The sequence below is a fragment of the Dipteris shenzhenensis genome, chromosome 28 (genome assembly GCF_047967505.1).
Source record: "Dipteris shenzhenensis isolate YYH24624 ecotype China chromosome 28, Dip_SZ_1.0, whole genome shotgun sequence".
Taxonomy (NCBI): Eukaryota; Viridiplantae; Streptophyta; class Polypodiopsida; order Gleicheniales; family Dipteridaceae; genus Dipteris; species Dipteris shenzhenensis.
This window is the reverse complement of record NC_141623.1, coordinates 47467050-47539138: the sequence shown is the minus strand read 5'-3', so window position 1 is coordinate 47539138 and position 72089 is coordinate 47467050. Positions and strand designations below refer to the sequence as shown.

Genomic DNA, 72089 nt, shown 5'->3' with positions numbered 1-72089 from the left:
GCACGGGTCGTATTAAAAGTAAAGCTAGGAATCGAGGATTCCCCCACCACAGGAATGCTTGCATTCTCCGCCACGCGCATGCTCACCTTCTCTTCGAATTCATGTGTGTGTAGGTGATGCCACGGTCGAAACCCATCGCGGCACCTCCAAACGTATGTCCGAGCTCCAGCTTGGTGATCAGGTGTGCATCGTCTTCGAATGCCTTTAATAATCTCCGTTGCATGCCTACATGCACCACCACCACTGTGTCCTCATTGCTCAACTACCTATCATAACACTCAGCATTTGCCAGCATACTACTGATCCCACCCATTTCTCTGCATGCAACAGATAGCTGTATGGGGTGAGAACGGGATCATTAGCTACCAAGATGTCTATGCTTTCGGCCACAAGGATGCCAACGTAACTGCCATCTTTATTGCCATCACTGCGGAGCCCATCAGACATTCAGCTTCACATTCCAACACCATTCGACTCACCGGCCTTCATTTCATACCTGCGTCTCATAAGAATGGCAATATAGTTTATAAGCGTGCCCAAGATATTGAGATCGAGGACATTGTGTGGGCCACGAGTCAAGAACATGTTCACATTTCAAAGGAGAAAGTCTTTCCTTATGTGGTCAAAGGTACACTTCTCTCTTAAAACCCTGTAGGCCATTCATTGTAATGAGCACATTTATGCAAGGTGTGATCAGTCTTTGCGTAGCCTAAAATCTAAATGCTCCTCCTGTGCATGCATATGCAGAGGTCTCTACAACAAGGAGGCACGACTTATACAACCCTTTGACCATGGGTGGCACTATCATCGTGGATGGTGTAGTAGCATCAGTTCATAGTGATTGGTTCTTGGATGCTACGTTTGATGCCATGGGCTTCACTCATTGGTTACCCTTTGCATATCAATGGGCGTTGATGCCTGTTCGAATCCTCTACTCCATCATGGGCAAGGACGCCTACATTTCCACGTACCATTCGATCGATGCATATCTCGATGTTGCAACATTCGGAACCAAGCACGGCGGGGTGATCATATTCACTGCATATTCAACACTCACTTCTTTAGTGGCAGCCGTTCTTATACTTAGTGCTCAAAAGCATAAGAAGGGTACCACTATCTAACAAAAAATTATGCTTTAAATACGGCCCTTCACATAGGATGTATTATTTTCATCTTGCACATAGCTATGTAAACTAGAACTATTAGAAATAAATAATCATCACATTGTTCATGACTATTATGAAAAATATATGCCACTCGTTTGAAGCGATGCCACACCCATTCTGATTTGGCCTATTTGCCTCCCAAACATGTATCACAACCCATTGATTTCGCATTATGCTTCGTCTATCTGTATTGAGTATCTCTACATCTCCACTGTATGTCCTTCTAAATAAAATGATAATTGTTCTCCTCTCGACTTCTAGATGCAATACCTATCTCCATTTGATCTCTTCATTGTAATCCTTTCAGAATAGAAGGGAAGTCCAAAGAGAGAGAGAGAGAGAGAGAGAGACCCTTTAGGATCTATGGGGCTGGACACCAATATTGAATAGATAGTCAATCTCACATTAAAAGTATGACGAAAAGAAGAAAACCTTTTCATATCAGTGGATGTTGATGCCTGTTCGAATGCTCTACTCCCTCATGGGTAAGGACACCTACATCTCCGTGTACCATTCGATTGATGCATATCTCGATGTCGCAACATTCAGAACCAAGCACGATGGGGTGATCTTAATCACTGCATATACAACACTCACTTCTTTAGTGGTGGCCATTCTTATACTTGAAAGGGTATGTTGGGGTGCTCCTAACATTCAGAACCAAGCATGATGAGATGCTCTTAATCACTGCATATACAACACTGACTTCTTTAGTGGCGGCCATTCTTATACTTAGATGGGGTGCTCTTAATCACTGCATATACAACACTCACTTCTTTAGTGGCGGCCATTCTTCTTAGTGCTCAGAAGCATAAGAAGGGTACAACTGTCTAACAAAAAACTTTGCTTTAAATACGGCACTTCACACTTGCCAAATCTCTAGAATGTATTATTGTCATCTTGCACATAGCTATGTAAACCAGCACTATTAAAAATGAATAATCATCACACTGTTCATGCCATTGATTTGAAGCGATGCCACACCCATTCTAATTTAGTCTATTTGCCTTGCCAAATATGTATCGAATACCATTGATATATTCATAATGCTTCCCTATCTGTAATCTATATCATTTCTCCACTACATGTCCTTCTAAATAAAATGATGACTGTTCTCTCGACCTCTTGATGCAATGCATATCTCTATTTGATCTCTTAATTGTAATCCTTTCAAAATACAAGGGTAGGAGAGAGAGAGAGAGAGAGAGAGAGAGACGGAGAGAGAGAGGGAGAGAGAGGGAGAGAGAGAGGGAGAGAGAGGGAGAGAGAGAGAGAGAGAGAGAGAGAGAGAGAGAGAGAGAGAGAGAAAGCCCGCCCTTTTGCCTTTGCGGATATAATCGGAATTCTCATGTCGATCAGAGGGACTGTTCGAACTAGGCATCAATCAGCTTGGCATAGCTTTGCCGCCCTTGTGCCTTTGTGGATAAAACCAGAATTCTCATGTCGGTCAGAGGGACTGTTGGAACTGGGCATGAATCAGCTTGGCATAGCTTCACCTCTTTTAGTTTAGACTTCGTGTGCAAGGAATGCAACAATTGCCAGTGGAATTCCAGAACCAGGTTAAGCAATCTTCCCAGTGAAATTTGGATCGGTGCCTCTAGAATGCACTCCAACACTGGCTCCCTTTGGGGAGAATTTTCCCACCTCTTGGCTTGGTTTGCAACCAACGGAGTTTCTTCGACTGCCTTTGGACCATTCCCTGGTAAGTGTAGCTTGAACTTGGCTTGAGTCTCCACCTCTTATTGGAGAATTGGTTCCACAAACTGCACCTTACGTGCTTCACTGGGCGTCGTTGCGGACTCTGCCAATGGCATTAATGGTGGCTCCCTCATCACCAACTCACAAAGAGCTTGGTGTCTGACGTGTTTCTGGGTTGGACAATCTAGAAGCTTGTCACCCTTCTTGGGAGTCGGGGTCCTTGCAACTTGGTATCAGCATGGGTGATTATACTAATCCCTGGGCACATCATCAACAATGTGTGCCATCGAAGTGCTGGGCATTTTCTCGGACATCTTTTGGCACTCCGCACGTTGCCGATTCCATTCCTCAGCCTCCAAGCATTCGTTCCGCCAATGGCCTTCACCCAAGCAAAATAGAGAGGTTTTTTATCAATTTTGACCAACCCCTGCCTCTACGGCCACCGTCGCCTCTGCCTCATTGGAACGTCTGTTGCTGTGGCTGAAACGATTGCTGTTGTGGCTGAAACGCTTACTGTTGCCGCTCTTCTTGAACAAAAGACACAACTGCATCTTGCTGCTGACCAACTGCTCTCTGGCCGTGCCCATTACAATGGCATTCCTCTGTGTTGTGTGTATTAGTCAAGCAAATCGCGCACCAATTCGCATTAAGAGCACACTCGACTGCGGAGTAACCAGGATTGCAGCAATGAGCGCACCAAATACCCTTCAAGCCTTAAGGTATTGATCCTTCTCCAGAAGCCACTGGAGTGCCCTTGCCCCCTTTAGAGGCTCTATGGGTCTTCATTTCTGCTTCTGAGTTAGATTCCTTTGAGCTGGTATCTTCCGAGCTGGTCACCTCCATGTCTGCATCACTATCGTCTGACTTCTTGGATTTTGGCATCTTCTTCTTGGCTTTACTCTTCGTGGATTTGCGGTTCTTGGATGTCCTCCCATGCAACGAATCCCCTGCCCGCACTGCTTGTGCCATGACCGCCTCGAGCGTTGCTTGTGTCTGATCAACTATGGCCAATGTTGTCCACAGATCCCATGATAGCCCCGAAATGAAGAAGTCATTCAGTACCTCCTGAGCAGGCCGTTCATTTGCAGGCACATGTTCAATGAGTAAGTTGAATTTGGACGCATATTCGTCCACATCCTAATCTCCCTGATCCAAGCAGTGCAATCTATCTAGAGTTTGCGGAATCGTTTTTTCCCTAGGAAACCATCTCAAGAATGCATCGCGAGCATCATCATATGTGGCGAACCGGTCCACTGCGTATTCAGCCAACTATCGTGCTAACAAGTTGACTCAAAAACCACCTCTTTTTGGAGCAATGCCACAAGTCCCAGATTGTTGATCCCATACACCTTCTCAAACTGCCAGACATGTGCAACTAGCATGGAGACGGAGATGTACTACATTAGTGCTCTGATATATCAGTACTGGAATAGAAACAAATAGTGCTATGTTAGTACTGTGATAGTACTATGTTAGTAGTATATTAATAGGCATTAGTAGTCTAATATATGAATACTAGAATAATGCTCTATTAGTACTATATCAATACTATAAAGAAATAGATAATATTGTCTTATTGTTATATATCTATACTATATTACTGCTCTAATATATTAGTACTAGACTAGAAACAAACAGTCCACTATATTTGTACTTAATAGAAATAGATGGCACTATATCATTATTAATATAGTACTATATGAGTACTGCATTAGTGCTCTAATATACTAGTACTAGAATATGTTTTTTAGCTTATGCATGGAAGGTCTCTAGTTATTAATTGTACAAATCATGAGATTATACATAATTATTATCAAATTATAAAAGTCATTTATCTTATGCTAGTGAGCATAAATTTGAATTATAACTCCATCACATAAATAATGAGATAACTAAGACTTACAATAAACACTTTAATTTGGATTGCACATTAGGCGCACACTATGCATTCCATGACTTGTGAAATTATTTACCCCTTACATGTGTTCCTCCGAAATGGTGAAATGTGCTTGCACATAAATTGAGCCTTAAAGTTTGGAATATAGATACTAATTATGATATCATGACCATGAAACTTTTTAAATGTGGTGTAACTACATACCTTCCACACAGTTGTAAAGTTTTACTCCCTTATGACATTGGTTCTTAGTTTATTGGGTCCAACTGCAACATCTTATTTTCAAACTTGCATACATATGTGAAATAAAACTAAGCACTTAGAAGAGGATTTCGATTGGGTCAACTTGTACTTAAAGATATGTACCTAGTTGTATTGAAGCTATTTACCATTATTGATGAATACGTAATCTAAACATCTAATCATGTTTAAAAATATGCACTACTTGAGATCTACATTTAAAAACATACGTTTGTGCGTGCATGCGTATGTGAAATAGAGAGAGAGAGAGAGAACCCCCCCCATGCTTACTTCATATGCCTTTGCTCAGTAGCCACCCTCCATCTATTCCCATGATCTCTTTTGGGGTGGTTGGTATGCCTTTGCTTTATAGCATCCTGCTATGATTGTTTTGTTGTGACTCTTGGGGTTTTTTTCAGTTGATTACTAGTTTATATATATATATATATATATATATATATATGTAAAGATAGATAGATAGATAGATAGCAGTATTCCTATATATTTTATTGCTCATATCAGTTTCTTTTTCAAATTGCATCACTTGCATGTTTATTAAGTATCAAAATTTACTAAGAGTATGCTCTTCCCTAGCTAAAAGCACACTCAAACTCTAAATTTTTTTCTCTCTTTTTTCTTTTTTAGTTTTTAACCCTTGTTTGCTAAGACATCTATATGACTAATACTACTTGTGGTTGTCCCTCTTTCCTCAAATCCCTTCCTTGCTTCAGCTATATACATATATAGCTATATATATATATATATATATATATATGGGAAGTAGCAAGCTAAGGGTGTCCACTTTATGTTCACTCCCCAATCCTTAGGAGGTGGAAAAACAAGCTTTTTAGCACACAAAAATGCAAATCTCACCTACTTCCCTATGGATCTAGTCTTTGAAGTCTTCTGACACAACATCACACTTGCTATTGTGCACACAATCGTATAGTCTCATCGAAAATTCGATCCACACACAAAAAATTTATTTGTGTCACACGGCATGGTTCCAGGGTGGTCACACGTTTGTCACGAACAGAGAGTGTCATATTAAATTCTAAATTTCTTACTCATTTTAGATTAAATGTTATTGAAACTTTGTAAGTGGCCTCTTTCCATTATGTAGAGCTTAACTTGATTTATTGGTAATTTTTTAAATGATTTATCTAATTATAAATAATTATTTATAATAAATAAAGTCATAAAGTACGTGCATTTTAGTAGCACACCACATTTTTTTAGTATTTTGAATAATTAAGCAAATCCAATTCGGTGGAAGGTTAGTAGGCACATAAGGGTGTGTGGTTGAATCATCAAATCCCAAATCCAACGGTTAGATTTAGGAAGATTTAAGTTTAATTTTTACTTTTACTCCTTAGAGGATCAACAAAGAATATTAAAAATAAATCTAGTAATTCTCAAACATGACCAAACATTTCAAAATTTTCAATATTTTTAGTCCTCTACATGATGAATAAGAGGAAAAAATTTTGGTTAAATTTGAGTAAGGTAAACGTACGATATGGCCTCCAAGAGTGAAATCTCCCTTTTGTGGGGGAAAAAGGGCCACCCAAGCCTAATACCAAGACAAGGTAGGCTTGGTATTAGGCTTGGTGAGGTAGGCTAGGAGCATCACTGACCCTAGTGGCAAGCCTTTGGAGTGTGCATGCTGCCCATGCGGAAAGCTGAGTCATCTATTTTTGCCTTGCAACCATGCCACGTTGTTAGACCACGTGGTGCCATGTCATTAAGGAGATGTGACATCACTCCTTGCCATGTCACCTTACATTGCCACACGTGCTGCCACATGTGCCACCTCATCATTCCACATCATGAGCCATGTCATCACACCTTGCCACCTTGGCATACCTCGTCAACCTTGCCACGTCACCAATCCCTCCACCTCAATTTGCCATGTCAATCTACCACCTCATGAATGCCAACTCATCATGCCACATCACCTTTCCATGTCATGGAAGAGACTATATTGCCACATCATGACCATGCATGGTGCCACATCAGCCACATGTATACACATCACGATGTGCGAGGCATAGAATACCTCGATCGAGGTATATGACCTGCGTGAGGCATAGAATACCTCGATCGAGGTATATGACCGAGGGGTATGTGCTATGACCGAGGTGTACCTCGATTGAGGTTTATACCTGCATGAGGCATTGAATACCTCGATCGAGGTATATGACCTGGGCATAGCATACCTCGATCGAGGTATTTGAAGGTGGAATAAAATCAAACGATGGTGGCGGATGGGGTAGGTCAAAATTATCCTCTTGGATCCCCCTCCAATGTGTGCAGCGCCTGTGAGAGGCTGTTTCAATCTTAGCACCTTCTCCACCAATAATAATGAAGAGCAATCTAAGAGCAATCTAGTGGATGAGTTGAGGCTCTCTATAAGACACCACGTTTTGGTTCATTTCACCCATTCTTAGCCATTCTTGCCTCCTCATCACTTTGTCACACCTTCCATCCTACTTTCATTGATGAGAATGGGTTCTCAAAGCCGTAGAGCTAGTAGACGTGAAAGATGTAGGAACCCCCCCCAAATCTCATTGACAAGGAGTGTAAGCGAAAGGCTCGTGAGTGCAAGAGAGCCTCTAGAGCTAGAGCTCGCGCTGCCACCACCGATCCACCTCCACCTCTACCTCTACATCCTACCTCCACCTCCACCTCCACCCCCACCCCCACCCCCACCTCCATTGTCCCCCCATCCTCATCCGCTCCCCTACCTCTAGCCTCCGCCCTTCCCCTAGCCACCTACATTTTGGCCTCCACCTCTACCTCTTCCCCCTCCACCCTCCCCCCTCCCCCTCCCCCTCCCCCTCCCCCCGTTCCCCTTGGCGCCTCCCTTCCCCCGTCCACCCTACCATCTCCCATTGATCCCCTTGCCCCACCTTGCAGCAGCAGTGTTGCTTCACGACATGACTTGCCGAAGTCCACTATCCGTCGTCGTACTAGCAAGATTGTGCAGTCTTTTTTTTGTGACCTCACACCAGCTTCGCAGTCTTCTCTTCTCACATCCCTGATTGATCACCCTGACTTGGTAGAGTGTAGGAGGCTTGCTGGTCTTGGTGCACGTAGAGATAGGGTTGTATCTAGCGAGGTCCTTAGCAATGTTCGACGTTCCTATGCTTCTATTAAGCATAGGAACTCCAGTGACGCCTTGGCAGCACGTCGTGCTATTGTGGCTGCCATTAGTAGACCTCATATGATAGGCCATGTGCGTACTGCTTCACGTCTTCTTCAGATTGCACCGCGCACATTTGCGAGCAGGCATGATTAGGAGGCAGAGTCTAGAGGATAGTGAGACTGACGCTCTTTGGGCTTCGAGTGGTCGTGCACCTCGCAGCGATCGATTGTTGGATGATTCCACTAGGTCCTTCATACAACAGTTTTGGGAGGAGCATTGCAGAGCATCCCCGGTGTTCAAGAAGGCATTGTGGAAGAGGGTGTCACGTGGTGTGTACATTGAGCATGGTGCATGTTTTTTGGAGTGTACCCAAACTGAGTTGTACACTCAGTTTGTAGAGGCGCACCCGGAGTTCAAGATTGGGCAGAGGTCATTTGAGCGATGCAGGCCATGGTTTGTGCGATGCTCTCAGGAGCGTGACACATGCTGTTGTCGCTACCATGTGGATTTTGGATTGATGTATGATGTATTACATTCCCTTGATGGTCATAGGGGAGTGGTTCCTACTAGCCCTCGTGACTTCATTCATTCCATATTGTGTACACGAGATGGTGATGCTTTATTCCACTCCCTTGATTGTGTGGAAGGCAGGTGTACTTTGTGTGGTGACTTTGCTAGAGTGCCACAAGTTGCACTAGATACTTGTGATGTGCAGATGGTTCATTGGCAGCAGTATGAGTACAGTACCTTGACATTAGATGGTGGTGCACAGTCGAGGAGGTTGCAGCTTGTGGGGAAGGAGACACCACGTGTTGTATTCATCGACAGTTTTCGAGGGAAGTTGTACTGCTACATACGCCACTCGCACACTGCGAAATGGGAGGATCGTCAGTTCCGTGCATGTTTGAGGACATTTCCTACAGGGGTGGTTGTCTCAGTGGTGGACTTTGCGGAGAATTACACCTTTGCACCATAGCATGAGATCCAATCAGAGTATTATTTCTCCGAACAGGTGACGTGTGATTCAGTATTGATTTTTTCCCCGCCTCATTATATTGAATTATTTCAATAGTCATATTTTTTTTCAATGCTTGCAGGTTGCTATATTTGTGCACATTAGCTATCGTCATGCACAGGCTCATGTAGATGGCATTGATAGCACCATGGACTCACGCATCATTGTGCGAGAGTATCACTTCTACATTAGTGATGATCGATCGCATGATGCCCATTTTGTGCAGCATTGCTTCACTTTGCATGATAGTTTCTTGAGGGATTATGGTGTCACATGGCAGCGGCACTAGATCTGGTCAGATGGTTGTGGTGGTCAGTTCAAATCCGCTAGACAGTTTTATTGGTTCTGCAGATGGCACCGTGAGATAGGCATTTCGATCACATGGAGCTACTTCGAGACAGTTTTATTGGTTCTGCAGATGGCACCTGCACGATGGTGCAGGTGCTTGCGTGAAGTATGCTTTGCGTCGATACCAGTTGCATCACAGTGCCAATCGTTTCAAGGATGCACATGGTGCGGTGGTGCAGCCAGCACTTATCCACTAGTGCTATCTCCTCGTTTCAGTCGTGTGACGATAGGGTGGTGAGCCGGTATTTTTGGTGCGTGGACATTAGGAGTCTTGATCGGTCTAGGCCTTTCGATTGTCGTTCTGTGTCTGGCACTCTTGATTTCCATTCCATCAGGAGCGTAGGTGAGTCTCACCCCGCGATCTTTTCTCGACGGTTTGCATGTTTTTGCTCTGCATGCATTGATGATGATTGGGGAGGGTGCTCCATGATACCATGGGCCGATCCATGGGTACGGCGAGTGCTTTCTCCCTTCCAGCCTTGGGAGGAGGTACATGATGATCAGGATGTGGGATTCAGTTCCTCTAGAGATTATGACAAGCTTATAGATATTTTGCGTATTGGTGATATCTTCGTGGTTATTGCTTCGGATGGGTGTGGATTATTACTTGTTGCGATGCTCTATGCTGAAGAGTGTGCTGAATGAGGATACAGTGGATGGGCATGGGATGCACTTCAATGCTCATAGCATGATCGTAGGTGGCCACTATTTTCAGCAGATACAAAGGCGTGGTCGCTATATTGAGTTCCAGGAGAACATGGCGGATCAGGAGGCATACATGTATTCTCATCTTGTTGTTGGGATCAAGATTACTTTGAGTCATGTTCGCACTCACAAGGCGACGTCCACTCCACGATGGCACCTTGCAGTGGCGGATCACGAGAGCATTCTTGCAACTATTGGCATGAGAGCTGATCCTGAGGAGTAGCACATTACATATCATATTTTTTGGGATCATCAGTTGATCAGATTGATTTTTATTGGGTATCACCACTTGATTACACATTTTTGTATTCGATATGTATAGGCTCGCTCTGTGACCGTACCATTGTAATTTTCATGGACTCATATTTTGTATTTCACTCTGATGGTTGTATGCATGTTCATACACATCATTGTATTAGATTCTATTTTATACATGATGTCCGATGTCTTCTCAATGGGATTTGTTGTGTTTGTAAAACAAAAAATTGTTTATTAGTAGTAATATTGTAATTTGTTTTGTGCTTTAGGACATTTTAAAAATGTGACTAAGAAAATTCGCGCACGTACTAACGAAATACGCATGTGGACTTATCTGTTGGTCCCTACTAGCATGACTACGTATGAAAAATGGTGCACGTACTAACGAAATACGCATGTGGACAGTTCTCTTGGGGATGAAACTTTGCATGACTCTTAGGTCACCCTAGACATACTTCCACGCAAGATTTGGTCTCAAAATGATTTGGTATGCGCCACATGGAAGGTATAATGTGTACATTTTTACAATCCCTACTAGCACGACTGCGGCAAAGCTATGGCGCACGTACTAACGAAATATGCGTATGGACTTATCTGTTGGGGATGAAACTTCGCACGACTCTTAGGCCACCCTAGACATACATCCACGCGAGATTTGGTCTCGAACTGATTTGGTATGCGCCACGTGGAAGGTACAATGCGTACATTTTTACAATCCCTACTAGCACGACTACGTATGAAAAATGGTGCACGTACTAACGAAATATGCATGTGGACTTATCTGTTGGAGATTAAACTTTGCACGGCTCTTAGGCTACCGTAGACGTACATCCGCGCAAGATTTGGTGTCTAACTGATTTGGTATGCGCCACGTGGAAGGTATAATGCGTACATTTTTACAATCCCTACTAGCACGACTACGTATGAAAAATGACGCACGTACTAATGAAATACACACGTGGACCTATCTGTTGGGGATGAAACTTCACACGGCTCTTAGACTACCCTAGACGTACATCCACGCAAGATTAAGTCTCGAACTGATTTGGTATGCGCCATGTGGAAGGTACAATGCATACATTTTTACAATCCCACTAGCATGACTGTGGCAAAGCTATGGCGCACGTACTAATGAAATATGCGTGTGGACTTATCTGTTGGGGATGAAACTTCGCACGACTCTTAGGCCACCCTAGACATACATCCATGCAAGATTTGGTCTCGAACTGATTTGGTATGCGCCACGTGGAAGGTATAATGCGTACATTTTTACAATCCCTACTAGCACGACTACGTATGAAAAATGGCACATGTACTAACGAAATATGCATGTGGACTTATCTGTTGGAGATTAAACTTTGCACGGCTCTTAGGCTACCATAGATGTACATCCACGCAAGATTTGGTATCCAACTGATTTGGTATGCGCCACGTGGAAGGTATAATGCGTACATTTTTACAATCCCTACTAGCACGACTACATATGAAAAATGGTGCACGTACTAATGAAATACGCACGTGGACTTATCTGTTGGGGATGATACTTCACACGACTCTTAGACTACCCTAGACGTACATCCATGCAAGATTTGGTCTCGAACTGATTTGGTATGCACCACGTGGAAGGTATAATGCGTACATTTTTACAATCCCTACTAGCACGACTGCGGCAAAGCTATGGCGCATGTACTAACGAAATACGCGTGTGGACTTATCTGTTGGGGATGAAACTTCGCACGACTCTTAGGCCACCCTAGACATACATCCATGCAAGATTTGGTCTCGAACTGATTTGGTATGCGCCACGTGGAAGGTATAATGCGTACATTTTTACAATCTCATCAACATATACCGAGTATGCCATTAAATATCTTGATGGTGCTCAAGAAAAGCTCTTTCATTGACAAGGACTGGCACAATTATCGATGTGCATTTGTTTTGATAGAAATTATATGGGAAATAGAAGCAGAGAGAATATAAGTCTTCAAATATACATGTGGTGTGCTTGCCCAATGCTACTTCTTATTGCTCACCCAATTAGTTCTAGCCAGTGGGTCCATTTGATATGTGAGAGTCTTATACTCGTCTTATAGTTTTCCATACCAAATGCCTCACAATACCGTGATTGGGACACAAAAACCCTCTCTTAGACTGCCATATCTGTAAACCCGAGAATAAAGGAAGAAGACCCAAATATATTGCCTCAATCTCCTAAGACAAAGATGATAGAGCTATATATAGCTCATCCACACTCAATCCTTGTCCTCAACTAGATTTCCTCAATCTCCTAAAACAAAGATGATAGAGCTATATATAACTCATCCACACTCAGTCCTTGGCCTCCTCAACTATATATATGCATCTAGTACATGAATATGATCATTCCTTGGGAGCATTTGTTGTCTTATCTCTGATGCTTGTGTTTCTCTGATGCCCGAATGCTTGTGTTTCTCGGATGCTCATCGGATGTCGGGAGGCTTGCCTTTCCTAGACAATCCTTATTCCCAATTGTTTTGTACTTCCAAATGCCCAGCTGCTTGTGTTTCCTAGATGTTCGGATGTTCTTTGTTTTCCCAGATGATCACTTGCCTAATAGCAGGTGATGCAATTTCTATTTTTGATTTCTAAGGATTTCCATCATCCTTTTCCTAATAGCAAGGATGTCTACTGATGTTTTATTTCCTATCACAAAGATCTCCACAGTATCTTATAGGAGATGATTCATATTCCTTGTTGCAATTCTTGCCAAGTAAGAAGAAGGAGATACCCGTGTTCTATCTCTGTTTAACGATTATTTCTTAGATACTTTCATATCTTTTATCATCGATCCCTTAATCCGTTGTCTTGTTATCCTCTTTAAGAAAGATTGCGCCAACAGCATTAAATGGCACCAGCAAGAAGACTGCACTATAACTAAAACAGTAAGGAGAGATTTAGATGATTAATTCTTTTCAAATCCTGATGCAATCCTGAGGCTACATTGCACTATAACTAAACTACACGCTCAGTTTCGTGGAAGTTTTTGGAGTTTTGGGAATCTACCCATGATCTCGATTGTGTCAAAGATGTTGCATTGTTTAATTTCTTGAGCGCAAGTGGCATCAAAGCAGTGGAGCCTACTATGGCTAAGAGCCTACTATGTCAGCGTCAACGCAATGGAGTCTTCTATGGCAAAGTTGTCGCTTGTACACATTTCAACTTGCTAGATGTGAGGAAGCATGAGAGACATGTTGAAAGCTGTTATTGCATAACCATGTGGACTAGCAACAGTGACCAAGAGGGGTGTGCAAGGGTAGGTTAGCCACAAGGGTTGGTGGTTCGTATCTCCAAGAGGTTGGGTCTTCAATGGCCACTTCCCTAACCGTCGGATTGTTCTGTGCGCATGCTATTCCTAGCATTGCGATGTTGTTCTGTACACAGTTGTTGTGCGAGCTATTTCTCTGGAATATAGTGATCTTCGATGTTTGTCTCTATTGCATTATATGTATTCCATTCTCATGGATGTTACGCGTATCGTCTATCTTTGTTTCCCATAGCATCTACACGTATTTTATGACGCTACACATTGGCGATCACGATGCGCATTCTTACCATCATGCAAGGAATTTGTGATTTGGTGATTGATTGTTTTTCGGCAAAGTGTTTGGGGCACGCTCATGTCGTCCACTCCTTGCCGTCATTGCAGAGGCACTTCACATGGCAGTTTGTACGTAGTGGCACTCACTTCGGAGGAGATTGGGGAGGAGATTGCTATGGTGAGGAGGCACATCCATGGATTTTAAGATGAACTTCATCAGATCTGATTTGATCCCCAACACACTGCTTACAAGAGAGAGACTGTGGAAATCCCAATGAAGAGCCTCATCCGGTGGTCGTGGCAGCGAATTTTGCGATTGTTATCTTCCCCATAGGCATGCATGTGCACGCGCTCGCAAGGACCTCCTGATCCCTTGACATCAACGACGCGGTTGCAACAGTGTAATAGTGATGTCGAGCATGGAGACGTCATTCCACAAGAAACTCCGAGAGTGGTCAATTGGCGTTAGAGTCCGCCTGCTCAGTCAGTTTCACTACCAAGGCTATGGGTTTGGGTCTCGCTTGATGCACGCCGGGTGTTGAGTGCATCTCCATCTCCAACTATGGCTTCGATGTCTTCTTGCAATCTCTTCAGTCAAGGAAGGCCGTTTGGAGGAGCACCAAACATTGGAGGCGCTGTGACGGCTATGGTGGGCTAAGTCAAGTATGCCAAGTTTGCGGGGCAAAAGTCAGATGACCCCAATGCACATGTTTGGCAGTTTGAGAAGGTGTATGAAATCAACAATCCGGGACCTGTGGCACCGCTCCAACAAGAGGCGGTTTTTGAGTCAACTTTAGCGGGCAAGGCAGCACGATAGTTAGCTGAGTACGTAGTGGACCATTTCGCCGCATATGATGATGCTTACGATGCATTCTTGAGATGGTTTCGTTAGAAAAAAATGATTCCGGAAACTCTAGATAGATTGCACCGCTTTGATCAGCGAGATCAGGATGTGGATGGATATGCATCCAAATTCAACTTACTCATGCAACATGTGCCTACGAATGACGGCCTACTCAGGAGGTACTCAATGACTACTTCATTTCGGGGCTGTCATGGGATCTGCAGACAGCATTGGCCATAGTGGATCGCACACAAACAATGCTTGAGGCGGTCATGGTGCAAGCAGTGCGGCTGGGAGATTCGCTACACGGGAGGACATCCAAGAACCGCAAATCCGCGAAGAGTAAAGCTAAGAAGAAGATGCCCAAATCCAAGAAGTCGGACGATAGTGATGTAGACATGGAGGTGACCGGCTCGGAAGGTACCAGTTCGGAGGAATCTGACTCGAAAGCAGAAACGAAGACCCATAGAGCCTCTAAAGGGGGCAAGGGCACTCCAGTGGCTTTCGAAGAAGGATCAGTACCTAAAGGCTTGAAGGGTATCTAGTGCACTCACTGCTGCAAACCTGGTTACTCCGCAGTCGAGTGTGCTCTTAATGTGAATTGGTGTGCAATTTGCTTGACTAATACACACAACACAGAGGGATGCCACTATAATGGGCACGGCCAGACAGCAGTTGGTCAGCAGCAAGATGCAGTTGCATCTTTTGTTCAAGAAGAGCTGCAACAATAAGCGTTTCAGCCATAATAGCAATCATTTCAGCCACCGCAACAATAGACGTTCCAATGAGGCAGAGGCGGCGGTGGCCGCGGAGGTAGGGATCATGGTCAAAATCGATTGAAAACCTGTCTGTTTTGCTTGGGCAAAGGCCATTGGCGAAACGAATGCCTAGAGGCTCAGGAATGGGATCGGCAACGTGCGGAGCGCCAAAAGATGTTTGAGAAAATGCCCAGCACTTTGATGGTACACATTGTTGATGATGATCCGTTGGTGTGCCCGGAAATTAGTATAATCACCCAGCTGATACCAAGTTGCAAGGACCAACTCCCAAGAACAGTGACAAGCTGCTAGATTGACCAGCCCAAGAACACGTCAGGCACCAAGTTTGCGAGTTGGTGACAAAGGAGCCACCATTGATGCCATTGGCAGAGCCCGCAACGATGCCCAGTGAAGCACGTAAGGTGCAATTTGGGGAACCGATTGTCTAATCAAAGGCGGAGACTCCAGCCAAGTTCAAGCTACAGTTACCAGGGAATGGTCCAAAGGCAGTCGAAGAACTCCATTGGTCACAAACCAAGCCAAGAGGCGGGAAAATTCTCCCCAAAGGGAGCCGGGGTTGGAGTGCATTCTAGAGGCACCGATCCAGATTTCATTCGGAAGATTGCTTAACCTGGTTCTGAGATTCCACCGACAATTGTTGCATTCCTTGCACACGGATTCTGAACTAGAAGAGGTGGAGCTATGCCAAGCTGATTCATGCCCAGTTCCGACAGTCCCTCTGACCAACATGAGAATTCCAGTTATATCTGCAAAGGCACAAGGGCGGACTTTTGCTCAGGTGATGGTAGATGGCGGATCAGGGGTCAATATTGTCACTTTGAAGACCTACCAAGAAATGGGATGGATTTCTTGGGAGCCGGCACCATTCTTAGTCCGCATAGCTGATCAACGCCGAGTTCGACCACTAGGAATCTTATGGGCCTTTGTTCTAGAGGTGGCAGGCATATTATTCATGGTGTCCTTCGTGGTGCTCAACATGGAAGCCGCAACACTAAAGTATAGCGTCCTCTTGGGTAGGCTGCCTTGGTTGTGGCAAGCAAAAGTCAAGAAAAATTGGGAGCAGAACGTCATTTCAGTGTGGAGAGGAAAGATGAAAGTGCGGGTCACAATGGGAGTGGCAGCACCTTTGGCGGATGCAGTACGACATGTGTTGGCCGAGACAATGAACATGGCAGACGGATTGGAGGATGATGAGGAGGAAGCCTTTCTCAAAGCGCGGAGTTAGTTCTTGTCTTCACCATCGATGTGGAAGGCATTACGGAAAGTTACATGCATCAAAGTCTTCTGGCAAGTGTGACCAGCACAGTTCCGGAGGAGGCGACTGAGCCCCAGCAAGTAACAACGGATTTGGATCTACGGGATCTCCTGCAGCAGGAGAGAGAATTTGAAGAACGGATGAGCCGAGTCACGCGAGTTCAGGAAGATGCTCTGGATACGGTTTATCTAGGAGAGGATGGAGCATCTAAACCAATCAAAATCAGCACATTGTTGGCAGCTGAATTTTGCAATGAATTGATTGCCCTCTTGCGGGAATTTTTCGATGTGTTCGCTTGGGATTATGCGGATATGAAGGGTTTGGATTCGAAATTTTATCAGCATCAGGTCAACCTCATGAGGTGTGGCACTGACAAAGATACAGAGGTATCATATGAATCCGCACGTGGCCAAGCAAGTGCATGAGGAACTGGAGCGCCTGCCATAGGTGGGATTCATCGCATCGATTGAGAATCGAAAGTGGATTTCCCTGATTGTCATTGTGCCAAAGAAAAATAAGAAATTACAGATTTGTGTCCGACTATCACAAGTTGAATGCGGCCACTATACCTGATCCATTTCCCTTACCATAAATGAATTCTATGCTAGACGAAGTGGCGGGGCATGAGGTGTACTCTTTCTTGGATGGATACAACGGGTACAACCAAATCCGAATGGCTCCAAAAGACCAGCCCAAAACAACGTTTATCACATCTATGTCTGGACAGTCATGTGGTTTGGATTGCAGAATGCTCCCTCGACTTTTCAATGAGCAATGCAAGAGATTTTCGGCTCTTATTTGATAGATTTCATGTGAATTTTCTTGGATGACCTCAATATGTTCGGCACATTCATCAATGAGCACCTAGAACATTTGTGGAAGTGTTTCCAACGATGCAGGGAAGTCTCCTTCAATTTGAATCCTATGAAATGCACACTCGCAGTACACAGCGGCAGCTGACTTCTGGGGCATATGATCTCGGTGGAAGGAATTGTGGAGGATCCAGACAAAGTGGCAGTAATTATGCTAGCCCCGGTGCCAACACCACCTAAGGAGTGCTTGCGGTTCTTGGGCCAAATTCGATGGCATGGTAGACATTTGCGGTTCCTAGCTCACATGGCAATTCCCTTGAATGCATTGGCTCATGTGGAACTGAAGGCATTTGTGTGGACCATCGAGTGCGACCAAGCATACCAGCAACTCAAGATTCAGCTTTCCAGAGCACCGGTGCTTCTATCTCCGGATTGGGAGAAGAGTTTTCATGTATTTGTAGATGCCTCAGATAGAGCTATTGGGAGTGTCTTGATGCAGGAAGATGTGGATAAATGGTATCACCCAGTCTACTATGCAAGCTGATGGCTCTCAACAGCTGAAAATAATTACTCTATCACGGAGCGAGAAGGACCGGGCATGATCTATTCCATCAAGAAAGTCCGGCATTATTTGTTGGGCCAATCTTTTGTATTCCATGTTGATCATTCCGCATTGTTATATTTGGTAAAATAGCAAAGTCTTACGAACCAATTGGCACGATGGGTGTTGCTACTACAGGAATATGATTATGATGTGATCAGCCGGGCTCGTAGCATGTGGTTACAGATTACATATCCTGACTAGAGTCTGGAGAACTGCCAATGGGAGTAGAGGACGAGTTTCCTGATGCGGAGCTAGTGGCAATTTTTTGAGCAGATCCGATCACGGCAGGATTCCCCCACCACAGGAATGCTTGCATTCTCCGCCACGCGCATGCTCACCTTCTCTTCGAATTCATGTGTGTGTAGGTGATGCCACGGTCGAAACCCATCGCGGCACCTCCAAACGTATGTCCGAGCTCCAGCTTGGTGATCAGGTGTGCATCTTCTTCGAATGCCTTTAATAATCTCCGTTGCATGCCTACAGGCACCACCACCACTGTGTCCTCATTGCTCAACTACCTACCATAACACTCAGCATTTGCCAGCATACTACTGATCCCACCCATTTCTCTGCATGCAACAGATAGCTGTATGGGGTGAGAACGGGATCATTAGCTACCAAGATGTCTATGCTTTCGGCCACAAGGATGCCAATGTCACTGCCATCTTTATTGCCATCACTGCGGAGCCCATCGGACATTCAGCTTCACATTCCAACACCATTCGACTCACCGGCCTTCATTTCATACGTGCGTCTCATAAGAATGGCAATATAGTTTATAAGCGTGCCCAAGATATTGAGATCGGGGACATTGTGTGGGCCACGAGTCAAGAACATGTTCACATTTCAAAGGAGAAAGTCTTTCCTTATGTGGTCAAAGGTACACTTCTCTCTTAAAACCCTGTAGGCCATTCATTGTAATGAGCACATTTATGCAAGGTGTGATCAGTCTTTGCGTAGCCTAAAATCTAAATGCTCCTCCTGTGCATGCATATGCAGAGGTCTCTACAACAAGGAGGCACGGCTTATACAACCCTTTGACCATGGGTGGCACTATCATCGTGGATGGTGTAGTAGCATCAGTTCATAGTGATTGGTTCTTGGATGCTACGTTTGATGCCATGGGCTTCACTCATTGGTTACCCTTTGCATATCAATGGGCGTTGATGCCTGTTCGAATCCTCTACTCCATCATGGGCAAGGACGCCTACATTTCCACGTACCATTCGATCGATGCATATCTCGATGTTGCAACATTCGGAACCAAGCACGGCGGGGTGATCATATTCACTGCATATTCAACACTCACTTCTTTAGTCGCAGCCGTTCTTATACTTAGTGCTCAAAAGCATAAGAAGGGTACCACTATCTAACAAAAAATTATGCTTTAAATACGGCCCTTCACATAGGATGTATTATTTTCATCTTGCACATAGCTATGTAAACTAGAACTATTAGAAATAAATAATCATCACATTGTTCATGACTATTATGAAAAATATATGCCCCTCGTAGTCATGGTCCTGGCAGCAACAAACTTTCCTTGGGATATTGATGAAGCACTTAGGTGAGGGTGTTTTGCTATTTAAAGAATTTGAAATATGTAAGTATAACAGCATAGGCAGTAAGAAGTAATTCATAAGATACCAGGAGAGGAGGTTTTGATACATGATTTTCATTTTTTGTGTCTAGTTTTTCATCGTTCTTGCTGCTTTGTCGTATTGTCATGGTGAGCTTCAATTTTGGTTAAGAGCCACAGTAACAACCTGAAACTGATTGGTGTGCTTTTTCAAAATTTTTGTCTGTGTGTTGTGTGGGCGTTATTTATGGCTTCACAGGCAAAGACTAGAGAAGAGGATTTACATACCTCTTCCAAATGAGGAGAGCCGACGTGAACTGATTCGTATTAATCTCAAAGGTGTTGAGGTATGGTTTGTAACTTTCAATCACAGGGTGCATTTTGATCAAGACATATGTAAATGCAATGCAGTGGTTTAATATTTGACAAGGTTAATAAATGTTGATTGGAAATTTGTAAACAGGCCTCATATGCAGCTAAGTACAACAGGGTAGTTGGCAAGAAAAGATGGAATCTTTTGTATGCCATAGTGAATAATACACCATTGGTTTGGCTACCCATTAATAGAGATGGGAACCATTCCATTGTCTTGGAGATGGAAGTACAATCAATTAGGCCCTGTATCGATTTTTAGGGTGGAGAGGAAGTCGTAGCAGGCAAAAGAGTTTCATGAGGACATCTACGATTCTTGAGTCTTGCCTCATTCTACAGAAGATCCAAATTAAAAAAGGGGTTTTGCACAATGGGCAACCTGTCCCACAGATTTCTTAGAGAAAGACCAAGAGAGCACTTGCCAGCTATTTAAATGGTTAGAGGATGCCTTAATTAATACTCAAGTTTTTGTGCGCCCTCATTTTTCTAGACCATTCATGGGGGGATAGATGCTACTTGCAAGTCACTAGGGGCCATTTCTGAACATGGCACAGAGTAGTAGATTTTGAGATAAAAAATGGAGATACTAAAGATGCCACTATAGGATCGATAAACCAGAGAGCAAGTACAAGAGGTATAAGAGTCGATAGTTATCAGCCATCACGTCAACTAGATTGAAATGAAAAGAAAAGTACATAGTACTTGTAGGTAGACCCTAGGACTAAGTGTCCTAGGTGTCACATAGGACTAAGTGTCCTATGTGGCATAAAAGGCACAAAATACACTAAGTGCCTATAACTATGCCTACAAGGCACATACCAGTGCCCATAGGGCATCACTAGAATAGGGAGAATATGGCCTACAAATTCCCCTCCATGGTATGGGCTGAAGTATTGTGGAAACGTCTCAGAATACCTAGTATTTTCTGGTCATGGTGGCACATGTTCATCCAAAAGGATATAGCCACATATAAATGTACAAGGTATGTCAGATCATGTAACAAATGAATCCAAGTGTAAAGCCTGTCGGAAGACTTCAAACTTGGGACGAGGAAGTGCCTTTGTAAACATATATGCTATGTTGTCCTCTGTGGGAAGATAGGACAACTCTATGTCTCCTACTGACAACTGCTCTTGAACATAATGATAGTGAACTTCAATGTGCTTGGTACGTGCATGAAACACTGGGTTATGCGCAATGGCCAAAGCACTCAGGATATTAGTGTAGACCATAGTGGCATCACCTACACTAAAGTACCGTGGCATCACCTACACACACATGAATTCGAAGAGAAGGTGAGCATGCGCGTGGCGGAGGATGCAATCATTCTTGTGGTGGGGGAATCCTTGATTCCTAGCTTTACTTTTAATAAGATCGGTGCTAATTCACCTGGGAAGCAGTTGCTGATACATCCACTGAAAGCACCGAGGGCGTGCATCAAGCGAGACCCAAACCCACAGCCTTGGCAGTGAAACTGACTGAGCAGGTGGACTGTAATGCCAATCGATCCCTCTCGGAGTTTCTTGTGGAATGACGTCTCCATGCTCGAGATCATTGTTACACCGTCGCAACCGCATCGTTGGTGTCAGGGGATCAGAAGGTCCTTGCGAGTGCGTGCACATGCATGCCTACTGCCAAGATAACAATCATAGAAGTCGCTGCCAACCCGACCACTGGATGAGGTTCTTAACTAGGATTTCCGCAGTCTCTCTCCCGTAAGCAGGGTGCTGGGGATCGGATCGCATCCGATGAAGTTCATCTTAAAATCCACGGATGTGCCTCCTCACCGTAGCAATCTCCTCTCGAATCTCCTCCGAAGTGAGTGCCACTACGTGCAAACTGCCATGTGAAGTGCCTCTGCAATGATGGCAAGGAGCGGATGACATGAGCGTGCCCCAAACACTTTTTGAAAAACAATCAATCGCCAGATCGCAAATTCCTTGCATGATGGTAAGAATGTGCATCGTGGTCACCAATGTGTAGCATCATAAATATGCATAGATGCTACGGGAAACAAAGATAAATGATATGTGTAACATGCATGAGAATGGAATACAGATAATGCAATAGAGACATACATCGAAGATCACTATATTTCGGAGAAATAGCTCGCACAACAACTGTGTACAGAACAACATCGTAATGCTAGTAATAGCATGCGCACAGAACCATCTGATGGCGGTTAGGGAAGTGGCTGTTGAAGACCCAACCGCTTGGAGATCCAAACGGCCAACCCTTGCAGCTAACCTACCCTCGCACACCCCTCTTGGTCACACTGCTGCTAATCCACATGGTTATGCAATAATAGCTTTCAACATGCCTCTCATGCTTCCTCACCTCTACCAAGCTAAAATGTGTACAAGCGACAACTTTGCCATAGAAGACTCCACTGCATTGACGCTGACATAGTAGGATCTTCGCCATAGTAGGCTCCACTGCTTTGATGCCACTTTCGCTCACGAAATCAAACAATGCAACATCTTTGACACAATCGAGATCATGGGCAGATTCCCAAAACTCCAAAAACTTCCACGAAACTGAGCGTGTAGTTTAGTTATAGTGTAGTGTAGCCTCAAGATTGCATCAGGATTCCATGAAAAGAATTAATCATCTAAATCTCTCCTTGCTATTTTAGTTATAGCGCAGTCTTCTTGCTAGTGCCATTTAATGCTGCTGGTGCAATTTTTCTTATAGAGGATAACAACACAACGGATTAAGGGATCGATGATAAAATATATGAAAACATCTAAGAAATAATCGATAAACATAGATAGAACAAGGGCATCTCCTTCTTCTTACTTGGCGAGAATTGCAACAAGGAATATGAATCATCTCCTATAAGATACTGTGGAGATCCTTGTGATAGGAAATAAAACATTACTAGACATCCTTGCTATTAGGAAAAGGATGAGAAAAATCCTTAGAAATCAAAAAAAGAAATTTCATCGGCTGCTATTAGGCAAGTGATCATCTGGGAAAACAAAGAACATCCGAACATCTAGGAAACATAAGCATTTGGGCATCTGGAAGTACAAAACAACTGGGAATAAGGATTGTCTAGGAAATGCAAGCATCTCGGCATCCGATGAGCAAGAAACACAAGCATCCGGGCATCAGAGAAACACAAGCATCAGAGATGAAACAACATATGCTCCCAAGGAATGATCATATTCATGTACTAGACGCATATATATAGTTGAGGCCAAGGACTGAGTGTGGATGAGTTATATATAGCTCTATCATCTTTGTCTTAGGAGATTGAGGCGAACTAGTTGAGGACAAGGATTGAGTGTGGATGAGCTATATATAGCTCTATTATATTTGTGTTAGGAGATTAAGGCAATAGATTTGGGTCTTCTTCCTTTATTCTCGGGTTTGCAGATATGGCAGTCTAAGAGAGGGTTTTTTGTGTCCCAACCATGGTATTTCGAGGCATTTGGTATGGAAATTAAAACTATAAGACGAGTATAAGACTCTCACATATCAAATGGACCCACTGGCTAGAACTAATTGGGTGAGCAATAAGAAGTAGCATTGAGCAACCACACCACATGTATATTTGAAGACTTATATTCTCTCTGCTTATATTTCCCATACAATTTCTATCAAATTAAATGCACATCAATAATTGTGTCAGTCCTTGTCAATGAAAGAGCTTTTCTTGAGCACCATCAAGATATTTTATGGCACACTTGGTATATGTTGATGAGATGTAGGCAAAGTATTTGCTAATGTATAAGGGATTATGGCCTATCTAAAAAGTACTAAGCAAGTCAATATCATCAAGTACTGAAAAGGATGTCGATAAGAAAGCAACAAGAGTCATATCCCTAAAATTGCACAAACGGTAATTCACTTTTTGGTAGGTTCTATGTCCTCGAAAGAAGTTATGGGATGAGTTGAGGGGTTGTACCTCGATTGTATGGAGTGAGGGCCTCAAGCTATTTGATTACTCTAAGAGCCAAGTTGTTTAGCCTACGATCTTCTAAGGAGGAGAATTTAGTGATTTCATCAACGAACTACATAGCATTACCACTCTGCTAGCCGGAGGATAGCCGCCATCAATGTGAAAATGGAAGAGGAAGATGTAAATGTGGTTTTCTTAAATAGCATGCTTGAGCCATATGAGAGACTCATGAAAATCTTGAAGCATCTACTCGAACCCATGACGAAGACCATCCGGTCAGTGCCTTACTTGATAAGGAGAGGAGATATGGCATCCATTGGCATCCCTAAATTGGTAGGTCCTAATGGGATATGGTAGAAAAAAAAAGGTCTCTAGCTTAATGAAGTGTAAGTAGTGTAAGAAGAAGGGTCATGTCATACTACTATATTAATAGTAATGTAGGACTATCTATTTTTATTCAATACTAGTATAGTAGAATACTAATATAATACTATTCTATTTCTATAGTACTATTCTATTTCTATAGTAGAATACTAATATATTACTATCTTTTTCTCTGTTACAACTAGTGTAATTGTTAGAACGAAGGTGGTATTAATGGTTTAGTACTAATCTGTTTCCCAGTAGTACTAGAATGGAATGCAACTGGATTTCATGTTACTCAAGCTACATGGATGATTTTTTCCAATTAGTTTCGATAAGAAGCGAAACTTTTATATTGGTGTCGAAAGTTTTGTATGCCTTGGTAAAAATAAAGTTTTGAAAAATTGGCCAAGATTTGAAACTTTTATGAGAAAAAAATTAAAGTTTTGCCAGGATTTACAACTTTTTCTTTAAAATTCAAAAGAAAATAGATAAATTTGTAATATGTTCTACGGATATTGTGAAACTAAAAAACTAGCTCAATAAAATTTCTTCACGAAATTTCTTGGAACAAGAATTTCAGGCGTGGATACATCTGGTGCAGATGTAGATGGACATCTACTGAGGCGAACAAAGATAGTTTTCTTAATGTGTTGCCTATGCGACACATATCCATGCAACAGGTTTGCTAGAGAAGCACTCCATCAATGAAGAATTACCCAAGAGACCTTTTAAAGGGTTCTTGAGTTGCATGTCTATACCGCATTGATATGCATCTTTGATTGTTGCGAGTATAAATTATATCTAAATGAGTCGGAAACATTCAATCATGATTTTGTTTCCTTGCGGAAGATAACATCAACATTGGAGATGCTAATGAGGGCCAGAATATTATGGAATACATGGGGAGGCCTGTAAACACTCTCCAAAGAACTGCCACTACGGAATAAGTTGAAGAGCTCATTCAATTCTACACATGCCTAAGTGTGGTTGTACCAAGGGCAAAGCAAGACGCACATGAGGTAATGACAAGCTGTTGACACTTTTTTTCCAAAAGAAGAGAGATCGGAGAAAGTTGCTCATGTGAAAGTTCAATCCAATGTGGATAGGCTTGTCTTGCTTAGATCTCTCAAGATTGCCCGTTATTTTAAGTCAATGGACCATGGTGCCTTAAGGAGCAAAACATCCTCGACTTCATTTTGACCGCACACGAGTCACGAGCGACTCAGGCTTGGCGGTCCATGCACGCCACTCTCGCAGAGGCACCCCTCCTCGGCTATATAAACGCACACCTCTCAGCTACCTACACACAAACAGATTGCACACAGCCTCAGCATTTCTGTCCAACTTGCAGTATATCCTCTGATCGCTCCGCTGAGCTTTTCAGTCTAGCTACTCTAGCTGTCTAATGTCTCCCAGCACCGAGATGCAGATCAGCCACAGCCACACTCGTCCTCGGCTCCTCATCTCAGCTATTGCCTTTCTTCAGCTACTAGTTTTCCAGCCGCATGGCGGCGCCCTCGCTCAATTTACCATCTCCGCCACCACCCCTTCAAGTTCCTCTTCCGGCCCCAACACCTTCGTCGGCACCGTTGGCAACCAGATTGCCAGTTCGCTCTTGGCTACAAACACGCCTGCCTTGCTGTGGGGAGCGGTTCCGTCAGATAACATCGTTGCAGCTTGCCAAGAGATTGTCAACAGTGGCACCATCACGTTCATGGCTAGCGTTAGCAACGACTGGGGCGGCTCCGAGGATCTCACATTGCAGGTGAGAGTCGACGTCTATCATTAGAGACATGACTACTTTTGCATAAACACTCCTAGTACCCAGAACTCATTTGTGCTCGATGCTCGACCATCCAGCTCCAAGCGACAGGCGGCTGTCTCGCAGCTAGCGACGGATCCGGCACGGAGTTCGTGTTCATTGATAACTACCGTCGCAAAAGTGCTGTGAGTTCCTGAATCCTCCGCATCCCACTGCAACTCGGGCGCTCGTTTCATTTTTCATCAGTACACCACCCACCTCCACATACTACTTCCATACTTACTCATGGAGTGCGGGTGGATGATTCTCATCAGATCGTCTGCCCTAGCAACGCGGGCTCTACAGGCTGCGCCGTTTACGTTACTGGGGATGACGTAACCAGCATCTACAACTCGTATAATGGTGGTTCTAAGCGCAGGCTGCTAGGAATGAGGAAATTGCTCGACTGTCAGAGCGGCGCAGGCACAGGCAAGGAATCTGTTTAACGTAAAGGGCTGCAATATATGATGTTAACCGCCCTGCTAATCTCCCTTATCTTGGGTCGTTTTCTCATAGAGGAACTCACTTTTGTAACAGGTGCCATAACTGGGGCAGTGGGAGGAGTCTTGGGTAGTGCTGAGTGCCTATCCCTCGGTCCCTTAGCACCATTTTGTGTTGCTGGCGTGCTGGGCGTGTATGCCGCCCTCGGTGCTTTCGGTGGATGTATCAGCAACTGCTTCCCAGGTGAATTAGCACCGGTCGTATTAAAAGTAAAGCTAGGAATCGAGGATTCCCCCACCACAGGAATGCTTGCATTCTCCGCCACGCGCATGCTCACCTTCTCTTCGAATTCATGTGTGTGTAGGTGATGCCACGGTTGAAACCCATCGCGGCACCTCCAAACGTATGTCCGAGCTCCAGCTTGGTGATCAGGTGTGCATCGTCTTCGAATGCCTTTAATAATCTCCGTTGCATGCCTACATGCACCACCACCACTGTGTCCTCATTGCTCAACTACCTATCATAACACTCAGCATTTGCCAGCATACTACTGATCCCACCCATTTCTCTGCATGCAACAGATAGCTGTATGGGGTGAGAACGGGATCATTAGCTACCAAGATGTCTATGCTTTCGGCCACAAGGATGCCAATGTCACTGCCATCTTTATTGCCATCACTGCGGAGCCCATCGGACATTCAGCTTCACATTCCAACACCATTCGACTCACCAGCCTTCATTTCATACCTGCGTCTCATAAGAATGGCAATATAGTTTATAAGCGTGCCCAAGATATTGAGATCGGGGACATTGTGTGGGCCACGAGTCAAGAACATGTTCACATTTCAAAGGAGAAAGTCTTTCCTTATGTGGTCAAAGGTACACTTCTCTCTTAAAACCCTGTAGGCCATTCATTGTAATGAGCACATTTATGCAAGGTGTGATCAGTCTTTGCGTAGCCTAAAATCTAAATGCTCCTCCTGTGCATGCATATGCAGAGGTCTCTACAACAAGGAGGCACGGCTTATACAACCCTTTGACCATGGGTGGCACTATCATCGTGGATGGTGTGGTAGCATCAGTTCATAGTGATTGGTTCTTGGATGCTACGTTTGATGCCATGGGCTTCACTCATTGGTTACCCTTTGCATATCAATGGGCGTTGATGCCTGTTCGAATCCTCTACTCCATCATGGGCAAGGACGCCTACATTTCCACGTACCATTCGATCGATGCATATCTCGATGTTGCAACATTCGGAACCAAGCACGGCGGGGTGATCATATTCACTGCATATTCAACACTCACTTCTTTAGTGGCAGCCGTTCTTATACTTAGTGCTCAAAAGCATAAGAAGGGTACCACTATCTAACAAAAAATTATGCTTTAAATACGGCCCTTCACATAGGATGTATTATTTTCATCTTGCACATAGCTATGTAAACTAGAACTATTAGAAATAAATAATCATCACATTGTTCATGACTATTATGAAAAATATATGCCACTCGTTTGAAGCGATGCCACACCCATTCTGATTTGGCCTATTTGCCTCCCAAACATGTATCACAACCCATTGATTTCTCATTATGCTTCGTCTATCTGTATTGAGTATCTCTACATCTCCACTGTATGTCCTTCTAAATAAAATGATAATCGTTCTCCTCTCGACTTCTAGATGCAATACCTATATCCATTTGATCTCTTCATTGTAATCCTTTCAAAATAGAAGGGAAGTCCAAAGAGAGAGAGAGAGAGAGAGACCCTTTAGGATCTATCGGGCTGGACACCAATATTGAATAGATAGTCAATCTCACATTAAAAGTATGACGAAAAGAAGAAACCCTTTGCATATCAGTGGATGTTGATGCCTGTTCGAATGCTCTACTCCCTCATGGGTAAGGACACCTACATCTCCGTGTACCATTCAATTGATGCATATCTCGATGTCGCAACATTCAGAACCAAGCACGATGGGGTGATCTTAATCACTGCATATACAACACTCACTTCTTTAGTGGCGGCCATTCTTATACTTGAAAGGGTATGTTGGGGTGCTCCTAACATTCGGAACCAAGCACGATGAGATGCTCTTAATTACTGCATATACAACACTGACTTCTTTAGTGGCGGCCATTCTTATACTTAGATGGGGTGCTCTTAATCACTGCATATACAACACTCACTTCTTTAGTGGCGGCCATTCTTCTTAGTGCTCAGAAGCATAAGAAGGGTACAACTGTCTAACAAAAAACTTTGCTTTAAATATGGCACTTCACACTTGCCAAATCTCTAGAATGTATTATTCTCATCTTGCACATAGCTATGTAAACCAGCACTATTAAAAATGAATAATCATCACACTGTTCATGCCATTGATTTGAAGCGATGCCACACCCATTCTAATTTAGTCTATTTGTGTTGCCAAATATGTATTAAATACCATTGATATATTCATTATGCTTCCCTATCTGTAATCTATATCATTTCTCCACTACATGTCCATCTAAATAAAATGATGACTGTTCTCTCGACCTCTTGATGCAATGCATATCTCTATTTAATCTCTTAATTGTAATCCTTTCAAAATACAAGGGTAGGAGAGAGAGAGAGAGAGAGAGAGAGAGAGAGGGAGAGAGAGAGGGAGAGAGAGGGAGAGAGAGAGAGAGAGAGAGAGAGAGAGAGAGAGAGAGAGAGAGAGAGAGAGAGAAGCCCGCCCTTTTGCCTTTGCGGATATAACCGGAATTCTCATGTCGATCAGAGGGACTGTTGGAACTGGGCATGAATCAGCTTGTCATAGCTTCACCGCCCTTGTGCCTTTGCGGATATAACCGGAATTCTCATGTCAGTCAGAGGGACTGTTGGAACTGGGCATGAATCAGCTTGGCATAGCTTCACCTCTTCTAGTTTAGACTTCGTGTGCAAGGAATGCAACAATTGCCAGTGGAATTCTGGAACCAGGTTAAGCAATCTTCCCAGTGAAATTTGGATCGGTGCCTCTAGAATGCACTCCAACCCTGGCTCCCTTTGGGGAGAATTTTCCCACCTCTTGGCTTGGTTTGCAACCAACGGCGACTGCCTTTGGACCATTCCCTGGTAAGTGTAGCTTGAACTTGGCTTGAGTCTCCACCTCTTATTGGAGAATTGGTTCCACAAAGTGCACCTTACGTGCTTCACTGGGCATCGTTGCGGACTCTGCCAATGGCATTAATGGTGGCTCCTTCATCACCAACTCGCAAACAGCTTGGTGTCTCATGTGTTTCTGGGTTGGACAATCTAGAAGCTTGTCACCCTTCTTGGGAGTCGGGGTCCTTGCAACTTGGTATCAGCACGGGTGATTATACTAATCCCTGGGCACATCATCAACAATGTGTGCCATCGAAGTGCTGGGCATTTTCTCAGACATCTTTTGGCGCTCCGCACGTTGCCGATTCCATTCCTCAGCCTCCAAGCATTCGTTCCGCCAATGGCCTTCACCCAAGCAAAATAGAGAGGTTTTTTATCAATTTTGACCGACCCCTGCCTCTACGGCCACGGTCGCCTCTACCTCATTGGAACGTCTGTTGCTGTGGCTGAAACGATTGCTGTTGTGGCTGAAACGCTTACTGTTGCCGCTCTTCTTGAACAAAAGACACAACTGCATCTTGCTGCTGACCAACTGCTCTCTGGCCGTGCCCATTACAATGGCATTCCTCTGTGTTGTGCGTATTAGTCAAGCAAACCGCGCACCAATTCGCATTAAGAGCACACTCGACTGCGGAGTAACCAGGATTGCAGCAATGAGCACACCAGATACCCTTCAAGCCTTAAGGTATTGATCCTTCTCCAGAAGCCACTGAAGTGCCCTTGCCCCCTTTAGAGGCTCTATGGGTCTTCATTTCTGCTTCTGAGTTAGATTCCTTTGAGCTGGTATCTTCCGAGCTGGTCACCTCCATGTCTGCATCACTATCGTCTGACTTCTTGGATGTTGGCATCTTCTTCTTGGCTTTACTCTTCGTGGATTTTCGGTTCTTGGATGTCCTCCCATGCAACGAATCCCCCGCCCGCACTGCTTGTGCCATGACCGCCTCGAGCGTTGCTTGTGTCTGATCAACTATGGCCTCAACTATGGCCAATGTTGTCCACAGATCCCATGATAGCCTCGAAATGAAGAAGTCATTGAGTACCTCCTGAGCAGGCCGTTCATTTGCAGGCACACGTTGCATGAGTAAGTTGAATTTGGACGCATATTCGTCCACATCCTAATCTCCCTGATCCAAGCAGTGCAATCTATCTAGAGTTTGCGGAATCATTTTTTCCCTAGGAAACCATCTCAAGAATGCATCGCGAGCATCATCATATGTGGCGAACTGGTCCACTGCGTATTCAGCCAACTATCGTGCTAACAAGTTGACTCAAAAACCACCTCTTTTTGGAGCAATGCCACAAGTCCCAGATTGTTGATCCCATACACCTTCGCAAACTGCCAGACATGTGCAACTAGCATGGAGACGGAGATGTACTACATTAGTGCTCTGATATATCAGTACTGGAATAGAAACAAATAGTGCTATGTTAGTACTGTGATAGTACTATGTTAGTAGTATATTAATAGGCATTAGTAGTCTACTATATGAATACTAGAATAGTGCTCTATTAGTACTATATCAATACTATAAAGAAATAGATAATATTGTCTTAGTGTTATATATCTATACTATATTACTGCTCTAATATATTAGTACTAGAGTAGAAACAAACAGTCCACTATATTAGTACTTAATAGAAATAGATGGCACTATATCAGTATTAATATAGTACTATATGATTACTCCATTAGTGCTCTAATATACTAGTACTAGAATACGTTTTTTAGCTTATGCATGGAAGGTCTCTAGTTATTAATTGTACAAATCATGAGATTATACATAATTATTATCAAATTATAAAAGTCATTTATCTTATGCTAGTGAGCATAAATTTGAATTATAACTCCATCACATAAATAATGAGATAACTAAGACTTACAATAAACACTTTAATTTGGATTGCACATTAGGCGCACACTATGCATTCCATGACTTGTGAAATTATTTACCCCTTACATGTGTTCCTCCGAAATGGTGAAATGTGCTTGCACATAAATTGAGCCTTAAAGTTTGGAATATAGATACTAATTATGATATCATGACCATGAAACTTTTTAAATGTGGTGTGACTACATACCTTCCACACAGTTGTAAAGTTTTACTCCCTTATGACATTGGTTCTTAGTTTATTGGGTCCAACTGCAACATCTTATTTTCAGGCTTGCATACATATGTGAAATCAAACTAAGCACTTAGAAGAGGATTTCGATTGGGTCAACTTGTACTTAAAGATATGTACCTAGTTGTATTGAAGCTATTTACCATTATTGATGAATGCGTAATCTAAACATCTAATCATGTTTAAAAATATGCACTACTTGAGATCTACATTTAAAAACATACGTTTGTGCGTGCGTGCGTATGTGAAATAGAGAGAGAGAGAGAGAGAGAGAGAGAGAGAGAGAGAGAGAGAGAGAGAGAGAGAGAGAGAGAGAGAGAACCCCCCCCATGCTTACTTCATAGCTGCCTTTGCTCTGTAGCCACCCTCCATCTATTCCCATGATCTCTTTTGGGGTGGTTGGTATGCCTTTGCTTTATAGCATCCTGCTATGATTGTTTTGTTGTGACTCTTGGGGTTTTTTTCAGTTGATTACTAGTTTATATATATATATATATATGTAAAGATAGATAGATAGATAGATAGCAGTATTCCTATATATTTAATTGCTCATATCAGTTTCTTTTTCAAATTGCATCACTTGCATGTTTATTAAGTATCAAAATTTACTAAGAGTATGCTCTTCCCTAGCTAAAAGCACACTCAAACTCTAAATTTTTTTCTCTCTTTTTTCTTTTTTAGTTTTTAACCCTTGTTTGCTAAGACACCTATATGACTAATACTACTTGTGGTTGTCCCTCTTTCCTCAAATCCCTTCCTTGCTTCAGCTATATACATATATAGCTATATATATATATATCTATATATATATATGGGAAGTAGCAAGCTAAGGGTGTCCACTTTTTGTTCACACCCCAATCCTTAGGAGGTGGAAAAACAAGCTTTTTAGCACACAAAAATGCAAATCTCACCTACTTCCCTATGGATCTAGTCTTTGAAGTCTTCTGACACAACATCACACTTGCTATTGTGCACACAATCGTATAGTCTGATCAAAAATTCGATCCACACACGAAAAATTTCTTTGTGTCACACGGCATGGTTCCAGGGTGGTCACACGTTTTTCACGAACAGAGAGTGTCATATTGAATTCTAAATTTCTTACTCATTTTAGATTAAATGTTATTGAAACTTTGTAACTGGTCTCTTTGCTTGGCCTCAAGAGAGCCAAATGGGCATGTTTTTTTACCTCGTGCACCGTGGATGTTATCAAAGCTAGAGATGGTGACGGTGAAGCGCGCTATTACTACAATTTGTACTCCCACTGGATGCATGAGGTGTTTGAAGGGAGCCTTTACAAAGAGCAAGAAAAGAGGTGTAGAGCAATTATATGGCTTGAAATCTCATGATTGGCACAAGATGCTCCAAGTAAGTATTTTATGTGCATAATATATTTTTCCTTTCAAATTTGTGAGTGAATAGCTATAAGCAACTAATCAACCACCTCCTCGCGGGTTCAGTTCATACTACCTACTAGCATTTCATGTAGTGCATCGAAGGACGTGAAAGATTGTATTCACAAGATGGGCGAGCTTGTGAGGTATGTGAGCTCAAAGGAAATAGATCCCACCACGCTTGAGAATGCTCGAGTTATGTCAGTGGAGGCATTTTGTTTAATGGAGGAGACATTTCCACGTTCTATTCTCACAACCCAACTACATCTCATAGTGCATTTGGTGGATGAGATTGCTATATGTGGTACTATACATGCACGATGGTTGTTCTTCCTGGAGCGCTTCATGAAGACCTTGAAGGGCTTCGTGAGACAAAATGCAAGACCCGAAGGTAGCATGGCCGAGGGCTGGTTGGTACAAGAGTCACTTGTATATATTTTTGAGTTTCTTGTTGATGTGGATAGCTCTCTCCCACGACTATGGAGAGGTGATGAAGACCTAAGGATGACCTCTATTGTGCCTCAAGGGAAAGGACGCAACAAAGTAATAGACACGAAGTTGCATAATAGTATCAACCTCTTTTGCGTGCTTAATAGTGATGTGATGAAAAGATGGGCGACAAGATACCAGGATGCAAAGGCAATAAGACAAGAAGAAAGGGACCTCTTTCGTACACACCACGGATCTCGTGTGCCATACCCTCAGTATCTAAGAGCACTTCCAAAGGATATTCATGTGGATTGGCTACTTGATGAAATGGAGAAAGCAGAGAAAGACGAGGGGATGCGTATTACAATGGAAGAATGGGAGTATGCTAGGGGATGCATGAGCAAGGTCGGTATATAGAATGTTATGCATAAGTTAGGAGCTTTCAATAATTTAGATTGCTTATTTAATTGATTTTTTCTTGGTGTAGTGCACTATGTTCAATGCTATATGGTGTGAGGGCAAGCATTTTCAAACACAACGGATTGATGATAAGAGAAACACACAAGATTGCGGCGTCATTGCTAGCTTTGAGGGAGCCAATGGAGCCATGGATGATTATTGTGGCATAATCCAAGATATTATTATGCTTGACTTTCGACGCTTCTTTGTGTATGTTTTGGATGTAAAGTGGTTTAAGGACGTGGTGGAAAGAGGCCCCAATGCAACAATCAAATGCCATGCAAGTGGCTTTGTAACTATTGACTCCACAAAGTTTTGGCAAAGTAGGAAGGACACACTAGTACTATCGCAACAATGTGAACAGGTACTGTGCACACATATAAAAATACTCGCTTTTAAATATTTGATGCAAGAAAAGTAACATGATTGTATTTGTGTTTGAATTAGGTTGTCTATCAATCAATGGTGGATAATAATAGATGGTGGCATGTCATAACTATTATGCCACGTTCCAAAGTGATGTATAGTACATTTACTAATATGGAGCGTATGGAGGATGATCATGGCCATGGACGTGATGATGACCGTGATACAAGAGAGGAGGAGGATCATGAGATAGGAGATACAGATATTGAGGCCATTACCCATGAGGACGAGCCTACCATTCGAGATGCTGATTTCGATGAGCACATGAGTGGCACAAGTAGTAGTGGGTTGAATGTATTTGTAGATCTAAACACTTGTTTGGATTTTGAAGTAGATAGTTTGGCAAGGGTTGATCTCATTGAGGATGAGATTGAACCGTAGCCCCATAATTGATATTGGCAAAACTATTTTACATATTGTCTCATTCTCCTCATCTCACTGAATTCTTGTATATGTGGGCTTGCAAAAAATTATGTGCTTTGGTAATCATGGGCAATGTTTGGAAAGCAATGATGTACACCAAAATCTCACTTTTTGTATTCTCTGGTTTGCATCTATTTACGTGTCTAAATGCGCATCTGATTCTCAGTGTAAACGCGCAAATAAACACGCTGATACACGCGCAAATAGACGTGCTAATAAACGGGATGTTAGACGGGCCCGTATTTTCTCAGGTTAGATGCGCACGTAGATGCGGTAATTTATGCGCAAATAGAAGCGCTTTTAGACATGCATTTAGACGCACCCGTAATTCCTCTACTAAAGCAATGCCTATAGACGCGCCCGCTATTTTGCACGTCTACCAAGCGCGTCTATAGTTGCTTTGTGTTGTTGTGTAGCCTAGCCTAGCGTAGCAGTCATATACATCGTCGTCTAGCCATGATGTGCGATTAGATGGTTGCCATGGAAGAATTTCTCAGTTATCGAAAAATGCTAATCTGGGCGGCCTGTGAGCTAGATTGCCCATCATGCAAAGTCATTGTTATTACAGTCAAGTGAAGAAAGGAAAGATCAAAACAGTACATTAGATTAGCATTGAATCAGCTCATCAAGCTGTAATAACAACATTAGTTCATGGTTATTACATTCTAAACGATTGTTATTATAACCTAATACACCGACTGACTGCTAATCTATGCTTGTGAACTCGATGGTCCCTCAAAGTCATTGTTATTACAGTCTGTGATTTTGGCTCAATGCTAATCTGAGCCTATGAGTTAGATGGCCCCTCTTTCACAATCATTGTTATTATAGTTTGATTTCGACTGAATGCTAATCTGAACCTATGAATTAGTCGGTCCCTCATGCACAGTCATTGTCACTAAAACAAGCTCGGTGGCTCTTTGGGATTAGTATACTGTTTGGGATTTATATTTTCCCTTGTTTGGGATTTATTGAAACAAGCGCGGTGGTTGTTTGGGATTTACTAAAGATTATATTTTGTGGGGGTTGCAATTAATCCTAAACCAACAAAAAGGCATTTCGTTTGCCATTGCCTACCTCCTCTAGCGAGTGCCTACCTCCTCTAGCCTTAACTATCATACAACTAACCTGTCATATTCATCAATGTAATGTGTGGGGAATCTATCAGTACACAGGTCTTCAAAGATGGCAAAGATCTCACTGCATTACATCCTTGAGCATGTCAAGATGGCTTGATTTGACAGGGTCTAGAATATGTGAACAATTACATCTTGGATAGCAAGAGAGCAAACTAGTTTAAAAACCCGACAGGTCTCGAGTGAAGGAACAGCGGAGGAACAAAGATGGAAAGCCATAGTCCTGCCTCTTGTCCTGAGCTTGATGAAGCCATTTCACAAGGGGTCCCTCGACAACCCAAGATTTTCGTAGATGAGATTGATTGCTTGGAGGAGGAACATAGAGTTCCCAAGAGTGTCATTCACAAGATGGTCATATTGCATGAGGAACTGTGGGAAGGCCTTCCATAATATAAGAACCCACAGTTTGCGAAGTATGTTGATGAAGGCTCCTACTGTGTGAAGTATCAAGCCTGCATCCTGGAATCCCTGTGTAAATATAAAGTCCTTCAAAGATCTTAGACTTTATCTCTTGTAACCTTGGATATATATCACCCAGGACTTTTTTAGGGGTTGACCACCCCTCTAATACAATCGGCTATTCAATAGAACTTGAGTTAAGTAGTAAATTGTCTTCTTTGAAAAAAAAAAAGTAAATCGTCTTTGTATTCATCCATACTTAGATACAATGGTGGTTTCTTTTCAAAATGTAGAAGAGTAAAACTTGGTTGTATATTACCCGGGTATATAACTTTAGGGGCTGATCACTATACATTTGGCTTTTCTATATAACTTGAGTTTTAAAGCAATCATTCGCCATTTATACCTCCTTGGATACGATTGCTTCACTCAGCTACACCTTATAATTTGAAAATGTTGCATTTAGTTGGATTCAAAGATTCAATTTTCTTATGACTGCTTCACTTATGACATGCGATTAGATGGTAATTCTAACCATGTGATGTGTTCATATAGTCTATCTTAGCTTAATGCTAGTTCTCATTCTAAACTATTGTTATGACACCCTGATAAACTGACTAAATGCTAATCTAAGCTTGTGAACTAGATGCAAAGTCATTATTATTATAGTCTAATTCCAGCTCAATGCTAATCTCAGCATGTGAATTAGATGGTCCCTCATGCACAATCGTTGTTATTACAGTCTGATTCCGACTGAATTCTAATCTGAATATATGATTTAGATGGTCCCTCATCCATAGTCATTGTCACTAAAACAAGCTTGGTAGTTGTTTGGGATTAGTATACTGTTTGGGATTTATATTTTTCCTTGTTTGGGATTTATTGATTGGCATTTACTGAAACAAGCGCGATGGTTGTTTGGGATTTACTAAAGGTGCTCGCCTCTTTTACACAGTACTTTACCTGTACTCAGTAAAGTTTGCAAAGAGTGGTGTGTATGAGCTTGATTTGCAAGCTTCGATACATGCAGGGCTTCAAGAGAGCATGAGTCTTCAAGGCGTGTAAAGTCAGAGTTGCTTATCCAAGTTGATGGTGTCAATAATAGTACCAGTGGCAATGAAGATGGAGAAAGAAAATAGTCATGGTCCTGGCAGCAACAAACTTTCCTTGGGATATTGATGAAGCACTTAGGTGAGGGTGTTTTGCTATTTAAAGAATTTGAAATATGTAAGTATAACAGCATAGGCAGTAAGAAGTAATTCATAAGATACCAGGAGAGTACGTTTTGATACATGATTTTCATTATTTGTGTCTAGTTTTTCATCATTCTTGCTGCTTTGTCGTATTGTCATGGTGAGCTTCAATTTTGGTTAAGAGCCACAGTAACAACCTGAAACTGATTGGTGTGCTTTTTCAAATTTTTTGTCTGTGTGTTGTGTGGGGGTTATTTATGGCTTCACAGGCAAAGACTAGAGAAGAGGATTTACATACCTCTTCCAAATGAGGAGAGCCGATGTGAACTGATTCGTATTAATCTCAAAGGTGTTGAGGTATGGTTTGTAACTTTCAATCACAGGGTGCATTTTGATCAAGACATATGTAAATGCAATGCAGTGGTTTAATATTTGACAAGGTTAATAAATGTTGATTGGAAATTTGTAAACAGGCCTCATATGCAGCTAAGTACAACAGGGAAGTTGGCAAGAAAAGATGGAATCTTTTGTATGCCATAGTGAATAATACACCATTGGTTTGGCTACCCATTAATAGAGATGGGAACCATTCCATTGTCTTGGAGATGGAAGTACAATCAATTAGGCCCTGTATCGATTTTTAGGGTGGAGAGGAAGTCGTAGCAGGCAAAAGAGTTTCATGAGGACATCTACGATTCTTGAGTCTTGCCTCATTCTACAGAAGATCCAAATTAAAAAAGGGGTTTTGCACAATGGGCAACCTGTCCCACAGATTTCTTAGAGAAAGACCAAGAGAGCACTTGCCAGCTATTTAAATGGTTAGAGGATGCCTTAATTAATACTCAAGTTTTTGCGCGCCCTCATTTTTCTAGACCATTCATGGGGGGATAGATGCTACTTGCAAGTCACTAGGGGCCATTTCTGAACATGGCACAAAGTAGTAGATTTTGAGACAAAAAATAAAGATACTAAAGATGCCACTATAGGATCGATAAACGAGAGAGCAAGTACAAGGTATAAGAGTCGATAGTTATCAGCCATCACGTCAACTAGATTGAAATGAAAAGAAAAGTACATAGTACTTGTAGGTAGACCCTAGGACTAAGTGTCCTAGGTGTCACATAGGACTAAGTGTCCTATGTGGCATAAAAGGCACAAAATACACTAAGTGCCTATAACTATGCCTACAAGGCACATACCAGGGCCCATAGGGCATCACTAGAATAGGGAGAAGATGGCCTACAAACCCCCCTCCATGGTATGGGCTGAAGTATTGTGGAAACGTCTCAGAATACCTAGTATTTTCTGGTCATGGTGGCACATGTTCATCCAAAAGGATATAGCCACATATGAATGTACAAGTTATGTCAGATCATGTAACAAATGAATCCAAGTGTAAAGCCTGTCAGAAGACTTCAAAATTGGGACGAGGAAGTGCCTTTGTAAACATATATGCTATGTTGTCCTCTGTGGGAAGATAGGACAACTCTATGTCTCCTACTGACAACTGCTCTTGAACATAATGATAGTGAACTTCAATGTGCTTGGTACGTGCATGAAACACTGGGTTATGCGCAATGGCCAAAGCACTCAGGCTATTAGTGTAGACCATAGTGGCATCACCTACACTAAAGTACCGTGGCATCACCTACACACACATGAATTCGAAGAGAAGGTGAGCATGCGCATGGCGGAGGATGCAAGCATTCTTGTGGTGGGGGAATCCTTGATTCCTAGCTTTACTTTTAATAAGATCGGTGCTAATTCACCTGGGAAGCAGTTGCTGATACATCCACTGAAAGCACCGAGGGCGTGCATCAAGCGAGACCCAAACCCACAGCCTTGACAGTGAAACTGACTGAGCAGGTGGACTGTAATGCCAATCGATCCCTCTCGGAGTTTCTTGTGGAATGATGTCTCCATGCTCGAGATCATTGTTACACCGTCGCAACCGCGTCGTTGGTGTCAGAGGATCAGAAGGTCCTTGCGAGTGCGTGCGCATGCATGCCTACTGCGAAGATAACAATCATAGAAGTCGCTGCCAACCCGACCACTGGATGAGGTTCTTAACTAGGATTTCCGCAGTCTCTCTCCCGTAAGCAGGGTGCTGGGGATCGGATCGCATCCGATGAAGTTCATCTTAAAATCCACGGATGTGCCTCCTCACCGTAGCAATCTCCTCTCGAATCTCCTCCGAAGTGAGTGCCACTACGTGCAAACTGCCATGTGAAGTGCCTCTGCAATGATGGCAAGGAGCGGATGACATGAGCATGCCCCAAACACTTTTTGAAAAACAATCAATCGCCAGATCGCAAATTCCTTGCATGATGGTAACAATGTCCATCATGGTCACCAATGTGTAGCATCATAAATATGCATAGATGCTACGGGAAACAAAGATAAATGATCTGTGTAACATCCATGAGAATGGAATACAGATAATGCAATAGAGACATACATCGAAGATCACTATATTTCGGAGAAATATCTCGCACAACAACTGTGTACAGAACAACATCATAATGCTAGTAATAGCATGCGCACAGAACCATCTGATGGCGGTTAGGGAAGTGGCTGTTGAAGACCCAACCGCTTGGAGATCCAAACGGCCAACCCTTGCAGCTAACCTACCCTCGCACACCCCTCTTGGTCACACTGCTGCTAATCCACATGGTTATGCAATAATAGCTTTCAACATGCCTCTCATGCTTCCTCACCTCTACCAAGCTAAAATGTGTACAAGCGACAACTTTGCCATAGAAGACTCCATTGCATTGACGCTGACATAGTAGGATCTTCGCCATAGTAGGCTCCACTGCTTTGATGCCACTTTTGCTCACGAAATCAAACAATGCAACATCTTTGACACAATCGAGATCATGGGCAGATTCCCAAAACTCCAAAAACTTCCACGAAACTGAGCGTGTAGTTTAGTTATAGTGTAGTGTAGCCTCAAGATTGCATCAGGATTCCATGAAAAGAATTAATCATCTAAATCTCTCCTTGCTATTTTAGTTATAGCGCAGTCTTCTTGCTAGTGCCATTTAATGCTGCTGGTGCAATTTTTCTTATAGAGGATAACAACACAACGGATTAAGGGATCGATGATAAAATATATGAAAACATCTAAGAAATAATCGATAAACATAGATAGAACAAGGGCATCTCCTTCTTCTTACTTGGCGAGAATTGCAACAAGGAATATGAATCATCTCCTATAAGATATTGTGGAGATCCTTGTGATAGGAAATAAAACATTACTAGACATCCTTGCTATTAGGAAAAGGATGAGAAAAATCCTTAGAAATCAAAAAAAGAAATTTCATCGCCTGCTATTAGGCAAGTGATCATCTGGGAAAACAAAGAACATCCGAACATCTAGGAAACATAAGCATTTGGGCATCTGGAAGTACAAAACAACTGGGAATAAGGATTGTCTAGGAAATGCAAGCATCTCGGCATCCGATGAGCATCCAAGAAACACAAGCATCCGGGCATCAGAGAAACACAAGCATCAGAGATGAAACAACATATGCTCCCAAGGAATGATCATATTCATGTACTAGACGCATATATATAGTTGAGGCCAAGGACTGAGTGTGGATGAGTTATATATAGCTCTATCATCTTTGTCTTAGGAGATTGAGGCGAACTAGTTGAGGACAAGGATTGAGTGTGGATGAGCTATATATAGCTCTATTATCTTTGTGTTAGGAGATTAAGGCAATAGATTTGGGTCTTCTTCCTTTATTCTCGGGTTTGCAGATATGGCAGTCTAAGAGAGGGTTTTTTGTGTCCCAACCATGGTATTTCGAGGCATTTGGTATGGAAATTAAAACTATAAGACGAGTATAAGACTCTCACATATCAAATGGACCCACTGGCTAGAACTAATTGGGTGAGCAATAAGAAGTAGCATTGAGCAACCACACCACATGTATATTTGAAGACTTATATTCTCTCTGCTTCTATTTCCCATACAATTTCTATCAAATTAAATGCACATCAATAATTGTGTCAGTCCTTGTCAATGAAAGAGCTTTTCTTGAGCACCATCAAGATATTTTATGGCATACTTGGTATATGTTGATGAGATGTAGGCAAAGTATTTGCTAATGTATAAGGGATTATGGCCTATCTAAAAAGTACTAAGCAAGTCAATATCATCAAGTACTGAAAAGGATGTGGATAAGAAAGCAACAAGAGTCATATCCCTAAAATTGCACAAACGGTAATTCACTTTTTGGTAGGTTCTATGTCCTCGAAAGAAGTTATGGGATGAGTTGAGGGGTTGTGCCTCGATTGTATGGAGTGAGGGCCTCAAGCTATTTGATTACTCTAAGAGCCAAGTTGTTTAGCCTACGATCTTCTAAGGAGGAGAATTTAGTGATTTCATCAACGAACTACATAGCATTACCACTCTGCTAGCCGGAGGATAGCCGCCATCAATGTGAAAATGGAAGAGGAAGATGTAAATGTGGTTTTCTTAAATAGCATGCTTGAGCCATATGAGAGACTCATGAAAATCTTGATGCATCTACTCGAACCCATGACGAAGACCATCCGGTCAGTGCCTTACTTGATAAGGAGAGGAGATATGGCATCCATTGGCATCCCTAAATTGGTAGGTCCTAATGGGATATGGTAGAAAAAAAAAGGTCTCTAGCTTAATGAAGTGTAAGTAGTGTAAGAAGAAGGGTCATGTCATACTACTATATTAATAGTAATGTAGGACTATCTATTTTTATTCAATACTAGTATAGTAGAATACTAATATAATACTATTCTATTTCTATAGTAGAATACTAATATATTACTATCTTTTTCTCTGTTACAACTAGTGTAATTGTTAGAACGAAGGTGGTATTGATGGTTTAGTACTAATCTGTTTCCCAGTAGTACTAGAATGGAATGCAACTGGATTTCATGTTACTCAAGCTACATGGATGATTTTTTCCAATTAGTTTCGATAAGAAGCGAAACTTTTATATTGGTGTCGAAAGTTTTGTATGCCTTGGTAAAAATAAAGTTTTGAAAAATTGGCCAAGATTTGAAACTTTTATGAGAAAAAAATTAAAGTTTTGCCAGGATTTACAACTTTTTCTTTAAAATTCAAAAGAAAATAGATAAATTTGTAATATGTTCTACGGATGTTGTGAAACTAAAAAACTAGCTCAATAAAATTTTGCCAAGATTTTATATTAATATAGAAGTATAGCTTCGATAAAAACACCCCTATCAAGCTACGAAGAAGTCTAGGAGTGTACGTGTCCAAGATGTAATTTTTGAAACTCCTAGCAATACCTTTTTTAATCCCCATGTGAAGAAAGAGCACTAGCATGGATTTGCACAGGCCTCATGTGGTAATTCCACCAACGATGTCATGGTAGATAGACATCTCATGTTTGGTGAGAACCCCGTGGAGGATGACCCCATGGAGGATGTAAATATTATGGGTTCTACCTTGGTTGTTGTAGAAGGGGATGAGGAGGACAGTGATGATGAGGTGTTGGAAAGGGTAATAAGGCAAATGGAAGAAATTGAGAGAGATCCAGCAAAGGGTGGTTTGGACCTAAAAGATGGAGAGGGAGGGCATGAAGGTAACATGTGTCTTTTGCATTCTTCCTTTTTTTTTGGGTATTTACATTACATAGGGATTATAAGTAATTGACGAATTTGTAATTTGTTATTTGTTTCACAAGGTAAAATCACCTCAAAATATGCGGGTCAGATGCGGCTCCTACTTCGATGAAGAGAGAAGTAGAACAAAAAAAAAGAAAAGCTATAAGATCCTTGTACAGCAGCTATAAAATGGGTATGTGCTTAATTTTGATTGTACCTAATGTATGCTAACTGGACTTTAATTTACACTTTAGAGATAGGAACCAACCTGACTCAGACAGTTTTGAAGAGGCAGTACAGATGTTGGATGCCATTGTAGACCAAGCTGTGAAGCTTCTGGGCAAGGATGTTCTGGTAGAGGACATCCTAGAACGAATGATGGACAGACAAAGGGACAGCTAGAAGGGCATCTCAAAAGGGATGATGGACAACCAGAAGGACGTTCTAGAAGGAATGAAGGACAATGAGAAGGATAAGTGTGAATGTGCACAATAAGCACAAAACGAGAAGGATAGCTGCAAATGTGCATAGCCTATTTTTATCTACATGATAGTCGTGATTTTTTATGACTGAGCGTTCTAATTGTTTTTGTTACTTGTCATGTATCTAAACTTGTTATTTCTCATGTATTTGAACGTGCTAATTTTCATAAATTTATCTAGAATATCGTAATATTAGTTTTTGTTAATTTGCCATGTATTTAGCTTTGTGTTTCTGACCTTCCTTATAGGTGCTACCGAAAATGTCATCCCTCCAAAGAAGTTGATTTATTTTTTGTATGAATGGGATCTTGCTAAAGAGTTGGTGGATGAATGCTCCTCTAGTGGCCGAAGGGGGTGACATTCAGATCCTTTGCAACAAAAATCTTCAATGCACTTATAGATGGGAGGACACGAGTAACATCAAGTGTAGTTCTCCATCCAACTCTCCTTATACCTCATAGAATGGCTATGGATGAAGCTATTTGTTTGAGAAGTCATAGAGATTTTCAAGAAGTCTTCACCAAATTTCTTAGAACAAGAATTTCAGGCGTGGATACATCTGGTGCAGATGTAGATGGACATCTACTGAGGCGAACAAAGATAGTTTTCTTAATGTGTTGCCTATGCGACACATATCCATGCAACAGGTTTGCTAGAGAAGCACTCCATCAATGAAGAATTACCCAAGAGACCTTTTAAAGGGTTCTTGAGTTGCATGTCTATACCGCATTGATATGCATCTTTGATTGTTGCGAGTATAAATTATATCTAAATGAGTCGGAAACATTCAATCATGATTTTGTTTCCTTGCGGAAGATAACATCAACATTGGAGATGCTAATGAGGGCCAGAATATTATGGAATACATGGGGAGGCCTGTAAACACTCTCCAAAGAACTGCCACTACGGAATAGGTTGAAGAGCTCATTCAATTCTACACATGCCTAAGTGTGGTTGTACCAAGGGCAAAGCAAGAAGCACATGAGGTAATGACAAGCTGTTGACACTTTTTTTCCAAAAGAAGAGAGATCGGAGAAAGTTGCTCATGTGAAAGTTCAATCCAATGTGGATAGGCTTGTCTTGCTTAGATCTCTCAAGATTGCCCGTTATTTTAAGTCAATGGACCATGGTGCCTTAAGGAGCAAAACATCCTCGACTTCATTTTGACCGCACACGAGTCACGAGCGACTCAGGCTTGGCGGTCCATGCACGCCACTCTCGCAGAGGCACCCCTCCTCGGCTATATAAACGCACACCTCTCAGCTACCTACACACAAACAGATTGCACACAGCCTCAGCATTTCTGTCCAACTTGCAACATATCCTCTGATCGCTCCGCTGAGCTTTTCAGTCTAGCTACTCTAGCTGTCTAATGTCTCCCAGCACCGAGATGCAGATCAGCCACAGCCACACTCGTCCTCGGCTCCTCATCTCAGCTATTGCCTTTCTTCAGCTACTAGTTTTCCAGCCGCATGGCGGCGCCCTCGCTCAATTTACCATCTCCGCCACCACCCCTTCAAGTTCCTCTTCCGGCCCCAACACCTTCGTCGGCACCGTTGGCAACCAGATTGCCAGTTCGCTCTTGGCTACAAACACGCCTGCCTTGCTGTGGGGAGCGGTTCCGTCAGATAACATCGTTGCAGCTTGCCAAGAGATTGTCAACAGTGGCACCATCACGTTCATGGCTAGCGTTAGCAACGACTGGGGCGGCTCCGAGGATCTCACATTGCAGGTGAGAGTCGACGTCTATCATTAGAGACATGACTACTTTTGCATAAACACTCCTAGTACCCAGAACTCATTTGTGCTCGATGCTCGACCATCCAGCTCCAAGCGACAGGCGGCTGTCTCGCAGCTAGCGACGGATCCGACACGGAGTTCGTGTTCATTGATAACTACCGTCGCAAAAGTGCTGTGAGTTCCTGAATCCTCCGCATCCCACTGCAACTCGGGCGCTCGTTTCATTTTTCATCAGTACACCACCCACCTCCACATACTACTTCCATACTTACTCATGGAGTGCGGGTGGATGATTCTCATCAGATCGTCTGCCCTAGCAACGCGGGCTCTACAGGCTGCGCCGTTTACGTTACTGGGGATGACGTAACCAGCATCTACAACTCGTATAATGGTGGTTCTAAGCGCAGGCTGCTAGGAATGAGGAAATTGCTCGACTGTCAGAGCGGCGCAGGCACAGGCAAGGAATCTGTTTAACGTAAAGGGCTGCAATATATGATGTTAACCGCCCTGCTAATCTCCCTTATCTTGGGTCGTTTTCTCATAGAGGAACTCACTTTTGTAACAGGTGCCATAACTGGGGCAGTGGGAGGAGTCTTGGGTAGTGCTGAGTGCCTATCCCTCGGTCCCTTAGCACCATTTTGTGTTGCTGGCGTGCTGGGCGTGTATGCCGCCCTCGGTGCTTTCGGTGGATGTATCAGCAACTGCTTCCCAGGTGAATTAGCACCGGTCGTATTAAAAGTAAAGCTAGGAATCGAGGATTCCCCCACCACAGGAATGCTTGCATTCTCCGCCACGCGCATGCTCACCTTCTCTTCGAATTCATGTGTGTGTAGGTGATGCCACGGTTGAAACCCATCGCGGCACCTCCAAACGTATGTCCGAGCTCCAGCTTGGTGATCAGGTGTGCATCGTCTTCGAATGCCTTTAATAATCTCCGTTGCATGCCTACATGCACCACCACCACTGTGTCCTCATTGCTCAACTACCTATCATAACACTCAGCATTTGCCAGCATACTACTGATCCCACCCATTTCTCTGCATGCAATAGATAGCTGTATGGGGTGAGAACGGGATCATTAGCTACCAAGATGTCTATGCTTTCGGCCACAAGGATGCCAATGTCACTGCCATCTTTATTGCCATCACTGCGGAGCCCATCGGACATTCAGCTTCACATTCCAACACCATTCGACTCACCGGCCTTCATTTCATACCTGCGTCTCATAAGAATGGCAATATAGTTTATAAGCGGGCCCAAGATATTGAGATCGGGGACATTGTGTGGGCCACGAGTCAAGAACATGTTCACATTTCAAAGGAGAAAGTCTTTCCTTATGTGGTCAAAGGTACACTTCTCTCTTAAAACCCTGTAGGCCATTCATTGTAATGAGCACATTTATGCAAGGTGTGATCAGTCTTTGCGTAGCCTAAAATCTAAATGCTCCTCCTGTGCATGCATATGTAGAGGTCTCTACAACAAGGAGGCACGGCTTATACAACCCTTTGACCATGGGTGGCACTATCATCGTGGATGGTGTGGTAGCATCAGTTCATAGTGATTGGTTCTTGGATGCTACGTTTGATGCCATGGGCTTCACTCATTGGTTACCCTTTGCATATCAATGGGCGTTGATGCCTGTTCGAATCCTCTACTCCATCATGGGCAAGGACGCCTACATTTCCACGTACCATTCGATCGATGCATATCTCGATGTTGCAACATTCGGAACCAAGCACGGCGGGGTGATCATATTCACTGCATATTCAACACTCACTTCTTTAGTGGCAGCCGTTCTTATACTTAGTGCTCAAAAGCATAAGAAGGGTACCACTATCTAACAAAAAATTATGCTTTAAATACGGCCCTTCACATAGGATGTATTATTTTCATCTTGCACATAGCTATGTAAACTAGAACTATTAGAAATAAATAATCATCACATTGTTCATGACTATTATGAAAAATATATGCCACTCGTTTGAAGCGATGCCACACCCATTCTGATTTGGCCTATTTGCCTCCCAAACATGTATCACAACCCATTGATTTCTCATTATGCTTCGTCTATCTGTATTGAGTATCTCTACATCTCCACTGTATGTCCTTCTAAATAAAATGATAATCGTTCTCCTCTCGACTTCTAGATGCAATACCTATATCCATTTGATCTCTTCATTGTAATCCTTTCAGAATAGAAGGGAAGTCCAAAGAGAGAGAGAGAGAGAGAGACCCTTTAGGATCTATCGGGCTGGACACCAATATTGAATAGATAGTCAATCTCACATTAAAAGTATGACGAAAAGAAGAAACCCTTTGCATATCAGTGGATGTTGATGCCTGTTCGAATGCTCTACTCCCTCATGGGTAAGGACACCTACATCTCCGTGTACCATTCAATTGATGCATATCTCGATGTCGCAACATTCAGAACCAAGCACGATGGGGTGATCTTAATCACTGCATATACAACACTCACTTCTTTAGTGGCGGCCATTCTTATACTTGAAAGGGTATGTTGGGGTGCTCCTAACATTCGGAACCAAGCACGATGAGATGCTCTTAATCACTGCATATACAACACTGACTTCTTTAGTGGCAGCCATTCTTATACTTAGATGGGGTGCTCTTAATCACTGCATATACAACACTCACTTCTTTAGTGGCGGCCATTCTTCTTAGTGCTCAGAAGCATAAGAAGGGTACAACTGTCTAACAAAAAACTTTGCTTTAAATATGGCACTTCACACTTGCCAAATCTCTAGAATGTATTATTCTCATCTTGCACATAGCTATGTAAACCAGCACTATTAAAAATGAATAATCATCACACTGTTCATGCCATTGATTTGAAGCGATGCCACACCCATTCTAATTTAGTCTATTTGTGTTGCCAAATATGTATTAAATACCATTGATATATTCATTATGCTTCCCTATCTGTAATCTATATCATTTCTCCAAGTGCTACATGTCCATCTAAATAAAATGATGACTGTTCTCTCGACCTCTTGTTGATGCAATGCATATCTCTATTTGATCTCTTAATTGTAATCCTTTCAAAATACAAGGGTAGGAGAGAGAGAGAGAGAGAGAGAGAGAGAGAGAGAGGGAGAGAGAGAGGGAGAGAGAGGGAGAGAGAGAGAGAGAGAGAGAGAGAGAGAGAGAGAGAAAGCCCGCCCTTTTGCCTTTGCGGATATAACCGGAATTCTCATGTCGATCAGAGGGACTGTTGGAACTGGGCATGAATCAGCTTGTCATAGCTTCACCGCCCTTGTGCCTTTGTGGATATAACCGGAATTCTCATGTCAGTCAGAGGGACTGTTGGAACTGGGCATGAATCAGCTTGGCATAGCTTCACCTCTTCTAGTTTAGACTTCGTGTGCAAGGAATGCAACAATTGCCAGTGGAATTCTGGAACCAGGTTAAGCAATCTTCCCAGTGAAATTTGGATCGGTGCCTCTAGAATGCACTCCAACCCTGGCTCCCTTTGGGGAGAATTTTCCCACCTCTTGGCTTGGTTTGCAACCAACGGAGTTTCTTCGACTGCCTTTGGACCATTCCCTGGTAAGTGTAGCTTGAACTTGGCTTGAGTCTCCACCTCTTATTGGAGAATTGGTTCCACAAACTGCACCTTACGTGCTTCACTGGGCATCGTTGCGGACTCTGCCAATGGCATTAATGGTGGCTCCTTCGTCGCCAACTCGCAAACAGCTTGGTGTCTGATGTGTTTCTGGGTTGGACAATCTAGAAGCTTGTCACCCTTCTTGGGAGTCGGGGTCCTTGCAACTTGGTATCAGCACGGGTGATTATACTAATCCCTGGGCACATCATCAACAATGTGTGCCATCGAAGTGCTGGGCATTTTCTCAGACATCTTTTGGCGCTCTGCACGTTGCCGATTCCATTCCTCAGCCTCCAAGCATTCGTTCCGCCAATGGCCTTCACCCAAGCAAAATAGAGAGGTTTTTTATCAATTTTTACCGACCCCTGCCTCTACGGCCACCGTCGCCTCTACCTCATTGGAACGTCTGTTGCTGTGGCTGAAACGATTGTTGTTGTGGCTGAAACGCTTACTGTTGCCGCTCTTCTTGAACAAAAGACACAACTGCATCTTGCTGCTGACCAACTGCTCTCTGGCCGTGCCCATTACAATGGCATTCCTCTGTGTTGTGCGTATTAGTCAAGCAAACCGCGCACCAATTCGCATTAAGAGCACACTCGACTGCGGAGTGACCAGGATTGCAGCAATGAGCACACCAGATACCCTTCAAGCCTTAAGGTATTGATCCTTCTCCAAAAGCCACTGAAGTGCCCTTGCCCCCTTTAGAGGCTCTATGGGTCTTCATTTCTACTTCTGAGTTAGATTCCTTTGAGCTGGTATCTTCCGAGCTGGTCACCTCCATGTCTGCATCACTATCGTCTGACTTCTTGGATTTTGGCATCTTCTTCTTGGCTTTACTCTTCGTGGATTTTCGGTTCTTGGATGTCCTGCTATGATTGTTTTGTTGTGACTCTTGGGGTTTTTTTCAGTTGATTACTAGTTTTTATATATATATATATATGTAAAGATAGATAGATAGATAGATAGCAGTATTCCTATATATTTAATTGCTCATATCAGTTTCTTTTTCAAATTGCATCACTTGCATGTTTATTAAGTATCAAAATTTACTAAGAGTATGCTCTTCCCTAGCTAAAAGCACACTCAAACTCTAAATTTTTTTCTCTCTTTTTTCTTTTTTAGTTTTTAACCCTTGTTTGCTAAGACACCTATATGACTAATACTACTTGTGGTTGTCCCTCTTTCCTCAAATCCCTTCCTTGCTTCAGCTATATACATATATAGCTATATATATATATATCTATATATATATATGGGAAGTAGCAAGCTAAGGGTGTCCACTTTTTGTTCACACCCCAATCCTTAGGAGGTGGAAAAACAAGCTTTTTAGCACACAAAAATGCAAATCTCACCTACTTCCCTATGGATCTAGTCTTTGAAGTCTTCTGACACAACATCACACTTGCTATTGTGCACACAATCGTATAGTCTGATCAAAAATTCGATCCACACACAAAAAATTTCTTTGTGTCACACGGCATGGTTCCAGGGTGGTCACACGTTTTTCACGAACAGAGAGTGTCATATTGAATTCTAAATTTCTTACTCATTTTAGATTAAATGTTATTGAAACTTTGTAACTGGCCTCTTTGCTTGGCCTCAAGAGAGCCAAATGGGCATGTTTTTTTACCTCGTGCACCGTGGATGTTATCAAAGCTAGAGATGGTGACGGTGAAGCGCGCTATTACTACAATTTGTACTCCCACTGGATGCATGAGGTGTTTGAAGGGAGCCTTTACAAAGAGCAAGAAAAGAGGTGTAGAGCAATTATATGGCTTGAAATCTCATGATTGGCACAAGATGCTCCAAGTAAGTATTTTATGTGCATAATATCTTTTTCCTTTCAAATTTGAGAGTGAATAGCTATAAGCACCTAATCAACCACCTCCTCGCGGGTTCAGTTCATACTACCTACTAGCATTTCATGTAGTGCATCGAAGGACGTGAAAGATTGTATTCACAAGATGGGCGAGCTTGTGAGGTATGTGAGCTCAAAGGAAATAGATCCCACCACGCTTGAGAATGCTCGAGTTATGTCAGTGGAGGCATTTTGTTTAATGGAGGAGACATTTCCACGTTCTATTCTCACAACCCAACTACATCTCATAGTGCATTTGGTGGATGAGATTGCTATATGTGGTACTATACATGCACGATGGTTGTTCTTCCTGGAGCGCTTCATGAAGACCTTGAAGGGCTTCGTGAGACAAAATGCAAGACCCGAAGGTAGCATGGCCGAGGGCTGGTTGGTACAAGAGTCACTTGTATATATTTTTGAGTTTCTTGTTGATGTGGATAGCTCTCTCCCACGACTATGGAGAGGTGATGAAGACCTAAGGATGACCTCTATTGTGCCTCAAGGGAAAGGACGCAACAAAGTAATAGACACAGAGTTGCATAATAGTATCAACCTCTTTTGCGTGCTTAATAGTGATGTGATGAAAAGATGGGCGACAAGATACCAGGATGCAAAGGCAATAAGACAAGAAGAAAGGGACCTCTTTCGTACACACCACGGATCTCGTGTGCCATACCCTCAGTATCTAAGAGCACTTCCAAAGGATATTCATGTGGATTGGCTACTTGATGAAATGGAGAAAGCAGAGAAAGACGAGGGGATGCGTATTACAATGGAAGAATGGGAGTATGCTAGGGGATGCATGAGCAAGGTCGGTATATAGAATGTTATGCATAAGTTAGGAGCTTTCAATAATTTAGATTGCTTATTTAATTGATTTTTTCTTGGTGTAGTGCACTATGTTCAATGCTATATGGTGTGAGGGCAAGCATTTTCAAACACAACGGATTGATGATAAGAGAAACACACAAGATTGCGGCGTCATTGCTAGCTTTGAGGGAGCCAATGGAGCCATGGATGATTATTGTGGCATAATCCAAGATATTATTATGCTTGACTTTCGACGCTTCTTTGTGTATGTTTTGGATGTAAAGTGGTTTAAGGACGTGGTGGAAAGAGGCCCCAATGCAACAATCAAATTCCATGCAAGTGGCTTTGTAACTATTGACTCCACAAAGTTTTGGCAAAGTAGGAAGGACACACTAGTACTATCGCAACAATGTGAACAGGTACTGTGCACACATATAAAAATACTCGCTTTTAAATATTTGATGCAAGAAAAGTAACATGATTGTATTTGTGTTTGAATTAGGTTGTCTATCAATCAATGGTGGATAATAATAGATGGTGGCATGTCATAACTATTATGCCACGTTCCAAAGTGATGTATAGTACATTTACTAATATGGAGCGTATGGAGGATGATCATGGCCATGGACGTGATGATGACCGTGATACAAGAGAGGAGGAGGATCATGAGATAGGAGATACAGATATTGAGGCCATTACCCATGAGGACGAGCCTACCATTCGAGATGCTGATTTCGATGAGCACATGAGTGGCACAAGTAGTAGTGGGTTGAATGTATTTGTAGATCTAAACACTTGTTTGGATTTTGAAGTAGATAGTTTGGCAAGGGTTGATCTCATTGAGGATGAGATTGAACCGTAGCCCCATAATTGATATTGGCAAAACTATTTTACATATTGTCTCATTCTCCTCATCTCACTGAATTCTTGTATATGTGGGCTTGCAAAAAATTATGTGCTTTGGTAATCATGGGCAATGTTTGGAAAGCAATGATGTACACCAAAATCTCACTTTTTGTATTCTCTGGTTTGCATCTATTTACGTGTCTAAATGCGCATCTGATTCTCAGTGTAAACGCGCAAATAAACACGCTGATACACGCGCAAATAGACGCGCTAATAAACGGGATGTTAGACGGGCCCGTATTTTCTCAGGTTAGATGCGCACGTAGATGCGGTAATTTACGCGCAAATAGAAGCGCTTTTAGACACGCATTTAGACGCACCCGTAATTCCTCTACTAAAGCAATGCCTATAGACGCGCCCGCTATTTTGCGCGTCTACCAAGCGCGTCTATAGTTGCTTTATGTTGTTGTGTAGCCTAGCCTAGCCTAGCGTAGCGGTCATATACATCGTCGTCTAGCCATGATGTGCGATTAGATGGTTGCCATGGAAGAATTTCTCAGTTATCGAAAAATGCTAATCTGGGCGGCCTGTGAGCTAGATTGCCCATCATGCAAAGTCATTGTTATTACAGTCAAGTGAAGAAAGGAAAGATCAAAACAGTACATTAGATTAGCATTGAGTCAGCTCATCAAGCTGTAATAACAACATTAGTTCATGGTTATTACATTCTAAACGATTGTTATTATAACCTAATACACCGACTGACTGCTAATCTATGCTTGTGAACTCGATGGTCCCTCAAAGTCATTGTTATTACAGTCTGTGATTCTGGCTCAATGCTAATCTGAGCCTATGAGTTAGATGGCCCCTCTTTCACAATTATTGTTATTATAGTTTGATTTCGACTGAATGCTAATCTGAACCTAGCAATTAGTCGGTCCCTCATGCACAGTCATTGTCACTAAAACAAGCTCGGTGGCTCTTTGGGATTAGTATACTGTTTGGGATTTATATTTTCCCTTGTTTGGGATTTATTGAAACAAGCGCGGTGGTTGTTTGGGATTTACTAAAGATTATATTTTGTGGGGGTTGCAATTAATCCTAAACCAACAAAAAGGCATTTCGTTTGCCATTGCCTACCTTCTCTAGCCAGTGCCTACCTCCTCTAGCCTTAACTATCATACAACTAACCTGTCATATTCATCAATGTAATGTGTGGGGAATCTATCAGTACACAGGTCTTCAAAGATGGCAAAGATCTCACTGCATTACATCCTTGAGCATGTCAAGATGGCTTGATTTGACAGGGTCTAGAATATGTGAACAATTACATCTTGGATAGCAAGAGAGCAAACTAGTTTAAAAACCCGACAGGTCTCGAGTGAAGGAACAGCGGAGGAACAAAGATGGAAAGCCATAGTCCTGCCTCTTGTCCTAAGCTTGATGAAGCCATTTCACAAGGGGTCCCTCGACAACCCAAGATTTTCGTAGATGAGATTGATTGCTTGGAGGAGGAACATAGAGTTCCCAAGAGTGTCATTCACAAGATGGTCATATTGCATGAGGAACTGTGGGAAGGCCTTCCATAATATAAGAACCCACAGTTTGCGAAGTATGTTGCTGAAGGCTCCTACTGTGTGAAGTATCAAGCCTGCATCCTGGAATCCCTGTGTAAATATAAAGTCCTTCAAAGATCTTAGACTTTATCTCTTGTAACCTTCGATATATATCACCCAGGACTTTTTTAGGGGTTGACCACCCCTCTAATACAATCGGCTATTCAATAGAACTTGAGTTAAGTAGTAAATTGTCTTCTTTGAAAAAAAAATAGTAAATCGTCTTTGTATTCATCCATACTTAGATACAATGGTGGTTTCTTTTCAAAATGTAGAAGAGTAAAACTTGGTTGTATATTACCCGGGTATATAACTTTAGGGGCTGATCACTATACATTTGGCTTTTCTATATAACTTGAGTTTTAAAGCAATCATTCGCCATTTATACCTCCTTGGGTACGATTGCTTCACTCAGCTAGACCTTATAATTTGAAAATGTTGCATTTAGTTGGATTCAAAGATTCAATTTTCTTATGACTACTTCACTTATGACATGCGATTAGATGGTAATTCTAACCATGTGATGTGTTCATATAGTCTATCTTAGCTTAATGCTAGTTCTCATTCTAAACTATTGTTATGACACCCTGATAAACTGACTAAATGCTAATCTAAGCTTGTGAACTAGATGCAAAGTCATTATTATTATAGTCTAATTCCAGCTCAATGCTAATCTCAACATGTGAATTAGATGGTCCCTCATGCACAATCGTTGTTATTACAGTCTAATTCCGACTGAATTCTAATCTGAATATATGATTTAGATGGTCCCTCATCCATAGTCATTGTCACTAAAACAAGCTTGGTAGTTGTTTGGGATTAGTATTCTGTTTGGGATTTATATTTTTCCTTGTTTGGGATTTATTGATTGGCATTTACTGAAACAAGCGCGATGGTTGTTTGGGATTTACTAAAGGTGCTCGCCTCTTTTAGACAGTACTTTACCTGTACTCAGTAAAGTTTGCAAAGAGTGGTGTGTATGAGCTTGATTTGCAAGCTTCGATACATGCAGGGCTTCAAGAGAGCATGAGTCTTCAAGGCGTGTAAAGTCAGAGTTGCTTATCCAAGTTGATGGTGTCAATAATAGTACCAGTGGCAATGAAGATGGAGAAAGAAAATAGTCATGGTCCTGGCAGCAACAAACTTTCCTTGGGATATTGATGAAGCACTTAGGTGAGGGTGTTTTGCTATTTAAAGAATTTGAAATATGTAAGTATAACAGCATAGGCAGTAAGAAGTAATTCATAAGATACCAGGAGAGTACGTTTTGATACATGATTTTCATTATTTGTGTCTAGTTTTTCATCGTTCTTGCTGCTTTGTCGTATTGTCATGGTGAGCTTCAATTTTGGTTAAGAGCCACAGTAACAACCTGAAACTGATTGGTGTGCTTTTTCAAATTTTTTGTCTGTGTGTTGTGTGGGGGTTATTTATGGCTTCACAGGCAAAGACTAGAGAAGGGGATTTACACACCTCTTCCAAATGAGGAGAGCCGACGTGAACTGATTCGTATTAATCTCAAAGGTGTTGAGGTATGGTTTGTAACTTTCAATCATAGGGTGCATTTTGATCAAGACATATGTAAATGCAATGCAGTGGTTTAATATTTGACAAGGTTAATAAATGTTGATTGGAAATTTGTAAACAGGCCTCATATGCAGCTAAGTACAACAGGGTAGTTGGCAAGAAAAGATGGAATCTTTTGTATGCCATAGTGAATAATACACCATTGGTTTGGCTACCCATTAATAGAGATGGGAACCATTCCATTGTCTTGGAGATGGAAGTACAATCAATTAGGCCCTGTATCGATTTTTAGGGTGGAGAGGAAGTCGTAGCAGGCAAAAGAGTTTCATGAGGACATCTACGATTCTTGAGTCTTGCCTCATTCTACAGAAGATCCAAATTAAAAAAGGGGTTTTGCACAATGGGCAACCTGTCCCACAGATTTCTTAGAGAAAGACCAAGAGAGCACTTGCCAGCTATTTAAATGGTTAGAGGATGCCTTAATTAATACTCAAGTTTTTGTGCGCCCTCATTTTTCTAGACCATTCATGGGGGGATAGATGCTACTTGCAAGTCACTAGGGGCCATTTCTGAACATGGCACAAAGTAGTAGATTTTGAGACAAAAAATGGAGATACTAAAGATGCCACTATAGGATCGATAAACGAGAGAGCAAGTACAAGGTATAAGAGTCGATAGTTATCAGCCATCACGTCAACTAGATTGAAATGAAAAGAAAAGTACATAGTACTTGTAGGTAGACCCTAGGACTAAGTGTCCTAGGTGTCACATAGGACTAAGTGTCCTATGTGGCATAAAAGGCACAAAATACACTAAGTGCCTATAACTATGCCTACAAGGCACATACCAGGGCCCATAGGGCATCACTAGAATAGGGAGAAGATGGCCTACAAACCCCCCTCCATGGTATGGGCTGAAGTATTGTGGAAACGTCTCAGAATACCTAGTATTTTCTGGTCATGGTGGCACATGTTCATCCAAAAGGATATAGCCACATATGAATGTACAAGGTATGTCAGATCATGTAACAAATGAATCCAAGTGTAAAGCCTGTCATAAGACTTCAAACTTGGGACGAGGAAGTGCCTTTGTAAACATATATGCTATGTTGTCCTCTGTGGGAAGATAGGACAACTCTATGTCTCCTACTGACAACTGCTCTTGAACATAATGATAGTGAACTTCAATGTGCTTGGTACGTGCATGAAACACTGGGTTATGTGCAATGGCCAAAGCACTCAGGCTATTAGTGTAGACCATAGTGGCATCACCTACACTAAAGTACCGTGGCATCACCTACACACACATGAATTCAAAGAGAAGGTGAGCATGCGCATGGCGGAGGATGCAAGCATTCTTGTGGTGGGGGAATCCTTGATTCCTAGCTTTACTTTTAATAAGATCGGTGCTAATTCACCTGGGAAGCAGTTGCTGATACATCCACTGAAAGCACCAAGGGCGTGCATCAAGCGAGACCCAAACCCACAGCCTTGGCAGTGAAACTGACTGAGCAGGTGGACTGTAATGCCAATCGATCCCTCTCGGAGTTTCTTGTGGAATGACGTCTCCATGCTCGAGATCATTGTTACACCGTCGCAACCGCGTCGTTGGTGTCAGGGGATCATAAGGTCCTTGCGAGTGCGTGCGCATGCATGCCTACTGCGAAGATAACAATCATAGAAGTCGCTGCCAACCCGACCACTGGATGAGGTTCTTAACTAGGATTTCCGCAGTCTCTCTCCCGTAAGCAGGGTGCTGGGGATCGGATCGCATCCGATGAAGTTCATCTTAAAATCCACGGATGTGCCTCCTCACCGTAGCAATCTCCTCTCGAATCTCCTCCGAAGTGAGTGCCACTACGTGCAAACTGCCATGTGAAGTGCCTCTGCAATGATGGCAAGGAGCGGATGACATGAGCATGCCCCAAACACTTTTTGAAAAACAATCAATCGCCAGATCGCAAATTCCTTGCATGATGGTAACAATGTCCATCGTGGTCACCAATGTGTAGCATCATAAATATGCATAGATGCTACGGGAAACAAAGATAAATGATATGTGTAACATCCATGAGAATGGAATACAGATAATGCAATAGAGACATACATCGAAGATCACTATATTTCGGAGAAATATCTCGCACAACAACTGTGTACAGAACAACATCATAATGCTAGTACTAATAGCATGCGCATAGAACCATCTGATGGCGGTTAGGGAAGTGGCTGTTGAAGACCCAACCGCTTGGAGATCCAAACGGCCAACCCTTGCAGCTAACCTACCCTCGCACACCCCTCTTGGTCACACTGCTGCTAATCCACATGGTTATGCAATAATAGCTTTCAACATGCCTCTCATGCTTCCTCACCTCTACCAAGCTAAAATGTGTACAAGCGACAACTTTGCCATAGAAGACTCCACTGCATTGACGCTGACATAGTAGGATCTTCGCCATAGTAGGCTCCACTGCTTTGATGCCACTTTTGCTCACGAAATCAAACAATGCAACATCTTTGACACAATCGAGATCATGGGCAGATTCCCAAAACTCCAAAAACTTCCACGAAACTGAGCGTGTAGTTTAGTTATAGTGTAGTGTAGCCTCAAGATTGCATCAGGATTCCATGAAAAGAATTAATCATCTAAATCTCTCCTTGCTATTTTAGTTATAGCGCAGTCTTCTTGCTAGTGCCATTTAATGCTGCTGGTGCAATTTTTCTTATAGAGGATAACAACACAACGGATTAAGGGATCGATGATAAAATATATGAAAACATCTAAGAAATAATCGATAAACATAGATAGAACAAGGGCATCTCCTTCTTCTTACTTGGCGAGAATTGCAACAAGGAATATGAATCATCTCCTATAAGATACTGTGGAGATCCTTGTGATAGGAAATAAAACATTACTAGACATCCTTGCTATTAGGAAAAGGATGAGAAAAATCCTTAGAAATCAAAAAAAGAAATTTCATCGCCTGCTATTAGGCAAGTGATCATCTGGGAAAACAAAGAACATCCGAACATCTAGGAAACATAAGCATTTGGGCATCTGGAAGTACAAAACAACTGGGAATAAGGATTGTCTAGGAAATGCAAGCATCTCGGCATCCGATGAGCATCCAAGAAACACAAGCATCCGGGCATCAGAGAAACACAAGCATCAGAGATGAAACAACATATGCTCCCAAGGAATGATCATATTCATGTACTAGACGCATATATATAGTTGAGGCCAAGGACTGAGTGTGGATGAGTTATATATAGCTCTATCATCTTTGTCTTAGGAGATTGAGGCGAACTAGTTGAGGACAAGGATTGAGTGTGGATGAGCTATATATAGCTCTATTATCTTTGTGTTAGGAGATTAAGGCAATAGATTTGGGTCTTCTTCCTTTATTCTCGGGTTTGCAGATATGGCAGTCTAAGAGAGGGTTTTTTGTGTCCCAACCATGGTATTTCGAGGCATTTGGTATGGAAATTAAAACTATAAGACGAGTATAAGACTCTCACATATCAAATGGACCCACTGGCTAGAACTAATTGGGTGAGCAATAAGAAGTAGCATTGAGCAACCACACCACATGTATATTTGAAGACTTATATTCTCTCTGCTTCTATTTCCCATACAATTTCTATCAAATTAAATGCACATCAATAATTGTGTCAGTCCTTGTCAATGAAAGAGCTTTTCTTGAGCACCATCAAGATATTTTATGGCATACTTGGTATATGTTGATGAGATGTAGGCAAAGTATTTGCTAATGTATAAGGGATTATGGCCTATCTAAAAAGTACTAAGCAAGTCAATATCATCAAGTACTGAAAAGGATGTGGATAAGAAAGCAACAAGAGTCATATCCCTAAAATTGCACAAACGGTAATTCACTTTTTGGTAGGTTCTATGTCCTCGAAAGAAGTTATGGGATGAGTTGAGGGGTTGTACCTCGATTGTATGGAGTGAGGGCCTCAAGCTATTTGATTACTCTAAGAGCCAAGTTGTTTAGCCTACGATCTTCTAAGGAGGAGAATTTAGTGATTTCATCAACGAACTACATAGCATTACCACTCTGCTAGCCGGAGGATAGCCGCCATCAATGTGAAAATGGAAGAGGAAGATGTAAATGTGGTTTTCTTAAATAGCATGCTTGAGCCATATGAGAGACTCATGAAAATCTTGATGCATCTACTCGAACCCATGACGAAGACCATCCGGTCAGTGCCTTACTTGATAAGGAGAGGAGATATGGCATCCATTGGCATCCCTAAATTGGTAGGTCCTAATGGGATATGGTAGAAAAAAAAAGGTCTCTAGCTTAATGAAGTGTAAGTAGTGTAAGAAGAAGGGTCATGTCATACTACTATATTAATAGTAATGTAGGACTATCTACTTTTATTCAATACTAGTATAGTAGAATACTAATATAATACTATTCTATTTCTATAGTACTATTCTATTTCTATAGTAGAATACTAATATATTACTATCTTTTTCTCTGTTACAACTAGTGTAATTGTTAGAACGAAGGTGGTATTGATGGTTTAGTACTAATCTGTTTCCCAGTAGTACTAGAATGGAATGCAACTGGATTTCATGTTACTCAAGCTACATGGATGATTTTTTCCAATTAGTTTCGATAAGAAGCGAAACTTTTATATTGGTGTCGGAAGTTTTGTATGCCTTGGTAAAAATAAAGTTTTGAAAAATTGGCCAAGATTTGAAACTTTTATGAGAAAAAAATTAAAGTTTTGCCAGGATTTACAACTTTTTCTTTAAAATTCAAAAGAAAATAGATAAATTTGTAATATGTTCTACGGATATTGTGAAACTAAAAAACTAGCTCAATAAAATTTCTTCACGAAATTTCTTGGAACAAGAATTTCAGGCGTGGATACATCTGGTGCAGATGTAGATGGACATCTACTGGGGCGAACAAAGATAGTTTTCTTAATGTGTTGCCTATGCGACACATATCCATGCAACAGGTTTGCTAGAGAAGCACTCCATCAATGAAGAATTACCCAAGAGACCTTTTAAAGGGTTCTTGAGTTGCATGTCTATACCGCATTGATATGCATCTTTGATTGTTGCGAGTATAAATTATATCTAAATGAGTCGGAAACATTCAATCATGATTTTGTTTCCTTGCGGAAGATAACATCAACATTGGAGATGCTAATGAGGGCCAGAATATTATGGAATACATGGGGAGGCCTGTAAACACTCTCCAAAGAACTGCCACTACGGAATAGGTTGAAGAGCTCATTCAATTCTACACATGCCTAAGTGTGGTTGTACCAAGGGCAAAGCAAGACGCACATGAGGTAATGACAAGCTGTTGACACTTTTTTTCCAAAAGAAGAGAGATCGGAGAAAGTTGCTCATGTGAAAGTTCAATCCAATGTGGATAGGCTTGTCTTGCTTAGATCTCTCAAGATTGCCCGTTATTTTAAGTCAATGGACCATGGTGCCTTAAGGAGCAAAACATCCTCGACTTCATTTTGACCGCACACGAGTCACGAGCGACTCAGGCTTGGCGGTCCATGCACGCCACTCTCGCAGAGGCACCCCTCCTCGGCTATATAAACGCACACCTCTCAGCTACCTACACACAAACAGATTGCACACAGCCTCAGCATTTCTGTCCAACTTGCAACATATCCTCTGATCGCTCCGCTGAGCTTTTCAGTCTAGCTACTCTAGCTGTCTAATGTCTCCCAGCACCGAGATGCAGATCAGCCACAGCCACACTCGTCCTCGGCTCCTCATCTCAGCTATTGCCTTTCTTCAGCTACTAGTTTTCCAGCCGCATGGCGGCGCCCTCGCTCAATTTACCATCTCCGCCACCACCCCTTCAAGTTCCTCTTCCGGCCCCAACACCTTCGTCGGCACCGTTGGCAACCAGATTGCCAGTTCGCTCTTGGCTACAAACACGCCTGCCTTGCTGTGGGGAGCGGTTCCGTCAGATAACATCGTTGCAGCTTGCCAAGAGATTGTCAACAGTGGCACCATCACGTTCATGGCTAGCGTTAGCAACGACTGGGGCGGCTCCGAGGATCTCACATTGCAGGTGAGAGTCGACGTCTATCATTAGAGACATGACTACTTTTGCATAAACACTCCTAGTACCCAGAACTCATTTGTGCTCGATGCTCGACCATCCAGCTCCAAGCGACAGGCGGCTGTCTCGCAGCTAGCGACGGATCCGGCACGGAGTTCGTGTTCATTGATAACTACCGTCGCAAAAGTGCTGTGAGTTCCTGAATCCTCCGCATCCCACTGCAACTCGGGCGCTCGTTTCATTTTTCATCAGTACACCACCCACCTCCACATACTACTTCCATACTTACTCATGGAGTGCGGGTGGATGATTCTCATCAGATCGTCTGCCCTAGCAACGCGGGCTCTACAGGCTGCGCCGTTTACGTTACTGGGGATGACGTAACCAGCATCTACAACTCGTATAATGGTGGTTCTAAGCGCAGGCTGCTAGGAATGAGGAAATTGCTCGACTGTCAGAGCGGCGCAGGCACAGGCAAGGAATCTGTTTAACGTAAAGGGCTGCAATATATGATGTTAACCGCCCTGCTAATCTCCCTTATCTTGGGTCGTTTTCTCATAGAGGAACTCACTTTTGTAACAGGTGCCATAACTGGGGCAGTGGGAGGAGTCTTGGGTAGTGCTGAGTGCCTATCCCTCGGTCCCTTAGCACCATTTTGTGTTGCTGGCGTGCTGGGCGTGTATGCCGCCCTCGGTGCTTTCGGTGGATGTATCAGCAACTGCTTCCCAGGTGAATTAGCACCGGTCGTATTAAAAGTAAAGCTAGGAATCGAGGATTCCCCCACCACAGGAATGCTTGCATTCTCCGCCACGCGCATGCTCACCTTCTCTTCGAATTCATGTGTGTGTAGGTGATGCCACGGTTGAAACCCATCGCGGCACCTCCAAACGTATGTCCGAGCTCCAGCTTGGTGATCAGGTGTGCATCGTCTTCGAATGCCTTTAATAATCTCCGTTGCATGCCTACATGCACCACCACCACTGTGTCCTCATTGCTCAACTACCTATCATAACACTCAGCATTTGCCAGCATACTACTGATCCCACCCATTTCTCTGCATGCAACAGATAGCTGTATGGGGTGAGAACGGGATCATTAGCTACCAAGATGTCTATGCTTTCGGCCACAAGGATGCCAATGTCACTGCCATCTTTATTGCCATCACTGCGGAGCCCATCGGACATTCAGCTTCACATTCCAACACCATTCGACTCACCAGCCTTCATTTCATACCTGCGTCTCATAAGAATGGCAATATAGTTTATAAGCGTGCCCAAGATATTGAGATCGGGGACATTGTGTGGGCCACGAGTCAAGAACATGTTCACATTTCAAAGGAGAAAGTCTTTCCTTATGTGGTCAAAGGTACACTTCTCTCTTAAAACCCTGTAGGCCATTCATTGTAATGAGCACATTTATGCAAGGTGTGATCAGTCTTTGCGTAGCCTAAAATCTAAATGCTCCTCCTGTGCATGCATATGCAGAGGTCTCTACAACAAGGAGGCACGGCTTATACAACCCTTTGACCATGGGTGGCACTATCATCGTGGATGGTGTGGTAGCATCAGTTCATAGTGATTGGTTCTTGGATGCTACGTTTGATGCCATGGGCTTCACTCATTGGTTACCCTTTGCATATCAATGGGCGTTGATGCCTGTTCGAATCCTCTACTCCATCATGGGCAAGGACGCCTACATTTCCACGTACCATTCGATCGATGCATATCTCGATGTTGCAACATTCGGAACCAAGCACGGCGGGGTGATCATATTCACTGCATATTCAACACTCACTTCTTTAGTGGCAGCCGTTCTTATACTTAGTGCTCAAAAGCATAAGAAGGGTACCACTATCTAACAAAAAATTATGCTTTAAATACGGCCCTTCACATAGGATGTATTATTTTCATCTTGCACATAGCTATGTAAACTAGAACTATTAGAAATAAATAATCATCACATTGTTCATGACTATTATGAAAAATATATGCCACTCGTTTGAAGCGATGCCACACCCATTCTGATTTGGCCTATTTGCCTCCCAAACATGTATCACAACCCATTGATTTCTCATTATGCTTCGTCTATCTGTATTGAGTATCTCTACATCTCCACTGTATGTCCTTCTAAATAAAATGATAATCGTTCTCCTCTCGACTTCTAGATGCAATACCTATATCCATTTGATCTCTTCATTGTAATCCTTTCAAAATAGAAGGGAAGTCCAAAGAGAGAGAGAGAGAGAGAGACCCTTTAGGATCTATCGGGCTGGACACCAATATTGAATAGATAGTCAATCTCACATTAAAAGTATGACGAAAAGAAGAAACCCTTTGCATATCAGTGGATGTTGATGCCTGTTCGAATGCTCTACTCCCTCATGGGTAAGGGCACCTACATCTCCGTGTACCATTCAATTGATGCATATCTCGATGTCGCAACATTCAGAACCAAGCACGATGGGGTGATCTTAATCACTGCATATACAACACTCACTTCTTTAGTGGCGGCCATTCTTATACTTGAAAGGGTATGTTGGGGTGCTCCTAACATTCGGAACCAAGCACGATGAGATGCTCTTAATCACTGCATATACAACACTGACTTCTTTAGTGGCGGCCATTCTTATACTTAGATGGGGTGCTCTTAATCACTGCATATACAACACTCACTTCTTTAGTGGCGGCCATTCTTCTTAGTGCTCAGAAGCATAAGAAGGGTACAACTGTCTAACAAAAAACTTTGCTTTAAATATGGCACTTCACACTTGCCAAATCTCTAGAATGTATTATTCTCATCTTGCACATAGCTATGTAAACCAGCACTATTAAAAATGAATAATCATCACACTGTTCATGCCATTGATTTGAAGCGATGCCACACCCATTCTAATTTAGTCTATTTGTGTTGCCAAATATGTATTAAATACCATTGATATATTCATTATGCTTCCCTATCTGTAATCTATATCATTTCTCCACTACATGTCCATCTAAATAAAATGATGACTGTTCTCTCGACCTCTTGATGCAATGCATATCTCTATTTAATCTCTTAATTGTAATCCTTTCAAAATACAAGGGTAGGAGAGAGAGAGAGAGAGAGAGAGAGAGAGAGGGAGAGAGAGAGGGAGAGAGAGGGAGAGAGAGAGAGAGAGAGAGAGAGAGAGAGAGAGAGAGAGAGAGAGAGAGAGAGAAAGCCCGCCCTTTTGCCTTTGCGGATATAACCGGAATTCTCATGTCGATCAGAGGGACTGTTGGAACTGGGCATGAATCAGCTTGTCATAGCTTCACCGCCCTTGTGCCTTTGCAGATATAACCGGAATTCTCATGTCAGTCAGAGGGACTGTTGGAACTGGGCATGATTCAGCTTGGCATAGCTTCACCTCTTCTAGTTTAGACTTCGTGTGCAAGGAATGCAACAATTGCCAGTGGAATTCTGGAACCAGGTTAAGCAATCTTCCCAGTGAAATTTGGATCGGTGCCTCTAGAATGCACTCCAACCCTGGCTCCCTTTGGGGAGAATTTTCCCACCTCTTGGCTTGGTTTGCAACCAACGGAGTTTCTTCGACTGCCTTTGGACCATTCCCTGGTAAGTGTAGCTTGAACTTGGCTTGAGTCTCCACCTCTTATTGGAGAATTGGTTCCACAAACTACACCTTACGTGCTTCACTGGGCATCGTTGCGGACTCTGCCAATGGCATTAATGGTGGCTCCTTCGTCGCCAACTCGCAAACAGCTTGGTGTCTGATGTGTTTCTGGGTTGGACAATCTAAAAGCTTGTCACCCTTCTTGGGAGTCGGGGTCCTTGCAACTTGGTATCAGCACGGGTGATTATACTAATCCCTGGGCACATCATCAACAATGTGTGCCATCGAAGTGCTGGGCATTTTCTCAGACATCTTTTGGCGCTCCGCACGTTGCCGATTCCATTCCTCAGCCTCCAAGCATTCGTTCCGCCAATGGCCTTCACCCAAGCAAAATAGAGAGGTTTTTTATCAATTTTGACCGACCCCTGCCTCTACGGCCACGGTCGCCTCTACCTCATTGGAACGTCTGTTGCTGTGGCTGAAACGATTGCTGTTGTGGCTGAAACGCTTACTGTTGCCGCTCTTCTTGAACAAAAGACACAACTGCATCTTGCTGCTGACCAACTGCTCTCTGGCCGTGCCCATTACAATGGCATTCCTCTGTGTTGTGCGTATTAGTCAAGCAAACCGCGCACCAATTCGCATTAAGAGCACACTCGACTGCGGAGTAACCAGGATTGCAGCAATGAGCACACCAGATACCCTTCAAGCCTTAAGGTATTGATCCTTCTCCAGAAGCCACTGAAGTGCCCTTGCCCCCTTTAGAGGCTCTATGGGTCTTCATTTCTGCTTCTGAGTTAGATTCCTTTGAGCTGGTATCTTCCGAGCTGGTCACCTCCATGTCTGCATCACTATCGTCTGACTTCTTGGATTTTGGCATCTTCTTCTTGGCTTTACTCTTCGTGGATTTTCGGTTCTTGGATGTCCTCCCATGCAACGAATCCCCCGCCCGCACTGCTTGTGCCATGACCGCCTCGAGCGTTGCTTGTGTCTGATCAACTATGGCCTCAACTATGGCCAATGTTGTCCACAGATCCCATGATAGCCTCGAAATGAAGAAGTCATTGAGTACCTCCTGAGCAGGCCGTTCATTTGCAGGCACACGTTGCATGAGTAAGTTGAATTTGGACGCATATTCGTCCACATCCTAATCTCCCTGATCCAAGCAGTGCAATCTATCTAGAGTTTGCGGAATCATTTTTTCCCTAGGAAACCATCTCAAGAATGCATCGCGAGCATCATCATATGTGGCGAACTGGTCCACTGCGTATTCAGCCAACTATCGTGCTAACAAGTTGACTCAAAAACCACCTCTTTTTGGAGCAATGCCACAAGTCCCAGATTGTTGATCCCATACACCTTCGCAAACTGCCAGACATGTGCAACTAGCATGGAGACGGAGATGTACTACATTAGTGCTCTGATATATCAGTACTGGAATAGAAACAAATAGTGCTATGTTAGTACTGTGATAGTACTATGTTAGTAGTATATTAATAGGCATTAGTAGTCTACTATATGAATACTAGAATAGTGCTCTATTAGTACTATATCAATACTATAAAGAAATAGATAATATTGTCTTAGTGTTATATATCTATACTATATTACTGCTCTAATATATTAGTACTAGAGTAGAAACAAACAGTCCACTATATTAGTACTTAATAGAAATAGATGGCACTATATCAGTATTAATATAGTACTATATGATTACTCCATTAGTGCTCTAATATACTAGTACTAGAATACGTTTTTTAGCTTATGCATGGAAGGTCTCTAGTTATTAATTGTACAAATCATGAGATTATACATAATTATTATCAAATTTTAAAAGTCATTTATCTTATGCTAGTGAGCATAAATTTGAATTATAACTCCATCACATAAATAATGAGATAACTAAGACTTACAATAAACACTTTAATTTGGATTGCACATTAGGCGCACACTATGCATTCCATGACTTGTGAAATTATTTACCCCTTACATGTGTTCCTCCGAAATGGTGAAATGTGCTTGCACATAAATTGAGCCTTAAAGTTTGGAATATAGATACTAATTATGATATCATGACCATGAAACTTTTTAAATGTGGTGTGACTACATACCTTCCACACAGTTGTAAAGTTTTACTCCCTTATGACATTGGTTCTTAGTTTATTGGGTCCAACTGCAACATCTTATTTTCAGACTTGCATACATATGTGAAATCAAACTAAGCACTTAGAAGAGGATTTCGATTGGGTCAACTTGTACTTAAAGATATGTACCTAGTTGTATTGAAGCTATTTACCATTATTGATGAATGTGTAATCTAAACATCTAATCATGTTTAAAAATATGCACTACTTGAGATCTACATTTAAAAACATACGTTTGTGCGTGCGTGCGTATGTGAAATAGAGAGAGAGAGAGAGAGAGAGAGAGAGAGAGAGAGAGAGAGAGAGAGAGAGAGAGAGAGAGAGAGAGAGAACCCCCCCCCATGCTTACTTCATAGCTGCCTTTGCTCTGTAGCCACCCTCCATCTATTCCCATGATCTCTTTTGGGGTGGTTGGTATGCCTTTGCTTTATAGCATCCTGCTATGATTGTTTTGTTGTGACTCTTGGGGTTTTTTTCAGTTGATTACTAGTTTATATATATATATATATATGTAAAGATAGATAGATAGATAGATAGCAGTATTCCTATATATTTAATTGCTCATATCAGTTTCTTTTTCAAATTGCATCACTTGCATGTTTATTAAGTATCAAAATTTACTAAGAGTATGCTCTTCCCTAGCTAAAAGCACACTCAAACTCTAAATTTTTTTCTCTCTTTTTTCTTTTTTAGTTTTTAACCCTTGTTTGCTAAGACACCTATATGACTAATACTACTTGTGGTTGTCCCTCTTTCCTCAAATCCCTTCCTTGCTTCAGCTATATACATATATAGCTATATATATATATATCTATATATATATGTGGGAAGTAGCAAGCTAAGGGTGTCCACTTTTTGTTCACACCCCAATCCTTAGGAGGTGGAAAAACAAGCTTTTTAGCACACAAAAATGCAAATCTCACCTACTTCCCTATGGATCTAGTCTTTGAAGTCTTCTGACACAACATCACACTTGCTATTGTGCACACAATCGTATAGTCTGATCAAAAATTCGATCCACACACGAAAAATTTCTTTGTGTCACACGGCATGGTTCCAGGGTGGTCACACGTTTTTCACGAACAGAGAGTGTCATATTGAATTCTAAATTTCTTACTCATTTTAGATTAAATGTTATTGAAACTTTGTAACTGGTCTCTTTGCTTGGCCTCAAGAGAGCCAAATGGGCATGTTTTTTTACCTCGTGCACCGTGGATGTTATCAAAGCTAGAGATGGTGACGGTGAAGCGCGCTATTACTACAATTTGTACTCCCACTGGATGCATGAGGTGTTTGAAGGGAGCCTTTACAAAGAGCAAGAAAAGAGGTGTAGAGCAATTATATGGCTTGAAATCTCATGATTGGCACAAGATGCTCCAAGTAAGTATTTTATGTGCATAGTATATTTTTCCTTTCAAATTTGTGAGTGAATAGCTATAAGCAACTAATCAACCACCTCCTCGCGGGTTCAGTTCATACTACCTACTAGCATTTCATGTAGTGCATCGAAGGACGTGAAAGATTGTATTCACAAGATGGGCGAGCTTGTGAGGTATGTGAGCTCAAAGGAAATAGATCCCACCACGCTTGAGAATGCTCGAGTTATGTCAGTGGAGGCATTTTGTTTAATGGAGGAGACATTTCCACGTTCTATTCTCACAACCCAACTACATCTCATAGTGCATTTGGTGGATGAGATTGCTATATGTGGTACTATACATGCACGATGGTTGTTCTTCCTGGAGCGCTTCATGAAGACCTTGAAGGGCTTCGTGAGACAAAATGCAAGACCCGAAGGTAGCATGGCCGAGGGCTGGTTGGTACAAGAGTCACTTGTATATATTTTTGAGTTTCTTGTTGATGTGGATAGCTCTCTCCCACGACTATGGAGAGGTGATGAAGACCTAAGGATGACCTCTATTGTGCCTCAAGGGAAAGGACGCAACAAAGTAATAGACACGAAGTTGCATAATAGTATCAACCTCTTTTGCGTGCTTAATAGTGATGTGATGAAAAGATGGGCGACAAGATACCAGGATGCAAAGGCAATAAGACAAGAAGAAAGGGACCTCTTTCGTACACACCACGGATCTCGTGTGCCATACCCTCAGTATCTAAGAGCACTTCCAAAGGATATTCATGTGGATTGGCTACTTGATGAAATGGAGAAAGCAGAGAAAGACGAGGGGATGCGTATTACAATGGAAGAATGGGAGTATGCTAGGGGATGCATGAGCAAGGTCGGTATATAGAATGTTATGCATAAGTTAGGAGCTTTCAATAATTTAGATTGCTTATTTAATTGATTTTTTCTTGGTGTAGTGCACTATGTTCAATGCTATATGGTGTGAGGGCAAGCATTTTCAAACACAACGGATTGATGATAAGAGAAACACACAAGATTGCGGCGTCATTGCTAGCTTTGAGGGAGCCAATGGAGCCATGGATGATTATTGTGGCATAATCCAAGATATTATTATGCTTGACTTTCGACGCTTCTTTGTGTATGTTTTGGATGTAAAGTGGTTTAAGGACGTGGTGGAAAGAGGCCCCAATGCAACAATCAAATTCCATGCAAGTGGCTTTGTAACTATTGACTCCACAAAGTTTTGGCAAAGTAGGAAGGACACACTAGTACTATCGCAACAATGTGAACAGGTACTGTGCACACATATAAAAATACTCGCTTTTAAATATTTGATGCAAGAAAAGTAACATGATTGTATTTGTGTTTGAATTAGGTTGTCTATCAATCAATGGTGGATAATAATAGATGGTGGCATGTCATAACTATTATGCCACGTTCCAAAGTGATGTATAGTACATTTACTAATATGGAGCGTATGGAGGATGATCATGGCCATGGACGTGATGATGACCGTGATACAAGAGAGGAGGAGGATCATGAGATAGGAGATACAGATATTGAGGCCATTACCCATGAGGACGAGCCTACCATTCGAGATGCTGATTTCGATGAGCACATGAGTGGCACAAGTAGTAGTGGGTTGAATGTATTTGTAGATCTAAACACTTGTTTGGATTTTGAAGTAGATAGTTTGGCAAGGGTTGATCTCATTGAGGATGAGATTGAACCGTAGCCCCATAATTGATATTGGCAAAACTATTTTACATATTGTCTCATTCTCCTCATCTCACTGAATTCTTGTATATGTGGGCTTGCAAAAAATTATGTGCTTTGGTAATCATGGGCAATGTTTGGAAAGCAATGATGTACACCAAAATCTCACTTTTTGTATTCTCTGGTTTGCATCTATTTACGTGTCTAAATGCGCATCTGATTCTCAGTGTAAACGCGCAAATAAACACGCTGATACACGCGCAAATAGACGTGCTAATAAACGGGATGTTAGACGGGCCCGTATTTTCTCAGGTTAGATGCGCACGTAGATGCGGTAATTTATGCGCAAATAGAAGCGCTTTTAGACATGCATTTAGACGCACCCGTAATTCCTCTACTAAAGCAATGCCTATAGACGCGCCCGCTATTTTGCACGTCTACCAAGCGCGTCTATAGTTGCTTTGTGTTGTTGTGTAGCCTAGCCTAGCGTAGCAGTCATATACATCGTCGTCTAGCCATGATGTGCGATTAGATGGTTGCCATGGAAGAATTTCTCAGTTATCGAAAAATGCTAATCTGGGCGGCCTGTGAGCTAGATTGCCCATCATGCAAAGTCATTGTTATTACAGTCAAGTGAAGAAAGGAAAGATCAAAACAGTACATTAGATTAGCATTGAGTCAGCTCATCAAGCTGTAATAACAACATTAGTTCATGGTTATTACATTCTAAACGATTGTTATTATAACCTAATACACCGACTGACTGCTAATCTATGCTTGTGAACTCGATGGTCCCTCAAAGTCATTGTTATTACAGTCTGTGATTTTGGCTCAATGCTAATCTGAGCCTATGAGTTAGATGGCCCCTCTTTCACAATCATTGTTATTATAGTTTGATTTCGACTGAATGCTAATCTGAACCTATGAATTAGTCGGTCCCTCATGCACAGTCATTGTCACTAAAACAAGCTCGGTGGCTCTTTGGGATTAGTATACTGTTTGGGATTTATATTTTCCCTTGTTTGGGATTTATTGAAACAAGCGCGGTGGTTGTTTGGGATTTACTAAAGATTATATTTTGTGGGGGTTGCAATTAATCCTAAACCAACAAAAAGGCATTTCGTTTGCCATTGCCTACCTCCTCTAGCGAGTGCCTACCTCCTCTA

At 42.3% G+C, this 72089-nt stretch overlaps 3 protein-coding genes and 1 pseudogene across 3 annotated transcripts; all 4 read left to right on the top strand.

Moving 5' to 3' along the window:
* LOC147883640 (uncharacterized) overlaps window positions 1-1121 on the top strand; it is a 2240-nt pseudogene extending 1119 nt beyond the window's left edge.
* Window positions 1122-16944: 15823 nt separating this feature from the next.
* LOC147883639 (uncharacterized) lies at window positions 16945-28184 on the top strand. The gene is made up of 11 exons (XM_087399544.1): window positions 16945-17316; window positions 20039-20091; window positions 20185-20272; window positions 20389-20444; window positions 25987-26335; window positions 26431-26517; window positions 26647-26800; window positions 26909-27055; window positions 27177-27244; window positions 27394-27691; window positions 27811-28184. Exons 1-11 carry the CDS (start codon window positions 16945-16947, stop codon window positions 28182-28184), a joined length of 2046 nt encoding a protein of 681 aa, XP_087255670.1.
* A 17228-nt stretch (window positions 28185-45412) lies between these two features.
* On the top strand, window positions 45413-47603 carry LOC147883638 (uncharacterized). Its single transcript, XM_087399543.1, has 7 exons — window positions 45413-45754; window positions 45850-45936; window positions 46066-46219; window positions 46328-46474; window positions 46596-46663; window positions 46813-47110; window positions 47230-47603. The coding sequence occupies exons 1-7, from the start codon at window positions 45413-45415 to the stop codon at window positions 47601-47603; spliced, it is 1470 nt and encodes a 489-aa protein (XP_087255669.1).
* A 14172-nt stretch (window positions 47604-61775) lies between these two features.
* Window positions 61776-63966, top strand: LOC147883637 (uncharacterized). Its single transcript, XM_087399542.1, has 7 exons — window positions 61776-62117; window positions 62213-62299; window positions 62429-62582; window positions 62691-62837; window positions 62959-63026; window positions 63176-63473; window positions 63593-63966. The coding sequence occupies exons 1-7, from the start codon at window positions 61776-61778 to the stop codon at window positions 63964-63966; spliced, it is 1470 nt and encodes a 489-aa protein (XP_087255668.1).
* The last annotated feature ends 8123 nt before the right edge of the window (window positions 63967-72089 follow it).

What these genes read in the sequence shown, in the direction of transcription:
- LOC147883639 (XM_087399544.1), top strand. Translation starts at nt 16,945, where the DNA reads ATGCATCAAAGTCTTCTGGCAAGTGTGACCAGCACAGTTCCGGAGGAG. An exon ending in CCGAGGATCTCACATTGCAG is followed by an intron (nt 26,336 to 26,430) that starts GTGAGAGTCGAC and finishes TCGACCATCCAG; the next exon opens with CTCCAAGCGACAGGCGGCTG. An exon ending in ACTACCGTCGCAAAAGTGCT is followed by an intron (nt 26,518 to 26,646) that starts GTGAGTTCCTGA and finishes GATTCTCATCAG; the next exon opens with ATCGTCTGCCCTAGCAACGC.
- LOC147883637 (XM_087399542.1), top strand. Translation starts at nt 61,776, where the DNA reads ATGCAGATCAGCCACAGCCACACTCGTCCTCGGCTCCTCATCTCAGCT. An exon ending in TCAGAGCGGCGCAGGCACAG is followed by an intron (nt 62,583 to 62,690) that starts GCAAGGAATCTG and finishes CTTTTGTAACAG; the next exon opens with GTGCCATAACTGGGGCAGTG. An exon ending in AGCTCCAGCTTGGTGATCAG is followed by an intron (nt 63,027 to 63,175) that starts GTGTGCATCGTC and finishes TGCATGCAACAG; the next exon opens with ATAGCTGTATGGGGTGAGAA.
- LOC147883638 (XM_087399543.1), top strand. Translation starts at nt 45,413, where the DNA reads ATGCAGATCAGCCACAGCCACACTCGTCCTCGGCTCCTCATCTCAGCT. An exon ending in TATCAGCAACTGCTTCCCAG is followed by an intron (nt 46,475 to 46,595) that starts GTGAATTAGCAC and finishes ATGTGTGTGTAG; the next exon opens with GTGATGCCACGGTTGAAACC. An exon ending in CTTTCCTTATGTGGTCAAAG is followed by an intron (nt 47,111 to 47,229) that starts GTACACTTCTCT and finishes ATGCATATGTAG; the next exon opens with AGGTCTCTACAACAAGGAGG.